The sequence below is a fragment of the Ovis aries genome, chromosome X (assembly GCF_016772045.2).
Source record: "Ovis aries strain OAR_USU_Benz2616 breed Rambouillet chromosome X, ARS-UI_Ramb_v3.0, whole genome shotgun sequence".
Taxonomy (NCBI): Eukaryota; Metazoa; Chordata; class Mammalia; order Artiodactyla; family Bovidae; genus Ovis; species Ovis aries.
Window position 1 is genome coordinate 44,450,300 of NC_056080.1, and position 72,089 is coordinate 44,522,388.

General features: G+C 37.8%; 1 long non-coding RNA gene across 1 annotated transcript; it reads left to right on the forward strand.

Moving 5' to 3' along the window:
• Nucleotides 1-1,219: 1,219 nt before the first annotated feature.
• Nucleotides 1,220-59,620, forward strand: LOC121818166 (uncharacterized). The gene is made up of 4 exons (XR_006058232.2): nucleotides 1,220-1,365; nucleotides 12,499-12,573; nucleotides 47,988-48,206; nucleotides 57,248-59,620. It is a non-coding gene; the product is annotated as an uncharacterized LOC121818166 (long non-coding RNA).
• The last annotated feature ends 12,469 nt before the right edge of the window (nucleotides 59,621-72,089 follow it).

Sequence of the window (72,089 nt, forward strand, 5' to 3'; positions counted from 1 at the left end):
CAAATACAATCATGGGGTGACCTCGTCCCAGCTCTGTTTATAGGAGTTGAGACCTGGCTGCCAGCAGGTCCGTTTCTCACTTTCTCTGCTTGTCAGCAGGATGTATTTCATTTTCTCAATGGCACACCCTTTTTCTTTTCCTCACAAAATTTAAAAGAAACAACCCTACTAAGTCTGCTCCTGCAGCAGTAGTACAAATTGTAAGGAGCATACCAGCCCTTGTACCACCTGCGATATGCCACAAAATCCCCATGGGAATTTCATTCAGAATTGAACGCCAAGAAAAATGATTCTGCTTGAGACGTGATAGTCTTTCTTCATCATGATAGTAAGCTCTAGGCGATCATTCATCATACTTTTTTTTTCTTCTAGCTTTTTGGTCGCTCAGAGCCAAATTTGAAACTCCTGTAGACATTGACCTTTAGGTCTAGCACATTTGCATTCACTTTTCTCCCGAATCTGCACTTTCTATTTTCATTTTTACTAGTTTTTCCCCTGATATTGTTAGTTTCTTCAGATAAAGGTGGGGAAGAAATGAAGTCCCACTTTGAGCCATGTTGCACAGCTTGAGGCTAACACAAAATTAGATCTTGTATCAGTTCCCGGTCATCTTATGGGTGTAAGCAGTCTCTTACAATTTAAGAGGAGAGCACCTTTTTCTTTTTCAATTTCCTTCCTCCCCATAACACAGTATGCAGAAATGGTAGATAGATGCTACCTGGAAACTCTTTGTCTTTGACGGGATTCTTGCAGTCAGACAGTAGAGGTCACCATGGAGCTGTGTTTGATGGAGCTCACAGACTTGGAAACAGCCCAGTGGGTCTGAAATGATAGGAGACTTAATCATTCGATTCAGATATGTATTCTTTGTGCTCTGGTCCTTCAACAGACAGAATTTTGCCATGGTTGTCTTCAGTGTCACTTTGGTAATATAATTGTTTAGAGGAGAAAAGGTGGCTTTTATATATTGTTTACCAAAAAGAATTCCATTTTAAGCACTAAGGAACTCTGAAAAAAAAATGGTTACAAAATGTGTTTACTTAAATATTGTGAAATGAGGATGGAAATTCGCAGTTCAGAGTATTTGTCATCTGCTCATGACTAGCAGATGGCTGCCTCCTCCTCCTCCTCCTTTGCAAGCCGAGTGACTCACATCTTACAGGGTGTGCAAATTGAAATTTCGAAACTCTCCACAGAGTAGAGGTGGCAGTGCCATAACTCGATGCAGGAGAAGTGTGCCAGCCAGATGACTTTGCCAGCCAGCATGCTGCCAAAGACTTCACAAAATGTCTCTCTCATTGGAAAGAAAAGCGTTTGCCTGTCTCTCCGCACATGTTCAATGCACCATTTCTGAAAGGATACAAGGTATGCTTCAGGCTGTGGGTGAGCCTGTCTGTTGTGCAAGGGAGCGGGTAGTCTACCATCCCAGAGTGGGGTAGTAATTGCTCCTACCAAGGTGAATCATACAAGATGGACTCACTTGTTTTGGCTTGTCCGCTCTAGGATGGTGGCAAGTCTGCCTCCAGCCATCGACAGAACAAAGTCTGAGCGATTATCACATGCTCCAATAAATGGAAGGTTAAATACAGTTTAGAAAGATACAAGTCATCTAAGTTCAAAGTTTTTTTTTCCTCTTTTGTTTAATTAAGAGGAACTCTGGGTCTGCTATGCTTAACCAAAAAATGAAGGCTGTATTTTAGGTAATTATATTTGTTTTAAAAAATGGAGTCCTGCCAACTAGATGGACTAACAGCAAAACTGACTTTCAGTTACAGATCCCACTTCCCTTCATGTAGTAGCTAGTTACCGAAGAGCCCCCACCCAGCCCCCTTGCAATGAACTGCAGATGTGAATACTCCAGTATTCATATCTTTGTGTAGCCCCTTCCATTCGAAGTCAAAGAGAGCCTTGTAGCTCCCACTTGTGTCTGCTAGAATACCGGCTCTAGGAGAAGACAACTGTCACATAAGAAGTCTGACTACCCTGAGATTGCTTTAGTTTGAGGAAGCTCAAGCTGTCACCTGAAGAACCTGTGTAGAGAGAGGAAAATGCCTGGTAAGCCCCTAGCTATTTCAGGCTTCTCAGCTGATAAGCCAGGCATGTGACTAAAGAAGCCATGCTGGACATCCAGTTGAGGGGAGCCTTCAGATGACTGACTGCAACCACCTGGGAGAACCCAACATCACCTAAATGAGCTCAGTCAACCTACAGGGCCATGAGAGATAATAACACATTTTTTAAAGCTACTCTGTTTTGGTGTTGTTTGTTAAACAGCAATAGATATTACCCAAACACTTTATATTGAGAGAGTTAAATATGAAATTCTTAGCAATTGCACTGACCTAGCTCCCTTCTTTTTTTCTCACACAAGAGAGTGTTTATGAGGAAGCCTCATAATCTCTATTAAAAAAATTTTTTTTTTAAAATTGACATATAGTTCTTTTACCATGTTTTGTTAGTTTCAGGTGTATGTGATTCAGTTACATAGGTTGTTGCAAGCACTTTTGATAAGGTCTGATCCTCCAATATTTTCTAAGGGAACTTAGACACTAGTGGTGTGATGAACATACAAGTGAAGACAGAAACAGAATGCCCTTAGGGCTATGTCACTTGGGGACATATTCTATTGAGCTAAGAAGTAGGAGAAAACTTGCAAGTCACTCAATACAACAGTAGAGTTGTCATTCCTGGGACCCCCATTCTTTGTTCATTATTGAGTACCAAGAAAAGTTATGACCAACCTAGATAGCATATTAAAAAGCAGAGACATTACTTGGTCAACAAAGGTCTGTCTAGTCAAGGCTATGGTTTTTCCAGTAGTCATGTATGGATGTGAGATTTGGACTAGAAAGAAAGCTGAGTGCTGAAGAATTGATGTTTTTGAACTGTGGTGTTGGAGAAGACTCTTGAGTGTCCCTTGGACTGCAAGGAGATCCAACCAGTCCATTCTGAAGGAGATCAGTCCTGGGTGTTCTTTGGAAGGAATGATGCTAAAGCTGAAACTCCAGTACTTTGGCCACCTCATGTGAAGAGTTGACTCTGATGCTGGGAGGGATTGTGGGCAGGAGGAGAAGGGGACGACAGAGGATGAGATGGCTGGATGGCATCACTGACTCGATGGACGTGAGTCTGAGTGAACTCCGGGAGTTGGTGATGGACAGGGAGGCCTGGCATGCTGCGATTCATGGATCGCAAAGAGTCGGACACGACTGAGTGGCTGAACTGGACTGAGACACCTAAAACGTGTAAATAACTGGAGATGGATGAAGATGTCATGACACGTTATTTAGAATAATGAAGAGATGATGTTATCAAAGGAGATTAAAGGCTCTAAATTAGAGCCTAGCTGAACAATGGTTGAGGAATGGCAACATACGAGGATGTCAGTGCCAAAGAGAAAAGCCTATCTTAGTCATTTGTAGCTCTGGGTTAGAGCCAGTGAGGGAGGAGAAGAGGGACAGTGAGCAGTGGAGTCGAGAGAGAAACAGGCTCAGGATTTAAAGTAGGACTTTTAGGTGAAAGTCTTTTAGGTTAAAGTCTTTCCAGTCAACTACAACCAATGAAATTTAAGCAGAAAAATTTTAGCATAGCAGGAAAAAAAGTGCCAGCATGCCTGTCAGGAGGTATTTGTTCAGCTACTCACAGACAGTATAGACTTGGCAAGTCTCTTGTCCTCTCTGGGTCTCAGGAAGGCATGTTGTAACTTATAAAAGACTCTACAGAGGCAAAGTATTATATCAATTATAATAAAGTGAGAAGTAGTACTTTATGATGCAACCTAAGTTCTTTTTCATCTATAAAAAACTTATGGTTCTATACTATAGAAACAGGAGACAGTTTTAGAATTTAAAAACTAGGTAATTAGGCTTATAGACTGAAGATATGGATAAAAAGCTTTGGTTGAGATTTTGTGTAATACTTAAAGGAAAGCCAGTATGTGGCAGATGCTAATAAAAATATTTGTGGATTGACTGAATGAGCTATTCCTTGGACATCAAGGATAAAAATGGCGGAAAAAGCAGACACACCAAATATAAGTCTGTCTTTATCTCTTATTTTATGAATTTTTCTCACTTGGTTCTATTGCTTGGCAACACTGATATAAAAATTTCTAAGGAATATTTAGTGTTGCTTATCTATTCTCAAGATGAATAGGGAAGCAGGTATTTTTCCCAACTAATGCTAACTCAGTAATTTATAATTATTTTTTTCTTTACATTTTTGTTAAGGAAAATCACAAACACATAGAGTAAACAGAATAGCCATCACCCAGATTCAGCAATTATCAACATTCTACAATTCTAGTTTTATTTATACCTCCATCATTTCTTACTCTCACTGGATTATATGTGGTTATTTGGGGCTTCCCAGGTGGCACTAGTAGTAAAAGAACCCTCCTGCCAATTCAGGAGACCCAAGAGACCTGGCTTCAATCCCTGGGTCTGGAAGATCCCCTGGAGGAAGAAATGGCAACCCACTCCAGTGTTCTTGCCTGGAAAATTCCATGGATATGAGCCTTGTAGGCTACAGTCCATAGGGTCACAAAGAGTCAGACATGACTGAGCACACAGTCCCATCCATTTTTCAAATAGATTTCCCTCCATCTAATAAAACAAAATTTAGCATTCCATTTATCTTAGCCTAGTGTACTCATTTATGGGTGTTTTAATTTCCCATATTTTTAGTATATTGCTGAGTTGCAAAGAACTTCCCTAGGGTGCCATTTCTTCTGACTCTGGATTAAGTAAAATTGCTCCCTTTTTAGAAAAGCTCTCTGTGGATGAGTCCCCTTGCATTGTAAAGAGGATTTCAGAGCTGTCCTATTTAAAAAGGGATCCATATCATTCAGATGTCTTGGTTACACCATTAAAACTCACTATAGTTGGTTAAGCAGAAAACATATCTAACAGCTTTGAGAAGTCTCTTTAGACCCTTTGAGAGATTAGAGATCCAGGCTTGAAGATACATGGGCAACACTCAAACGTCACTTTAGAATGGGAATCCAGAAAGGGATCCATTATTGCTGCCACTGGGCACAGACCCCACAGATTTCCCCACTGATCATGGGCAATGAATGCTGAACTGCTGTCATTATTGTTCCTGAAAGCCATTGCCTCTGCCAACATCTTCAGAGAGTGGTCTTGACCCTGTCCGCTTCCTCATGTGTGTCTCTTTTAAACTGAAATCTCATTAAGTGCACTTCATTGGTTTGAGGGTATTCATTGGCTGAGGTGTTTATGCCCTAGTTTCCAGGAAGGCTGGAAGAGTGACTTTTGGAATTCTAGGTAGGGAAAACCAGATGCATGAGGTGGGTTGATCCCCAAATTTAGGTATTCAAAAGATCTGACTGGCCACAAGTTATGACATGTGTTTATTAAAGGAACTTTAAATTGAATGGTCTTTGAAGGAATTTCTAGACTGTATGAAAGGAATAATGCAGTTGATGGACCTACATGTTAGAAACAATTTGTTCATTTCTTCTTGGGACGGGGGAAATCATTATTCTTTTAACTTAGAAAAGCCATATGCACTATTTTCTCTAGCTTTAATGTCTTCTCTCTCCTGGATTCTCTCCAAAATCCTCAAATCTCTTTCATTTTAGAGGTCCCCAGTGTTCTTGCCTGGAGAATCCTGGGGACGGGGGAGCCTGGTGGGCTGCCGTCTCTGGGGTCGCACAGAGTCGGACACGACTGAAGCGACTTAGCAGCAGCAGCAGTATTTCCTCCTGTTCTAAGCTTCCCCCACTCTACCACCTTAGAATTTTTCTAAAATACTTTTTATTCTAAGCCATTCTCTGACACTATATTTTTTTTGCTCTGCAATTTTCTCTCATTTAAAAAAAGTTTTCTACAGCATATATACTTCCCTTTATAAGGAAGAATGTGTCTCAAGAGCTATAAAAAGACAATGTTAACTGATATACACTAACTCACTCCCCAGGAATTTCACAATTACAGGCATGTTGGGATACTTTTTCTAAGTGAATGTAGTAAGCCATCTATTTTCTACTGAAAAAAAGAAAGGAAAAAAGACAGATTAAGGAGGTAAGATATTTGCTCTTATAGACTTAGAAGATACTGTAAAACATCTATAATTCATATCAAACATCTTTCGTTTGACCTACATCTTCTATTACCTCCCTTTCTGTTACTTGCTGGGAGATCATACTCACTCTTTCAAATGGAATTTGGATAATAATTTTCCTTTCAAATGACAAAAGGGCTTTACATTAGGTAAAGAAATACTGAAATGTGTTTATTATACATTATCCAAAGTAAATATACCAAAGGTCACTTTAGAAAATGATTTTATGTGTAAAATAACTTACGCTAGCCTTCCCTGAGGGATATAAACTATAAAGCTGGCACAAAAACATTTCTCTCCAGTTAATTTTCTTCTCCGTGTCACTAAAATACCAAACTCAGCTACTTACATAATAACCACTAGTAGAGTCACTTTAAATGTTTGAAACATTCAAGTTGTCCCCTCTTCCTTTAAGAAATACAATTTAATAGGCAATTCAGTGAAAATATACTACCCAAATGTTTGATGGCTTGAACTGAAATCAGCCATCAGGCAAAGCCTGTTTTATGTTGTTTAGATTTTTTGAGGGGTCGGGTTGGATTCTTTTTTGTTTTGTTTTGCATCATAGAATGCAAATGAAACATTTAAGAGATAGAGGCCAAACTAAATGTCAAAGTGAAATATGAAATAAGGTTAACTTTATTCTGATTAATCAACTCCTGGACTTGACTAAAACACAGAGTTTCATGATAGAAAGGGTTTGATTATTTTGCAGTCTTTGTTACTAGTTTAAGGGAAAAAAGTATTAAAATATTATTTATTTCCTTCCATAAAAAAAGTTAAATGCTTACTCTGGAACAAACAAAAAAATAAGATTTACAACCTCCAAAAAACACTGGCAGAGGTATGAAAGAGAAAAAGCAATTTAAAATTTAAAATAAGCAGTTTGTATTAATTTTCTATTGCTGTAGAACAAATGACCAGAGATTTAGAAATTTAAAATAATAGGCATTTATTATCTTAAAGCTTCCACAAGTCAGGATCTTGGTCACCACTCATCTGGGCTCTCTGCTCAGGGTCTCACAAGGCCTACAGTCAAGGTGTCAGCCAGGCAGTATTGTCATCAAAGGCTTGACGGGGGAAGGATATCCTTCCAGGTTCCCTTAGGTTGTTGAAAGCAGTAATTTCCTTGACTGTAGAACTCATGGCAGCTTTCTTTTTCAAGGTCATTAAGAGAGTGGAGAGCTAGTCTGCTCAGAGGCTTTTGTATAAATTGGAAGGTAATCACAGGAGAGCTAGCTCATTATCTTTGCAATATTCTGTGGGTTAGAAGCAAGTCACCAGTTCTGCCTGCTACTCAAGGGGAGGAGATTATACAGAGTGAGAACATGGGGGCCATAAGAACAACATAATATGGGGTAGAATTCCATTTCTACCACATTAGAAGCACAGTTTAAACAAACACCAATGAACCCCAAGGCAGACAGTTTACCAGAGACTATGCCCTTTGATTAACATACTTGTTGGTATTTATAACTATAAGATTAACAACCACAAGATTCCCAGGTATTTCAAGGATTTAAAGGTAACCTGTTGAAAGACTCTTGACTATGCAAAACCTAGCAGAGTACATTGCCCTGCTGTGGCCTTGGCCAATTTTCAGCTCAGGCCACAGATGAGCTTCATGAGTCCACCCTGTCCACAGTGTGTAGGGTCACATGTAAGTATACTGAGCACAGACAATCGCGTTTGTGACACTACTGATGAATTACTCCTACTCAAATCAATAGGTATTAAGACCCTTGAGTGACCTACGGGGTCTGTTCAGCCGCTGCAAGCAGTCTTCCTTGAATGTCAGCAGTGAGTTTAGTCATCTCACGAGGAGAATCAAGCAGAAGTGAGGTTAAGCACTATTCAGGTGAGAGAAAAATAATACGATGAATAGTAAAATAAGGAAATGAAGGGTTACACTTCCCCCTTGTGAAAGCATACTTTGGCTCCAAGTCTTCAGTTCAAAGGCTGTAGCCTGTATGCATTCTCTTTAGCACGTGTTCATTTACAAAACCAGGATTATGCAGCAAAACTAATGTGAGAACTGAGGATAATATACACTTTAGATATTTTCCACATCATGGAAAGAAGACATAAAGTATACTCTTGTGTTAGTTTGGATTCTTTGAGAAGCAGATGCTGAAATAAAGTTAGGAGGGCAAAAGGTTTATTGGGGAGAAACACCCACGAGCAAACAGGATTTGGAAAGGAATGCCGCATCTGCCACAACTCCATATGGCCTACGGAGGTCACAGATTTGACCTTTAGTTAAAAAAATCAAGAAAGTTTCTGGTTTTGTGGGATTCGGGCCCTGTTTACAACAAGGAGGACTATTTCACAGAACCTCAGGGGCTTAAGCAAATTCTCAGAGGTTGTCCATTTCAACTCTTCATCTTGAGACAGGAATGCAGTGAATCATTCTTATGACAGGGGGTGGGGGGGTAGGTGGGGGGGGGGTAGGCGGGGGGACTTTCCCATCGCTGAGAAGGTCCAGGTAGGTGGTTTTACAAATCTCTTGTTTGGCTAGTTCATTAAGAGGTTGCAGACATTTGAAAATTTCTAAGTGAATCCTCCAGGTCTACTCCAGGTTAGGAGCAAGGCAGTATTTTCTTGTGGTTCCTTTTCTTTTGCTAGTCCCTCGTAGGTTGGAACTTACTCGTATCCTCTATTATTATCCTCTTCTTATCGTAAACACTTTCCCAACGAGAACTCATCCACTGCCATGGTTTCAATTTTTATCTGTAGAGTTGTCATTCTCAACTAGGGGCTATTTTGCTTCTCAGGGGACTTCTGGCAATGTCTGAAGACGTTTTGGTTGCTATGATTGGGGAAGTGCTACTGGTATTTAGAAGACAGAGACAGTGGATGCTATTAAATATCCTACAGTCACAACAAAGAATCATACCGCACAGGTTTCCAACAGTGCCAAGGTTGAGAACCCCTGCTGTATAGAGATGATTCCAACTCCAGATGTCCTACCCAGGTTTCACTTGCAAGCTCTACACGGCAAGATGAAGAATTTTTGACCTATTTTCTAAATAAAGTTAAAAGCAAAGCCACCAGATAAAGAGATACAGGGGAGCAGAGCTGACCCACAGGAACACAGTGCCCACCTAGGGTTCACAGTATTTTAGATGCCCTTGAAAATGTTTTAACTTCTTTTGAAATCAGGAGGAAACAAATGAATATGACAACGATGAATATATAGTAATGAATGCTGCTGCTGCTGCTAAGTCGCTTCAGTCATGTCCGACTCTGTGCGACCCCATAGATGGCAGCCCTCCAGGCTCCCCCATCCCTGGGATTCTCCAGGCAAGAACACTGGAGTGGGTTGCCATTTCCAATTAACCTATACCAACTCAGTGGTAAAGCATAATTTTTAGGGTTTTTTTGGAGGAAGAGATTCATGAAGGCAAAAGTGTCTAGGGGCCATGAAAATCATAATACAGTCCTTCTAGGGAGGAGAAAGAAGCATAGGAAATGTGGAGAGTGGGTAGAATGTGAAACATTACTGTGGGCAGTGGGAAAGCAGCTTTAGGGAAAAAAATGTATGAGTTTTGGTAAGACTACCGGGTGTTATTAAGTGCCTACTTGTAGTTGGTATTCATCAATTTATAGGCATACTGATTTGTCTAGTACTGGAATTCTCTAGCCAAGCTCAGCTGCATGGACAGCAGAAAGTAGGCAACTGTTTGGGATATTCTAGCGCTGGCCATTTGGAGTAAAGGAGAGAGAAGTAAAGGAGATCAGAGACTTTGCAAGAGAATTTATAGAATAATGAAGTGAGGGAGTGAAACTGGACAAAGAGTGAAGTAATAACAGAATGGAGACTTTGGATTGAGATTAAAAAGTCAATGAATTAGAGACTCCACTCAGAATGAAAAAACTAACACATGTGTTCTGATTTGTGAGATTTGGGGAAGCTAGCATGTGTCCAAATACCTACTCTGGTATATGACAAAAGCTAGAAAATTTGACAACATAGATTTCGTTACTCTAGGAGTTGCTAGAGTCATTTTGTCAATTTGTCAAATTTGCCAATTTCTCAAGTTCTCTGTTAAAATGCAGACATTATTGAGAAAGGAAAAAAAAAAAACTATATTCTTAGTTAGCACCTTAGCTTATAACTAGTTATAATTGAGACCAATAGGGAATAGGACCTTGAATGTGGAACTAGGAAGCACACCAAGTCAAATAAAGATCTATTTGCCAAAAATTAGTTCAACTTGTAGAATGGCCAACATGGCAAATTACCAATTGCAATAGTATTGATTCACCAAAAAATTATTTCTGTTTATTAGTATAAAATTGTAGCAATCTATGTCGAATGAGATAGTTCACCAACCACTGAAGATTTTCTAAAGCTTAATTTCAGTTAATGTAGTTTAGCTTGGGTTTCACTTTTAATTTGCTGCAGCTATTTTACCACAGGGATTTTACCATAGATTTATCAGTCTCAGTTGAAGCTCATTTTCTTGGGTGATTCACATTTCAGAAATTGAGCACTTTTCATCTGCTTTTTGGGAGACAGTTATCCAAGGCTCTCTCACGTTTCTGTACATCTTGTAAGCAAGATAAGCATCTTGTAAGCAAGACAAGATTCTTTGTTCTGGATTGTCTTTTCAAGGATATTTGTATAGTGAACAGTGTCTCCCTCCTAAGCAAAGGACAAGAATGTTTACTTTCCATTTCAAAAGATTCGGGTTCCCTAAGCTCAGAATTCTTCTCTTGTAATACAGCTCTGTGTGGGTGTGTGGGGGATATCATCTAGCCCTCTACCCATCGCTTTTGGGAACTGGGGCTCAGGGAACCTGCACCAATGTGCAGATAATCTAGCTTCTGCTGTTTCTTTGAGTAATAAATTTCACTTCACTTCTGACCTAGGAGTCTCCTCTTTTATGTTGGCACCCATGGAACTGTGTCAGACTGACTTTTTAGATAAGTGGAGTGAAATCTGACACACTTTCCAGTTCTTGATACTGCCCAAAACTCATGCATAATATTCATTTTTATCAAGTCTGTTTAATAAGTCTGAATTAAAATAATTGCAAAATACTATGAGCTGAATTAAAAATACTTTGGATGAGCAAATCCTTCTACCTTGGTTCTGAAATCCTTGGTATTTGAGATATGAGCAACACTTGTAATTTGAAATACACAAGTAATTCTCAGTTTAAAAGGTCATATATCCAAAGTACTGAAAAATCTAGAATTCATTGAACTTTACCTATCCATGATGAAAGGCAGGCACAAAAATGCTGCAGAAAAACTAAATTCAGTGAAATCTTTATGCTGGTAACCTAAACCGCACAAAAATCTCCAAAAGCTGCTACAAACATCCCAGCCAATTTGTATTGCTATAAATGTTGTAAATAGTTAAATGAATCAGTTTTCAAAATAATTTGATAAATTTAGCAAATTTCTCATTCATTGAGTTGGCCTAGGGGAAAGGGAGGGGTCAGAAGACTTGGGGAGGTGTGGGAGGCACCAAGGCGGGTGTTCCCAGCTGCATGGTTTAAACAAGAACACCAGCCTGTGGCCAAGGGAATCTTCATAGGTAGATAAAAACTAATATCATTTGGCCTTTCTCCACAGAAGTTGGTACAAGATAATTGCTCCATCAGACTGAAACAATCACATCTAATAAAAGCTCTAGTGATTAAAAGCTGATGTTTTGCTGACCTAGGTTCAAGATGTGGCTTTTACAATTTTACCTAATCTCTTAGAACCTCAATTTCTACATCTTAAAAGTAGATATAATCATTAACATTTGTTTCTCAAGGATATTGTGGGAATTAATTGAAATATGCATTTAAATTGCTTAGCATGAGATCCACCACATAGGAAGTGCTTAATAGTCATACTGTGAGATATTAATAAATGTTAATTTTTTATATTGGAATTTCAAAGGATTTTTATCAAATATACTTATTTCCTTGCTTACTTTTGTGTTTTAGTAACTTTTTCTTTAAACATTTAAGGGGGAAAGGCACAAAGATATAGCACTTTCTAAAGAGCATATTGGGTGAGATGGGTATGTTTTAGAGAATCCAGATACTGCATCCCACTTTAGATTTTGGCAGAAGAGCAAACAAATTTTGCAAAGATTCTGTCCTTTAATTATGACACCACTATGTATTAAAAGGAATTTAAGCCATGTGGTATTTTTGATACATTTGCAATTAATTAATAAAACTATGGTGTTCTAAAAAGTATTTGATGTTCAAGCAGTTATTTACCTCCTATTTTCTTTATAAGTTACCCTTTCCTTTTGGAGGTTTACTTTTGGAAGTTGAGTGACATGGTATTAATGTTCACCTAAGATAAGTCTACTTTACTTTGAATACTTAGTGCTGCAGAGTTAGGTAAATACCATGACTCAGTATCCCTAAAGATAGAATCATTGTCTTTATTGTCAAACAGACAACTTTTTGAAGAGAGATTACCTTAAGCTGAATCCTGCTATCTTCTCCTAGATGGAAATTGGTGAAAACTGAGGTAAGTCTGGGTACTACTATTATTTCAATGACTAGTGTTACTGGCTACAATTTACTGAGCACCTACTATGTGATAAACACCTAACTTACATTTACTTATGATTTAATTCTTGTAACAGCCCTATAATGTAAACATTACTACATTTTTGCTGATGAGGAGACAGGCTTAGAATTTAAGGAACTTGGTCAGGATTATAAATGACAGAGCAAGACAGGTTTATAAGTGACAGAGCTTATAAGTGACAGAGCAAGATGCCACTGAACCCTTAGTCCATCATTTGGTGCTTCAATTGGGCCTGAAAAAACTTTGATCTGAGATTAACAGTGTTCTGGATATATCCCAGGAGTAGTCTGAGTTAAACTAGCATGAACCAGAGTGGGGTAGGGACTGGTCCCACTCTGGTGGGAAGGTGAAAGAAAGCAAGATATTGAAAGAAGAAGATGTGTTGTAAGATACTAAGGAAATGAACTAAGTCAGTGTAGGTGGGTTGATGTCCAGGGTCCAGATTTAAGATTTATGTCTGATGATTGATCAAGTATATATGTGAGTGTGATGTTCTGAATGGGTCCAAAATTTATTATAAGGGTGGTTAACTATAACTCCATTAACAGAGAAAAGATGGTGGAGGAGTAGCAATTCATAGTAGTGTCAGCTTTCTGACCATAACACAGTAAATTTAGGAATCATTTTCAGGAAGATAACTACACATAATCTTTCAAAAAATTGTTTGGAAACTAACAAATATAGTTCACAGTAACTATTGGTCAATAAAGAAATCATAATGGAAATTAGAAAATGTTTAAAACTGAATAATAATGGAAATTTTGCACATCAAAACTTAGATGCCAATAGAACTTTATTTAAAAACCAGAAAAAACTTAGATGCACATAAAGCTATATATAAAGTAACATTTGGGGTTTCCCCAGTGGCTCAGCAGTAAAGAATCTGCTTTCAATGCAGGAGATGCAGGAGACACAGGTTCAATCCCTGGATTGGGAAGACCTCTGGAAGAAGGCATGGCAACCCAGTCCAGCATTCTTGCCTAGAATGTCCATGTTCATGGACAGAGGAACATGGTGGGCTACAGTCTAAAGGGTCACAAAGAGTCAGACATGACTAAAGTGACTGAGCACGTACTCATGCAAAGTAACATTTAGACCTTTAAATGCATATATTAAAAAAGTTTGAAACTGATCTCAGTAAAATAAACAAAAATAAATTGTAAAATGGGAAAATGAAAAACAAGAAAAAAATGAATGAAATAGAAAAAATATAGAAATCAACAAAATAAAAAAAGGCTCCTTTGAAAAGACAAATAAAATATATAGACCTCTGATAAGACTGTGTAAGAAATCAAGGAGATAAGGAACAAATAATCAATCCTATGAATATATAAGAGATATTTACTTCAATGTATAAAGCAAACATTGGTAGAACTGATGGGCTAAACAAACAAAACCACAATTATAGCTAGAAACTTCAAAAGCCCTCTCTTAACAACTGTAAAACAACTAGATGAAAATCAGCAAGGATCTAGAACTCAATATACCATCAACCAACAGGATCTAATTCACATTTATAGAATATTTCATCCCACAACAATAGAACACACATTATTTTCAAGTGCCTATGAAATATGCCTCAACAAAAAACATATTCCAACTCATAAAACAAGCCTCAACAAAATTTTAAGTTGAAATTATACAGTGTATTTTCTCTGATCATAATGGAATCACACTAAAAATCAATAATAGAAAGATATCAGGAAAATCTCCAAACACTTTGAAATTAAACAAAACACTTTCTAATAACTCATGGGTTAAAAAGGAAATCTCAAATGAAATTTAATTAAATGAAAATATGACTTATCAAAATATATATGATGCAACTAAAGTAGTGCTGAAAGGGAAATTTATAGCATTAATGCTTACATTAGAAAGGAAGAAAAGTCTCAAATCAGTAAGTCTGTACCTCAAGAAACTAGAAAAAGAAGAGCAAAATAAAGCAAAACAAGTGGAAGAAAGAAAATAATACAGATAGCAGAACTCAATGAAATGAAAAACAAGAAAACAAATGAGAAAATCAATGAAACAAAAAGATGTTTCTTTGAAAGATCAATAAAGTTGACAAACTCTAAAAAATACAAAGATAAAGAGAGAAGACCCAATCACCAACAATAGAAATAAAATTGGATATCACCTGCAGTTATTAATAAGGATAAGAGACTATTACAAACAACTTTATACACATAAATTCAACAACTTAGATGAAATAGACCAATTTCTCAAAAACCGTAAATGATCCAAATTCAGCCAATGTGAAATGGATCATCTGAGTGGCTCTACAACAGTTAAAGAAACTGAATTTGTAATTTGAAAATTTCCTCTCAAAGAAATCTCTTGGTTCAAAAGTTTCCACTAAAGAATTCTACCAAACAATTAAAGGATTAACACCAATTTTTACATAATCTCTTCCAGAAAATAGAAGAGGAAGAAATGCCTTGTAATACATTTAATGTGGTATTACCCTGATATTAAAACCATACAAATCAGTTCAGAAAGAAACTACAGACCCTTATCTCTCATCAACTTAAGCGCAAAAATTCTCAAGAAAATATTTTTAAATTGAATCCAGAAATATCTAAAAAAAATTGCTACATCATAGCTATGTGTTCTACTGATGCTGTAACAAATGACCTCAAATGTAACTGTTTAAGCAACATATATTACTTTATAGTTCTGTAGGTTAGAAATCCAACATGGATCTCACTGAGCTAAAACCAAGGCATTGGTTGTGTTACTTTTTGGAAACTTTAAGAGATATGCTGTTTCCTTGTCTTTTTCAGTTTTCAAGTGCTACCAACATTCCCTGGGACAGGCCCCTCCCTTCATCTTCAAGGCTAGCAATATTGCATACCATTTTTGGTAGTCAAATCTTCTGATCACAGCTGGGAACGGTTCTCTGCTTTTAAGAATTCAGGTGACTAGATTGGGCACACACTATCAATGATAATCTCATCTCACAACCCTTAACCTTAATCTCATCTGCACAGTCAGTCCCTTCTGCCATATAAGTAGCATATTTACAGTTTCATGAAGATTAGATTGTGGGCATCTTTGGGGCCAGTATTCTGCCTACCTTAGCTCCCAAGTAGGACTTATTTCATGTATAGCAATCATTGTAATCCACTATATCAACAGGCCAAAGAAGAAAAATCACATGATCATATCAGGAAGGGTGTTGGACAAAATTCAGTACGCTTTCATGATTTTTAAAAAAGAAATCTTAGTGTTGCAGTCCATTCTGGCTGCTATAACAAAATACTAGAGACTTGGTGGCTTATAAGCAACATTTCTGGAGGCTAGGAAGTTCAAGATCAAGGCACCAGTATAATCGAGGGAGGAGGGCTCTCATGCTGGTTCATAGCTGGTGTTTTCACATAGTGGAAGGGATGTGGGTTCTCTGAGGAGTCTCATTTAGGAAGCACTATTTCCATTCAAGAGAGCTCTACCTCATGATTGAAGCACCTCCCCAAAGCCCACATCCTAATAGCATCATCTTTGGGGATTAGGATTTTAACTAAGAATTTTGGAAAGACACAAATCATTTAGATCACAGCACTTAGCAGACTAGGACTAAGGAGGAATGCCCTCGGGGTGCTAATGAGCATCTATAGAACACAGGTCACATACTGAAGAGTGAAAGGTTGAATAATATATCTTTAAGATCAGGAACCAGATAAGGGTGCCCATTCTCATATCTTATATTTGATACAGTATTGGATGTCTTAGGCAGTACAATACAGCAAGAAAGGGATATAATAAAAAGATTCATATTCAGAACATATAACTCCTGCAAATGAATAAAAATCAAACCACTGAGAAAATGTTTATTATTTTCTTTACAAGAGAGCAAATACAAATGGCCAAATAACATAAGAAAAGGAGCTTATCACTAGTAATAAGGGGAAACCATAATGGAATACCAGTGCAGGAGCTCTATAGCTGCAAAATGTATGAAGTCTGACAACATCAAGCATTGGTGAGGTTGTGCTAAAATAGAAAGTTTCATACACTGCTTATGGGAGTGTAAATTTGTGTAATTACTTTGCCAAAGTGTTTGGCATTCTCTAATAAGGTTGAAAATATGTACTTTAATCTCAGATACTTGTGTACCAGGTTATAGGTTCAAGAGTAGTCATGCAGTTTTTATAATAGCACTATTTGAAAAAAAATTGATTTATCAATGTAAAGGATTTTTGTAGGATGTTCATACAATGGAATCTTATTAAGTAATTTCCAAATCAACAAAGAAATATGCAAAATTACATATTTCTTCTTATATGCTGAGAGAAAGAAATTTCACAAAAGAATTCACATACTGTAATTCCATTTTACGAGACTCAAACGGGACCTGGATAGTGCTTTACAATTATTTGTCAAACTGTATACATTTTAATGGAATTTTCTATATGTATGTTTTATTTCACAGTACTTAAAAATAATAAAATAAATTAAAATTTACAATTTCACAATAATAAAATATATTAAAAGAATAACTACACACATCCAAATCAAAACCTTTTAAAAATATTGGAGTAACCCAAAGCAGAACAAAAACTAGTAAAGATAAAAGCAAAAATCAGGTGACATCATCAAGATGGTAGCGTAGGAGACCCCAAACTTCATCTGCCCATCAAGATCAGTAATTAGCTATCCATGAACAAAAACCAAACAACAAAAAGCAGCTCTGCGAGTGCTCTGAAGTCTACTAAAATCTACTTCAGCAACGGAGTGGAACCAAAAAATGTGAAAATAACCACACAAAAAGGGAAGGAAGACAGCTTCATTTTGCGTGCATCATCCCATCCCACAGCCCACTGGCACTGTTCAGCACCCAGAGGTAATTCCCAGCTAAAAAGAGTTCTCCCAGGGAAAGGAAGAGTGGCGTGAATGAGCAGCTTTCCTAGCCCTTCAGTGTGCTGCACAAAGTTTCCACTTCAGTTTCAACCATCCCAGAGACTGACAAAGCAGAGATGCACAAAGACAGCAAGGAACAAGAACTAAAAGCAAGGACTACTAGTCGTAGTCACAGTGGGAACAATTGTGGTTCCCAGTGACCTGCTCTGTAGACAGACCCAGGAGCTTTTGCCACTGAAAAAAACTAAGGGCCAGCACAGCTGCAACAGATCCCCTGCTGATTACACTCACTTTGACCCGTGGTTTTTGCATTCCCTAATGCCCCCTGCCTGAGTCCCGCCCCTCCCCTCTCCTTCCTCCTGCTCCCTGCATCTTCCAGAGTCCAGGAACTCTGCAACTGTACTAGAGAAAGACACCAGTCTTGACCCTTGGAGCTGACCCACACTGCTATGCACCTACTCGAGGCTAGACCCTCCAGCTGTACACTCACCTGCCCCCAAGCCTGATACCCTTCCCTGGCCTCCACTTCTGTGCTACACACCTAGAGGGAGACTCACAGCCATGGAGAGCATGCCAACAGCCTGGGTCCCCGCTGCAGCTTGTGGACTGGGATCAGGCCCTATCTTTTATCACAGACGTGCAACACTGTGTTACCTGTAGCTAGTCCCTCCACCCGTGCACCTGCATGCCTTTGGCACAAACCCCATCAGCAGCCTCCACTGCTGTACACCTTTAGCAAGACCCAGCAGCCATAGTAGTGCACACTAACAACCAGGACCCCTGCAGCTTCCAGTGCTGCCTGCCCTGGTACTCATTACTACTTTTGTGTTTGAAACTGACCCTTCACACTCACAGGCACCTACAGCTGGCACCTTCAGCCAAGCATGTGCATACCACCAGCTCTGGCTATTTCCGCTGCCTGTCCTGGTCCCTAGTTGCTGAACCTGGAGGCCCTGATAAGGACTCCAGCAGCCCTTGAAGGCTCTATGGATCCCTTGCAGGGCTTTCCAAGTGAAAGTGAAAGTCACTCGGTCGTGTCCAACTCTTTGTGAGCTCATGGACTGTAGCCTGCCAGGCTCCTCTGTCCATGGAACTCTACAGGCAAGAATACTGGAGTGGGTTGCCATTCCCTTCTCCATGGAATCTTCCCAACCCAGGGATCGAACCCGGGTCTCCCGCATTGCAGGCAGATTCTTTACCATCTGAGCCACTAGAGAAGCCCAAGGATACTGGAGTGGGTAATCTATCCCTTCTCCAGGGGATCTTCCTGACCCAGGAATCAAACCAGGGTCTCCTGCATTGCACACAGATTCTTTACCAGCTGAGCTACCAGGGAAGTTTTTGATGCAGTGGACTGTTAAAGTCTGAGCTGATGAGCCCTCACATTCCCCCAGACCCAATGCTACCTCATGCCCCTGTACTTGGGCCCAGTATTGCTAGACCTGGGATCACAGCATGCTCCAGCATGCCCTACCTACAGGTGGGACAGGTCTTCCTGCTGTGAAATCAGTCTAGAAAGTCTGGAGAAAATGACTGCTTCTTTAATGTTCAGACACCTCCAGCAAGCTATGGGGATCACAGAGAATCAGGGAAACATGACTACCAAGGGAACATAGTAAACTTCCAGTAACTGATCTCAAACAACGGAGATCCAGGAATTGCCTGACAAAATATTCAAAATAACTTTTCTAAAGATGCTCAGAGACCTGCAAAAGAACACAGATAAATCCAAATTACCTCAATTTGTTGGAAACTACAGAGACCAATGTGATAGTTAATTATATGTGTCAGCTTGGCTGGACTATGGTGCTCAAATATTTGGTCAAACATTATTCTCAATGTTCCTGTGAAAGTATTTTTTGGATGAACTTAACGTTTAAACCAGTGGACTTTGAGTAAAGCAGATTACTCTCCATAATAGGGCATCATCCAGTCAGTTGAGACCTTAATAGAACAAAGACTGACTTCTCCCTAGCAAGGAGGAATTCTGCAAGCAGACTGCATTTGGCCTCCAACTGTAACTCTTCCCTGAGTCTCCAGCCTGCCAGCCTACCTTGTTAGTTGCTGAATTATTAGTCTCCAACAGACTTGAGTTAGTTTGGGTTTATCTGTGTTCTCTTGTAGCTCTCTGAACATCTTTAGAATGTATTGAATTCACAGCCTCCCAGGGTGTCTACTGTTAAAGTGAGGACATTGATTGGGAAGAAATTCCTGAAAATTGGAATGAGGGTATATAGGATGACTTGACAAGGCTGGAGACACTGGACCCCTAAATTTAAATGAGCTTTCTTTTCCAAAATAAGTAGGCTTTCCATCTCCAGCTAAGGAGATTAACTTTGTCTGCGGCTGCTGCTAAGTCACTTCAGTCGTGTCCGACTCTGTGCGACCCCATAGACGGCAGCCCACCAGGCTCCCCCGTCCCTGGGATTCTCCAGGCAAGAACACTGGAGTGGGTTGCCATTTCCTTCTCCAATGCAGGAAAGTGAAAAGTGAAAGTGAAGTCACTCAGTTGTGTCCGACTCTTAGCAACCCCATGGACTGTAGCCTGCCAGGCTCCTCCATCCATGGGATTTTCCAGGCAAGAGTACTGGAGTGGGATGCCATTGCCTTCTTCTTGCATTGTCTAAGGAACTGTAATGGCCTTTACTGAAGTACTTGCCTCACAAGACACTGCTGAGTCTCTTCAGTAGCCTCTTCCCAAACCCTTCTTTATTTCTTGACCTATAACCAGACTCAAGTCTCAGGCAGCTCCTAACAATAAGGTCTTCAAAAAAATAAAGGGTGTATATGACAAACCCACAACTAGCATCATACTAAATGGTGAAAACTTGAAGGATTTTCTTCTATGGTCAGAAACAAGAAAGCCCACTCTCACCACTTATAGTCAATGTAGTACTGAAAGCCTTGGCCAGAGCAATTATGCAAGAAAAAAAAGGCTTCCAAATCAGAAAGAAAGAAGTTAAATTTGTAGATGACATAATCTTATATAGAGAAAACACTAAAAACACATTAGAACTAATAAATGAATTCAGTAATTCAGTTTCTGGATACAAAGTCAACATATAAAGATCATTCATGTTTCTATACACTAACAATGACCTATTTGAAAAAGAAATTAAGAAAACAACCTCATTTACAATTTCACTGAAAATAATAAAATACTTTGGAATAAATTGAATGAGGTGAAAGATCTGTATACTGAAAACTAAAACTTTGATGAAAGAAATTGAGGAAGGCACAAAGAAATAGAAATATATTCCATGTTTATGGATTAGAAAGTTGATATTGTTAAAATAGCTACACTACCCAAAGTGATCTACAGATTCAATGCAATCTCTGTGAAAGTTCCAATGCTATTTTCCACAGAAATAGAAAAAAATAAAAGTCCTAAAATTCATATGGAACCACAAAAGACCTTGAATAGCCAAAGCAATCATGAGAAAGAACAAAATTGGAGGCATGACACTTTTGATTTTAGATTATATTACAAAACAATAGTAGCCAAAACAGTATGTGTGGTACTTGTACAAAAATAGACACAGAGACCAATGGAATAGAGTAGCAAACCCAGAAATAAACCAACACATATATGGTCAACTAATCTTTGACAAGGGTGCCAAAACATACATTCTTTTCCAAAATGTGGAAAAGATAGCCTCTTCAATAAATGGTATTGGAAAAACTGGATATTCACATATGAAAGAATGAAATCGAATCCTTATACCATATGCAAAATCTATTTGAAATGGATTGAAGTCTTAAACATAAGACCTGAAACTATAAGACTCCTACAGAAAACATAGACAAAGAGCCCTTTGACACTGGTCTTGGCAATTATTTTTTGGATATAACACAGAAAGCACAAGCAACAAAAGCAAAAATAAACAGGTAAGACTATATCAAACTAAAAAGCTTTTGCACAGCAAAACAATCAACAGAGTGAAAAGGCAACCTATGGGAGAAAATATTTTCAAACCATATATTGGATTAGTATCCAAAATATATGAGGAACTCATACAATTCAAGAACAAAAAAAGAAAAAAACAAACTGATTTAAAAATAGGCAAAGGAACCAGTAGACATTTTTCCAAAGTAGATATACAAATGACCAACGAATATATGAAAGGGTGCTCAGCATCACCAATCATCAGGAAAATGCAAATCAAAATCACAATGAAATGTTACCTTACACCTATCACAATGACCATTATCAAACAGGCAAGAGGTAAGTGTTGACATGGATGTGGAGAAAAGGAAACATTTATATACTGTAAAAATGTAAACTGGCACAGCCATTGCATAAAACAGTACAGAAGTTTCTCAAAAAATTAATAATAGAACTATTGTATCATCCAGCAATTCCACTTCTTGGTATATATCCAAAAGAATGGAAATTAGGATCTCACGAGACATCTGCACTCCTGTGTTCACTGTAACATAATTCACAATAGCCAAGGTATGAAACAGCCTGTATCCATCAATGGATGAATGGATGAAAACTATATAGCATGTATATACATACACACAAACACACCCCAAATGGAATATTATCTAACTATAAAAAAGAAAGAAATCTCAAAACTTTTGTGACAACATAAATGAACCTTGTGGGCATTATGTTACATGAAATGTCAGAGACAGACAAGCACTGTAAGATCTCACATGTGAAATCTAAAAATCCTAACTCATAGAACCAGAGTGTAGAATGGTGTTTGCCAACAACTGAGGGGAGGCAGGCTGGGGAAATGAAGAGATATTGGTCAAAGGGTAAAAACTCCCAATTATAAAAGTCATAAATTCTGGGGATCTAATGTACAGTATGGTAACTATAGTTAACAATACTGTATTGTATACTTAAAATTTGTGGAGAATAAATCTTAAACATTCTTTCCATAACAACAGCAGCAACAAAATAGTAATCATGTGAGGTGAAGAATGTGTTAACTATCCTTATTGTGGTAAACATTTTGCAATATAAGTGTATGAAATCTTCATATGGTGCACCTGAAACTTACACAGTGTTATATGTCAACTGTATCTCCATAAAGCTAGAAAATTTATATCTGTGTTCAAATTTTCACTTTTTATAAAGATAACAGTCACGTTGGGTTAGGGACTCATCCTACTCTAATGTGACCTCATTTTACCTACAGAGAAGGCAATGGCACCCCACACCAGTACTCCTGCCTGGAAAATCCCATGGACGGAGGAGACTGGTAGGCTGCAGTCCATGGGGTCGCTGAGGGTCGGACACGACTGAGAGACTTCACTTTCACTTTTCACTTTCCTGCATTGGAGAAGGAAATGGCAACCCACTCCAGTATTCTTGCCTGGAGAATCCCAGGGACGGGGGAGCCTGATGGGCTGCCGCCTATGGGGTCACACAGAGTCAGACATGACTGAAGTGACTTAGCAGCAGCAGCAGCATTTTGCCTAATTATATCTTCAGCAACACTATTTCCAAAAAAGATCATACTCTGAGGTATTAGGGGTTAGGATTTCAACACATGGGTTTTGGGGAACACAATCCAATTCATAATCATATGTATCAAATGTACATATAAGCATTGTTTATGGATATGTAGGTAGTGAATGTCTGGAACATCGCAAGAATGTTATATGCCAATTAAAGGATAGTAACTCTCTCTAGAGAGTGAGGGAGATAGTGAAAGGTTGTTGTTGAATCACACAAAGACACCAGGATTCTTGGCCCCTGGAGGAGATGAATTCAATCCGGGGACAGAGACGAGGCTTGATTGCTCAGAGCTTTTGTGTAATAAAGTTTTATTAAAGTATCAAGGAGATAGAGAAAGCTTCTGACATAGGCATCAGAAGGGGGCAGAAAGAGTACCCCGCTGCTAGTCTTCAACTGGATGTTATATAGTCACTAGCAGTTTGGAGAAGGCAATGGCAACTCACTCCAGTACTCTTGCCTGGAAAATCCCATGGATGGAGGAGCCTGGTAAGCTGCAGTCCAAGGGGTCGCTAAGAGTCAGACATGACTGAAGCAGCAGCAGCAGCAGTCTGTTAATGAAGGAAAGGAATGTCTTAAAACTCAGAATGGCACCAGATCCCTCACCCATAAGATGCATTTTGGGGTAATCTTGGCACCAAATGGTTCATCCTGGGCCATGAAATGATTAACTTGAGTCTTGAAGAAGGGCAGATCACCATAAAAATAGTTTCATTTACATGAATTAGAGGAACAATATCTGAGTATAACATACTGGTTTGTCAAGTAGATTCTGAGCCATTAGGCGGAACCGACTTGAAGACAGAGTTTGGGGTAAATGCATAGTACATTAGCATAGCTTAAGACAAACATTTCCATAAGAAAAAGGCATTGGTTATCTCTAGGTTTGAAAATAATTAACTTCAGGTGAAACTAGGTTTCATTATGGCAACACAGTATTTTAAGAGAAACCTCTTTTAAATCTGTATAGAGAAGGAAAAAATATCGCTATTTGTTTCCTCCTGCCGCTTAAGAGAGATAAAAACATCTGACACTTGCAGGCTATTTCCTCCGTTTGGAGACTCCTGGCCTTCCTGCCTGTTACCCTCTCAATAGGAGGAAAGATATAGTGATGAAACTTGAACAGTATTCTTAACTTCATCTTAACAAATAGTTCCATAAAAAATAATAATTTTTTAAAAAATTATATAGTCAATATGGCAAAATAACTTTAAAATCTAAGTTCTGATTGTTGGGTATATAGATGTATATTGTATGGTTTTCTGAACTCTTCGAGTATTCGATAGCTTGTGTCTATGAAAGTTATTATTCCCTACAAAGATGCTACAATGGAACTGACTCATTATATCTAACAACACAGACAGCCTTTCCTCCAACAATTAGAGTGTGTCATTGTTCTTTTTTTTTTTTTTTATGATCAAAAGAGGTAGTTGCTCTGCTTTTTGGCATCCTGTTATACACATCTTTAAAGGTATGATCATATTCAGTGGGCTAATGTTTCCATCATGAGAGGTAAGCAGTATCTGAGACAGGCAGAGAGAAGAAAATTTCTAACCGTGCCTATCATGCCTACTTCATGGCTTATTATTTTTGACTGGAATGGGGGTAGAAACATGCAAAATTTTCCAAATATTTCTTCTTCCCTCCTGTCCTTTATCTGTCCCTCTCTGTTTTACTCCTGGCTTGTGGGTTTCAGTTCATTTAAATCCCATTTGTGAATTTGTTTTCTACCCAATACCAACTGCATATATTTGCAGAAATTAAGAAAAGATATGAATCAAAGGACCTCAAAGTCTAACCCTGCTTCACCAAAAGCAGACTGCTTGTTTCTAGGTAAATATCTCAATGTTTATTTTTTTCATTCAGAAAATGAAAGAGTTGGATTAGACAGTCTCAGATCTAAATGCATTTAGGAGAACAAAGGTGATTGATGGAGCATGACATAAACGTTTCATGTAACTTGTGAAAATGTAAAAATTTCAAAATATGGGTGTGTTTTCAATTATGTAGTCAATTAGGTAGTTGATGTGGTTAACTTTTTCTCAGAGAGGAATACAATCGCCTGTTTGTTCTGGCAATGTGTGTACACAATCTATGGTAATCTGATTCAGTTATGTAGCTCCCAACATAACATTATCCACATATTGAGACTCTTAAAAGTCACTCTTGACAGTGATAAAATTCACCTCTTAGGAAAGAAAAATAAATTTTTAAAATAATCTTGTATCTCTCATCCACAAGCCTTGACTGTGTTTTTTCTGAGTTGAACTTGATGTAATGTTGGCCTCTTAACCAAACTCTACAAGAAAGCCAGTCATACTAAATATTTCCCAGGTTTTATGTTGGTAAAGAATCTGCCTGCAATGCAGGAGACCTGGGTTCAATCCCTGGCTTGGGAAGATCCCCTGGAGAAAGGAACAGCTACCCACTCCAGTATTCTGGCCTGGAGAATTCCATGGACTGTATAGTCCATGGGATGGCAAAGAATCAGACACGACTGAGCAACTTTCACTTTCTCTTTCACTTTCATGAAAGATTTTGTGGGGCCTCAGGGAGAAATCAGTTTGGACAATGTACGGTATCTCATGTGAATACTCTCAAACTGAATCACCTCCACTTTAAGTCTCTTTGAGGTTCCAGCCATTGGCTCTCTCTCCTTTTCCAAACTTTGCTCCAAGCAGTGCTTGGTTAACTCCTTTTCCTTGGAGGACTCTGGTCCTTGGAGGACTCTGTTCCTTGGAGACTCTCTCCTACTTCTCCATATTCTCATCCAACTGTCTTCTCAACAAAGCTGGTCTGTACCTTCAAAGAAATTCTTCTAGACACTAACATCAACTTTTCTACCTCTAGGCATTTGCAAGCAAAATTTCCTTGCCTGTTGAAGACTGTATTTAATGTACAAGCAGCCCTTTTTGACTCTATGATCCTAATTATGTACAAAACCTTTGACTCATGTCTGCAGGAATTATGCCCCAATACAGCACATTTACCAGACCTTCCAGGTTATTTCCCAGGCACAAAAGTTATTAGCTGACACCAAAGTTTCCTTGGATCCAGCCTCTAATTCCATCAAAACCTGATCTATTCAGAAGGCCAGCTTATCTACTCCATCCAAACTGGACTGGGAAAAAAATCTGCTTAATCAGAAGGAAAAATATATTAAATGGTTAACATTGTGCAAGTACAATTTTCTCAGATGATTAGATACTTTTTCTTTTGAAATGAATAAATAAAAGGGAAAGAGGGGCAGAATAATAATGGTACAGGTTTTACCTTTAAAAATTTGAATAAAATTAGCATAATTTCCCTTTTATTAAGCTACAGTAGATAGAAAACACATTATAGACACTGTAGGTGGAGATGTGGGTGGACACATAAGAGGGGTAATGAGGGAGCATTGAAAATACAGCTGAAATAATGAGCATGTAATATGAAGAACAGCAGCAAGGATCAGGTTGGAGGAGGGAAGGATGCCTGCTTTGATTATAGACAAAGGGGATGGAGAAGAGAAAATAAAAGGGAACCATTCAGCTGAGCTGAGAAACTGGGGCAGCCTGGACCAATGGAGCTGGATATAGATGGGAAGAGAACAGGGGACACTTCACCATTGACTTGGATTTAAAAATGATAACCTTGTGCTTAAAGGGAAGGAAATTATCCCTGATAGAAACAGAAGTTACACAACTCAGCTACATAATTTGCTTCCATCCAATTTGGAGTGACCCTGTTAGAATATAGGGCATTGGGTTTGATGGCCATTCTGTCCAACCCACTCAAAGTATGAACAATACAACTCTCAGCACACACCCTTACTGACCCATTCATTTTGCAAATGAGGAAATAATGGCCAGATGTAGTTATGCAAAAGAAGTGAGTTTTTCCATCTTAGAGCTTTGAGAAGCAGACAACAAAATCTCCATGCATGATTTCTACAGAAAGGGCTCTGCTGCTGGACATATACAGCAGAAACTGAATCCAGATATTATTAGCCAGTTTGAGGTAATTGATCTAGATTCTGGGTGGATATTTACAAACTAGTAGATGAATATGAATTTGGGATTTCTTCATCTGATCTGTGCCAGGCATATTTAGATGGTACCATTGTTTCAGCTACTAATCTGGAAAGCCCAGGAGCTTTCTGTATAATATTTTTCTTTCTCAAAACTTATGCAGTTAGGTGGCAAAGTCTCACATCCAAAATGGATGCTGAGATGTCATACTTTCAGCCAGCTCTCTCTGCATCTCCCAGGCAGTGGACCTACTCTCTAACCTTTCTCCTTGCTCAGAATCTCCCTTCTACTCTCCTCTCAGACTTCTTTACATCTCATCCACACCTCCTTTATTCCTTCCCATATTCCCTACTCTTTTCTTTTCAGTGTGATTGCCCTTGATGGCTATTGAGAGGAACTTTGATTTCTCAGCAAATATGAAGCCCAAATTTTCATTAATTTTAAAAAGCTGAATCTTCTTTACTCAAGGAAAAGAATCATTCTTCTCCAAAAACAATTAATTGTTTGGCATCCCCCTAGAGATTTTTCTTCTAGGGAAGAGGGACCTTCTATACATGTTAGAATTAACAGTCCTAAAGCAGCCAAATAAATATATAATTATCTATTTTTAATTTTATCACTTATGCTTTTGCTATTGTATCTAAGAATCCACTGTGCAAATCCAGAGTCATAAATACTAATTCCTATATTTTCTTCCAAGATTTTTATGGTTTTAACTCTCATATTGTAGTCTTTCATGCATTTCCAGCTAAATTTTGTATGGTGTGTAAGACCAGGGGTCCAGATTAATTCTTCTTCATGTGGATATCCAACTATCCCAGTATCATCTGTTAAAGAGATAATTATGTTTCCTTCGAACGGTCTTGAGACCCTTTTTGAAAATCAATTGGCCATAAATGTATGGTTTTTTTTCTGAACTCTCAATTCTACTCCATTAGGCTATACATATCACTCTGTTTTGATTACTATGGCTTTGTGTTAAGGTTTGAAATTGGGAATTGTGAGTCTTACCAGTTTTCCTTTTTTTTTTTTTTTTTTTTAGATTATTTTGGCCCTTTGGAGCTCCTTACAATATCATGTGAAGTTGGAAATTGGCTTTTTCATTTATACAAAAAAAAAAAGATCATTAGAATTTTGATAGAGATTATATTAAAAAACAGATTTTAAGATAAAGTATGAGTTTGATTTTGAGCACAATGAGTTTGGGGTACTTGTGGGAAATTCAAGATACTTATCTATAAGGAATCAGATATGTTCTTGAGCTTCAGAAAGAAGCATGGATAGAGATGCATATTTGGGATATGAGTATGTATGAAGATGATAGCTGAAGCCATGGCTATTGATGAGATCTTTGGGGAAGAATATATATCAGGAGAAGAGAGGAAAATCTTTGGATTCACTAATATTAAGAAAGTGTAAGGGAAGAAGAGTCTGTGAAAATAATTTTATTAAATAGGATAGTAGAGAGAGTAAGTGAACAAGAAAAGAGTGTTTCCATAGAAACCAAGGGAGGAGACAGATTAAATGCAAGCAGTGTCTCAAGTTGCAGAGAACTTATGACATAAGTCTGAAAAGCAGTAAATTGATTTGACAGTGATGAGGCCAGGTGACCTCAGCCAGGTCAGTCTGTGTGGACCGTGGAGGCTGAAATCTGGCTAGTGTGGGTTGATGCGTATACAGGAAGAGAGAAAGAGGGGGCTGTGTTAGTTTGGAATATTGTTTTTTAGTATTTTGACTGTGAAAAGAAGGGGAAAGATAGAGCTAGTGATGATAAGAGGTTGATATAATATTAATGGAAGATTTTGAGGCCACAGTAAAGTACCTTGAAGAGGGAGATGTTGAAAATAGAGAAGAAAAAGGGAGTAGTGATTGGGATGAGATCTTGCATCTGTAGGAGATAAGGGGGATATGGAAGAAGTTGCCTCGAGCAGGAGGAAGAACAGCTGCCACAGCCTACTCTTCTTTAAAAGGAATGATCAAACCAGAAGATAAGTGCAAATAAAAATGACTCATAGTTATGGGGGTGATTATTAAAATTTGATATCTGATAGCCTTGATATTATAGGTGAAATAGGAGGTGAGTTCATCTGTGCTAAAGAGATAAGGTATTTGAGGTTAGTGGGGCATCCATTCAGAGAAATTGGAGCAGAAGCTAGTAAGAGACAAAGTAACAAATTAATAAGGGATGCTGAGGGTCTAGGAGATGCTGGATATCCTAAATATGTGGTGGTCTTAATTCATTCAAGGATGTGATGTTTAGCACTAACATTTAGCAGCCTAGATGTGGGAGCAGCAAAGAAAGGTTGCAAGACTGATCTAAAGTTGAAGATTATAAGACAAATGTGGTAGAAAGACAATAGGCTTGGTTTTGAGTGCAAGAGTACAGTGCTTGAGTGCTTGAGTCAAGATTGGATGGGTAAGAAAGTGAAGCCAAGCAGGGTTAAAGGACTAGAAATAAAATGACTTTGAGGTCTCTGCGAGTAGGGTTAAAGAACAGAAGTAAGGGAAAGAAAAGACAGGGAGGGCAGAAGCATAAGAATCAGAATGGTACATTAGAATATAAGAGTTCAGAGGTAGAGCTGGATTGGGTATGGACATCAGAACTGCATCACTGAAGAAGTGACAGGTTAAGACTGCTGGTGTTTAGGATGTTTTAGAAAAAACAACGATGAGGCTGGGAGGCTGGATGGCGTCACATGAATATGGAAACTATCCAGGGTGAAGATAGGACAAGACCAGGAGAAAACAGCAAGCTGGTGTCCAGACCCTTAATAAATAAAGGGAAATAGGTGAAAGTTTCAAAAAGCATTAGAAAGGAAGTATATACAGCTGATACAAACCTTAACAAAGGAAGGTTTCTTGCCTCAGGATGGAGGAGTAATTATCTGCCACTTGTATTTGGATGCTAGGAGATAGAATCAAGTCACAGCCTGTGATATATGAATATAGAAGAATCAGCCTTCTTCATGGAATAAGTTTAAGAAGAGGTGTTGTGCTCTGAGGATAACCAGGAGATACTGCTCTGTGAAGTGGTTGAGAAAATAAAGTAGGTTATTTATAATAGAATAAGAGTCTCTGAGGAAATGGTTAGAGGGAAATAAATAGTGTAAGAAACATCCAAGTGCAATGAGAATAATGAATGATAATAATAATGTATTGTCAGGTACAATGCCAAGGGCTTTATGTTTTTATTTTATTTAATAATTATACTAATTCTGCAATGTAAGTAAATATCTCTCTTTTTTCATATGAGCAAATTGGAGATTGAGGGCACTTAGAAACTACACTTGATCTTAGCCAAAAGGCTGAGAAGTGATGAGGCCACTTAGAAACTATTCTAAAGTCATGTATCTAAAAAGTGACTGAGTTGGTTTTTCAAGATCTGACTTCAAATCTTGGCCTTTCAACCACTAAACAGGATTTGAATGAGAGGATATAAGAGAAGAAGGTTCTGGAAGAATTCTCATTTTGGGAAGGGGCTTCCAATGATAGAATAGGAGATCTCATGGGTCTAGCTAACTGAAAATGTAGGCATGTGCTTATAGGGTCTTTCAGATGGCAGAGGTTTCCAGTCAGGGTCAGCTGTCTGCAGAGTTTCATTTTATTTGATTTTTAAAAATATTTTTTGGCCTTGCTGCACCATTTTGGGGATCCTAGTTCCCTAGCCAGGGATGGAACCCAGGCCTCCATCACTGGAAACTCAGAGTCCTAACAACTGGACAGCCTGTTTTCAGAGTTTAAGATGGAGTTTGGGCAGGGGGTATTCTGTGCCTTCAAAGAAAGAATGAGAGAGTGTGGTGGTAGAGTGTTCAGGCTTAGGGGGACACCTATTCCCTTGGTTGGAGGGGCAGATTCATGGCTTTTTACATATGGTCCTAATTCTTGTAATGTTTCATGGACACCTGGGGAGAAACATGAAGACGGGATTTTGTTGGGAAAAATGTTTTATTGGGAAGGAGACTTTGGAATTGCTTATCTAAGGTAGTCTCTGCTTCACATAATCACTGAGATGTTGGAAATTTCCTTCTGATCCAAGTGTTTCTACAAACCCAAGATTTCAGTGTAAACAGAGGTAATTAATCAAGTATCTGCTATCTGAGCTGTAGGAGTGTAGCAATAACAGAATGCAGAGACAAAAAGTGACTCTTTCTTTGGGCTTTTTCTCTCATTCCCTCCCACTACTAACAGTGCTCCTCCCACAGCCTTCTGCTTTTTAGGTTTTGCAAAGCTGTGGTGAAAGCTTCATCAGTACTCACTCAAATCGTTTCAGGTCTTTCTTACTGTTTCTATGCACTCCTCTGCTGGTTTTGGTGTGCTTTGCCTCCAAAGGTTTCATCTCAAACTCTTCTGATGGTACCTGTCTTTGCCTGGAACATAATTTATTTAGCTAGTGTCTAATGGGTATAGGAATATGAAAACTCAGCCTTCTTACCTCATGTCAGGACAACTTGGAGGGGTAATTTACACAGAAGCTCCCCGAGGGATCAGGCTGAATCTGACCTCCATGAGATCTTGCCTGAAGTTGCATCTGGTTTGGCATCTTTCCCTTCTCTGTCCTGCTTCCCTCACTTCTTTTCTAGTTTATTCTGTGAGCACTTTTATAATAAATCACATGTATATGAAGCCTTAACTTAGAGTCTGCTTCTGGGGAACTCAAGACAGAGAATCAGACAATTATTAAAGGGACGTTCATTTAGACAGAAACTTTGAGAATACAGTTTAAAATAATTTAACATAGAAACAAAAATACATGAAAAACAAATACTAAAATAAAGTATAGGTGAATTACTTCATGATATAGACTTGGGAAAACTTTTCTAACTATGACTTAAAATCAAGAAGCAATGAAAAGACTGATAAATTCTACTACATAAAAATAAAATTGTCTCAAAAAAAGCTTCATAAGTTAAAAGATGACAAAGCAAAATGAAAAATATTTGCATCTTATATCACAGAAGAACAGTTAATCTTCCTGATGCATAAAGATCCATTAAGAATTGAAAGGACAGCAAGGATGCACACTCTTGCCACTTCTATTCAACATAGTATTGGAAGTCCTAGCCATATCAGTTAGTCAAGAAAAAGAAATAAATGCATCCAAAGCAGAAATGAAGAAAAAAAATTGCCTCTGCTGGTAGATGGTGTGATCTTATACACAGAATACTCTAGAGACTCCATAAAAACTGTTACATCTAGTAAATGAATTCAGTAAAGTTGCAGGATACAAAATCGACACACAAAAATCAGTTGGGTTTTCATATACCAACAATGAACTATCTGAGAAAGAAATTAGAAAACCATCTATTTACAATAGAATCAAAAAGAATAAAGTACTTCAAAATAAACTTAACTAAGGAAGTAAAAGACCTATATATTAAAAACTACAAAACACTGACAAAAGCAATTAAGAAACAAACAAATGGAAAGATGGCTCATGTTCATAGAATGAAAGAATTGGCATTGTTAAAATGTTGGTATGACCCAAAGTTACCTACAGATTCAATGCAATCCTTATCAAAAATCCAATGGCATTTTTTACAGAAATAGAAAAAAACAATTCTAGAATTCATATGGAACCACAGAAGACCATGAATAGCCAAATCAATCTTGAGCAAGAAGAACAAAGATGGAGGTATCAGGCTCCCTGATTTCAAAATATATTACAAAACTATAGCAACCAAAACAGAATGTATGATGTGGCATAAAGACAGTCATATCAACTAATGGAAAAGAATAAAGAGCCAGAAATAAGTCCACACATATACATTCAATTGATCTATGACAAGGGCACCAAGAATACACAATGGAGAAATGATAGTCTCTTCAACAAATGGTGCTGAGAAAATTGAATAACCACATGCAAAAGGATAAGATTGACCCTTTATCTCACACCATACACAAAAATCAACTCAAAGTGAATTAAAGGTTTAAATATAAAATTCAAAACTGTGAAACTCCTAGAATAAAACAGGTAGAAAGCTTCATGACATTGGTATTGACAGTGATTTCATGAGTATGACACCAAAAGCACAGGCAAAATAAATAAATAAAAATAACAAACAAGTGAGATTACATTAAGTGAAAAACCTTGACAGCAAGGGAAACGTTTAATTAACAGAGTGAAAAGCCAACCTACAGAAAGGGAGAAAATATTTACAAACCATATATCTAATAAGGAGTGAAAGTTGCTCAGTCATGTCTGACTCTTTTTGGCCCCATGGACTATACAGTCCATGGAATTTCCCAGGACAGAATACTGGAGTGGGTGGCCTTTCCCTTCTTCAAGGGATCTTCCCAACCCAGGGATCTAATACAGGTCTCCCACATTGCAGGTGGGTTCTTTACCCAGCTGAGCCACAAGGGAAGCCCATGAATACTGAAGTGGGTAGCCTATCCCTTCTCCAGGAGATATTCCCAACCCAAGGATGCAACTGGAGTCTCCTGCATTGCAGGCAGATTCTTTACCAACTGAGCTATCAGGGAAGCCCAACAAAGAGTTAACATCCAAAATATATAAGGTACTTCAACTCAATTATAAAAAAGTGAGTAACACATGTGAAAAAAGTGGCCTAAGGACTATTTCCCAATGAAGACATACAAATGGCCAATAGGTATATGAAAAAATGCTCAGCATCACTAATAATCAGGGGAATGTAAATCAAAACCACAATAAGATATCATCTCACAACTGTCAGGATGGCTATTATCAAAAAGCAAAAAGACAACAAATGTTGGCAAGTGTGTGGAGAAATTGGAACCCTGGCAAACTGTTGGTGGGAATGCAAAATAGTGTAGCCTCTTTGGAAAACAGTATGGAGGTTCCTCAAAAAATTAAAAATAAAACTATCATAAGATTCAGCAATCTCATTTCTGGGTATTTATCCAAAGGAAATGAAATTAGGATCTCAAAGAGACAGATATTAACATGCCTATATTTATTGAAGCATTGTTTATAGTAGCCGAGATGTGGACAAACTCAAATGTCAATCAACAGATGAATGGAAAAAAAAAACCCAAAAAACAGATGAATGGATTTTTAAAAATATGGTCTGTACATACAATAAAATACTATTCAGCCTTTAAAAAGAAGGAAATTTTGCAGTATGTGACAACACAGATGAACCTTGAGGACATTGTGCTAAACAAAATAGACCAGGCACAGAAAGACAAATACTGCATGATTCCACTTATCTGAGGTAGCTAAAATAGCCAAATCTATAAGATCAAAGGGGTTGTGGAAAGGGAGAAATGAGTTACTAGTCAATTGGCATAGTATTTCAGTTAAGATAAATAAGCTCTAAAGATCTGCTGTACAACATCATATCTAAGTCAAGAATAATATAATGTACACTTCAAAATCTGTTAAAAAGTTAGATCTTCTGCAAATGCTCTTATCACAATAAAATAGACATTAAAATATAAATATGTATTTTTAAATTGAGAGAAAAGTACCAAAATTCCAATAGAAAAATGAGAAAAATGACAGAGAAACTGCAGGAAAAGAAAGTGAGATGACCCTTAAACACATGGAAATATGCTTAAAATCAATCAGAATAGGAATACAAATTACTACTATATTCAAACATATTTTAGGTTTATTAAACTGGCAAAAGTGAAATACTTGACAAAACACCCTGTTCAAGGCCTTGCAGAAACATATGCTCTCTTCATTGATGGTGGGCAGTACAAATGGCACAAGCCCTTTTTCGGGGAACTTGGCAATATCTCATGAAATTAAATATGTACATACTCTTTTACTAAGCAGTACTGAAGATATACTTCTGCAACACTAAAATATATATATATATTTATATGTATATATAAATATATGTGTATATATATATGTATATATATATACACACACATTGATTATGCCAAAGCATTTGACTATGTGGATCACAATAAACTGTGGAAAATTCTGAAAGAGATGGGAATACAGACCACCTGACCTGCCTCTTGAGAAATCTATATGCAGGTCAGGAAGCAACAGTTAGAACTGGACATGGAACAACAGATTGGTTCCAAATAGGAAAAGGAGTACGTCAAGGCTGTATATTGTCACCCTGCTTATTTAACTTATATGGAGAGTACATCATGAGAAATGCTGGACTGGAAGAAACACAAGCTGGAATCAAGATTGCCGGGAGAAATATCAATAACCTCAGATATGCAGATGACACCACCCTTATGGCAGAAAGTGAAGAGGAACTAAACAGCCTCCTGATGAAAGTGAGAGGAGAGTGAAAAATTTGGCTTAAAGCTCAACATTCAGAAAACGAAGATCATGGCATCCGGTCCCATCACTTCATGGGAAATAGATGGGGAAACAGTGGAAACAGTGTCAGACTTCATTTTTTTGGGCTCCAGAATCACTACAGATGGTGATTGCAGCCATGAAATTAAAAGACGCTTGCTCCTCGGAAGGAAAATTATGACCAACCTAGATAGTATATTTAAAAGCAGAGACATTACTTTGCTGACTAAGGTCCATCTAGTCAAGGCTATGGTTTTTCCTGTGGTCATGTATGGATGTGAGAGTTGGACTGTGAAGAAGGCTGAGCACCAAAGAACTGATGCATTTGAACTGTGGTGTGGAGAAGACTCTTGAGAGTCCCTTGGACTGCAAGGAGATCCAACCAATTCATTCTGAAGGAGATCAGCCCTGGGATTTCTTTGGAAGGAATGATGCTAAAGCTGAAGCTCCGGTACTTTGGCCACCTCATGCGAAGAGTTGACTCATTGCAAAAGACTCTGATGCTGGGAGGGATTGGGGGCAGGAGGAGAAGGGGACGACAGAGGATGAGATGACTGGATGGCATCACTGACTCGATGGACGTGAGTCTGAGTGAAATCCATGAGTTGGTGATGGACAGGGAGGCCTGGCGTGCTGCGATTCATGGGGTCACAAAGAGTCTGACACGACTGAGCGACTGAACTGAACTGAACTGAGACATACATATATGTTTATTAGTCACATATTATTTGTAACAACAAAGTCTGAAAACAATGCAAGTCTTGTTAATGTGGACCAGTTGAATAACCTAGCCACATGATGGAGTACTATACAGTGATAAAGAATTTAGGACAAACCCTATAAATTGTTATGGAGTAATTTCTAAGAGGCACCAAGTTAAAAAAAAATCAAGATATAAAACAATCATTATGGTCTGCTACATTTTGTGTATGAAGGAAGACAGAAGATCTGTTGTACAACATCATACCTACAGTCAATAATATTACAATGTACACTTTAAAGTCTGTTAAGAGGTGTACATTAACAGTTAAGCATATGTACATCCCACACATACATGTACATGTATAAAACAGTGTGTTTGTATACACACATTATTTACATTGTATATATTGTAGCATATATCTACAATATATAAGATATACACAAACAATATGTAACTATTAATATATATACTTGTTTTTGCAAAAAACATAGGATGGACAATCAGAAAGTAATAAAAATTGCTATATGGAGGTATAAATAAATGGGAGAAAGGTATCTAGATGGGATGGAGACTTCTCTGAGGATACCGTTCTATGTAGTTCTCACTTTTGAAATATGTATTAATATTCTGCATATTCAAAAAAATTACATCAAAAAGGAGAAAAAGAAAATCCTAATATTGACCATAAGAAACAGATGAGCTTTGCTATAAGTCAAATTGATAGTATAACCAGAGAAATCAAGAATTACAAATTATTTCAAGTGACTTTTGAACACTATATATTTAATAAGCTATATATTTAGAAGCATACAATATAAAGATGAAAAGAACGGCAAAGAAATTTTTTTTAACTTTAGTTGGTTTACTGTTAATACTATCAGTGTCATTTGAATACAGTTTAGAATAATGTAATTTGACAATTTGATCATGCATTATAAAATTGCTATATTTTATTTTACAAAATGTAAAAGACCATAGTGATATTCAAAGAGAGAAGGGGAGGGACAGAGAGAGGAAGGGAGGGAGAGCGGAAGGGAAGAAAGCTCTTCTCTGCAGAAGAATATCAGCTAATACAGTGCAGAAGAAAGGATATAATTAACAAGTCAACATTTTGAATGTTCTTTAATAATAATTGATTCAAGCAAAGATCATCAGTATATGCTAAAATGTCATTAAGTGAAAATTTGCTAGGGAACAGGATATCTTCACAGTGCCAAAGTATTCATCATAGATTTCTTATAAATTCCGAAAAGAAAAATGTGATTTTACAATGGGAAGACCCAGCAGTAAACCACCTTAACTAAGTGATCAAACTTAGCATAACCCATAGAGGGCCAACCTGACAGTATCTGCCCCTTTGTGTGATGTAATATGAAGTACACAGCATTATGAATCCTTATGAAGTCTTCTTGACAAATCTGTTGAACTTGATTCTAGTCAATCCTTAACCTAACTTACAGTCTACAAAGAAAACAGTGGAGGGAGGAACAAATTAAATGAACTTAAGAGGAAATGATCACGCAAATCCAAAATGCACAATAGGACAGTTGTCCTGGAAGTGAAAGTGTTAGTTGTTCAGTCATATCCAACTCTTTGCAACCCTATGGACTGTAACCAGCCAGCCTCCTCTATCTATGGAATTCTCCAGGCAAGAATACTGGAGTGGGTTGCCATTTACTCTTCCAAGGGATCTTCCTGACTCAGGGATCAAACCCATGTCTCTTAAGTCTCCTGCATTGGCAGATGGGTTCTTTACCACAAGTGCCACTTGCATTTCTCTAATAGTAATTGATGTTGAGCACAAGCTGCTTGAATGTCCCCGCAACACGGAAGCTAACTTGCCCTAGAATGAATGATCTAAGAAAGAAAGTGAGCAAAGAAAGACTTAGTCTCTGAAGTTACACAGAGGTATTTTTGCTTTATTCTATACATTAGAAATGAGTCACTGAGTACAGCTCACACTTACGAGGAGGGTAATTAGGCTCTGCCTCTTAAAACCAGCAGTATCAAAGAATTTGTAGATAAACTTTAAAACAACTATAAATATGGATGGAATACTAAAAGATATGTTAAAATTATTGTTAATTTTCTTAGGTTTGATAATTTAGAAATTTGTCATTTTAAGGAGATATGTGCAGAATTTAGGGTTGAAGTGCCATAATGTCAAGTAAAAGAAAAAGATGAAACAAATATGGAAAACGATTTGCATTTATTGAGTCTGGAAGGAGAGTATATGGATGTTCATTGAATCATTCTCTCAACATCTTTCTATGTTTAAAATTTTTACAATAAAAAATGAGCACTAAGTATTACAAAGCATTGTGCCTAACATGTACTAGATTTGGGAGTGGCAGGAAGACTGATGACCCATACAAGTTAGGTAGCAGGCACAGACTCACAAGTGCCAAAACAGTTAGAGGTAGTGAATAGAAGGAAAAGAGTGAGGATATAGGTTGAGAGGTTGGATGCAGGAGGGGAAAGGGGAAGAGTGAAGCAAAGTGTGAGGAGGTATGAAGTTATAGAGGGAGTATAGAATTAGTCATCCCTAATTTTAAAAATTGGGCCCCCATTGTAATGGCCACTTAAAAAAAAATGTTACTGGAGTATAGTTGACTTAAAATGTTGTGTTAGTTTTAAGTGAACAGCAAAGTGATTCAGTTATACATATATATATATATATATATATATATATATATAGTCATTCTTTTTCAAATTCTTTACCCATATCAGTTATTACAGAATATTGAGTAGAGTTTCCTGTGCTATACAGTAAGTCCTTGTTGGCTATCTATTTCATATATAGTACTGTGTGTATGTTAATCCCAAGGTCCTAATTTTCCTTCCCCTCCCCATGTTTCCCTTTTGGTAATCACAAGTTTGTTTTAGAAGTCTGTGATTCTGTTTTTGTTTTTATAAATAAGTTCATTTCTATGTTTTTAAAAATTAGATTTCACATATGAATGTTATCATATATTTGTCTTTGTCTGACTTCACTTAATATGATAATCTCTAGGTCTATCTATGTGGCTGCAAATGGCATGATTTTGTTCTCTTTATATGGCTTAGTAATATTTCTTTGTTTATGTGGACCACATCTTCTTTATCCATTCCTCTGTTGATAAAAATTTAGGTTGGATCCATGTGATGGCCACTTAAAAATATCTCAACTTGTTGAAACTTTGATGAGGAGCAAACTTTACATAGCTTCAAAGCATCTCTCCATAAATGTCATATTCATTCCAATGGGAAAAATAGTGACTTTATAGTTGACAAACCTGGAGGACACCAGCTTTGCCAAACGATCAAAGTTTAACATGACCAAAATTAAGATAAACATTGTCACATGCCTCCTGATATATATGAGGTATTAAAAATGGTACAACATTATTTAAATAGTATTGCTGCCAAAAATGGACATGAATCCAATCATAAGTAAAAATCAGACAAACCCAAATTGAGGAACTTCTACAAAATAACTGGCTTGCACTCCGAATGGTGATTTAAAAAACATTAAGGAGCTGTTCTAATTGAAGGAGATAGGGAAGACATGGCAACCAAATGCCATGCATGATTCTGAATCGCATACTGGATTAGGAAAAAATTAAATAGCTCTAAAGGTCATTATTGAAACAATTGTGAATTTGAAGTGTGGAGTACATAACAGCATTGCATCAATGTTAAATTTCCCAATTTTGATTGTTGTACTTTCCCGATTTTGACTGTGGTTAATTGAGAGAATGTCCTTGATCTTAGGAAATGTACATCAAGTATCTGGTAAAGGGACTTGATGTTGCCAATTTACTTTAATTTGAGAGTTTTTAGTTCAAGAAATTATACACATACACACAGAAAGGGGAAAAATGACAGAGCAAAATGTAAACAGTTGGTGAATCTGTGTAAAGGAGGTAGGAGAGATAGTCACATTATTCTTGCAATTTGAAATTAAGTCAAGCAAAAATTTAGCAAAAAAAAGTTACCCACCCCCCAAATCCACCTTTTCAGTATGTGCAACATTTCAGAGCAGACCAGATGAAGTGCCACTCTCTGCACTCAAATACTAACCCGAGGATAGGATTCAGGGTGATTAGATGACAAAAAGGTCCAGTCCCGAATAACAAATCAATCTTTCAATGACACATGGTTTGCAAAATACAAGTATTATCCAGTTTTGGTCATTAAAAATTACAGGTATTTTAACTGTGCAAAGCAAATGGATGGTGTTCTAGATGCATAATAATAAATGCTAAGGCCAGGTAAGAAGTCACAGACCAGCTTGGGTTGATTGGTCCTCAGAGAAAGAAGTCTAGTATCTACACACAGTCTAGTATCTATACACAGAGAGGTTAGTCCCCCAATGCAGAGGGAGGGGACGAAGAATAAGTAAGGCAGCAGGCAGGAGCATTCTCCTGAATAAAGGGGACCAAGGGTGCCAGGAGGCCACAGCCCCTCTCACTTGGGCCAGCAGCATCAGGCCTTTGCAGCCACCTCATTAACACATCATTAAGAACAGTTCGTTCTACGTGAGTGTTTCCCAGAAAAATGGATTATTTCTGTCCCCTTAAAATTCATAAATGCTGCCCAGAAAGGCCCAGGTTTCCTGTAATGTCTATTAAAAATTCCAGATAGGTCCAATCCCCACTATTTCCACTAAGAGAAATAAAATGGTAACACTAAATTACGCTGGTTCTTTCTTAGATGATGTACCCAGCGGAGAGAAGGTGTAATATTGTACTGAATCTGCAGTCTCTTAGCATCATTACTAAAATACCTGATAGTCTCTTAAAAATTGTAATATGTTTCTTTCTCTTAAAACTGAAATTCAGGAAAACCGTTTCAATTATTAGAGTTTTTTTTTTTTCCTTTTAAATGTTAAAACTAAAAGAGTTTACTATAATAGGGAATGTTTGATGAGGTTGGCTTTGATTCCCAAACTATTGTTTCTTTAAGGCCATAAAGCTCCTTTTATTTCAGAGTTATCTTATATTTCATAGGAAGGAAGGAAATTAATATTTATTGGCTGCCTACTATGTGCTAGGCATTGCAGTATTTCATTTCATCCAGAGTTTAGCTCATTCCATACTCAGAGGGAAAATAAAACAGTAAAGCAATTGTTTTTATTAGAGAGGAATAATGTCAGTACCATTTTGTGAATACAAATTCTGGATCTATACATGCCAACATATTTTCACACATATTCTGTGGCATCTAAGTATTCATATTCCCCTGAGTTATTTTTGTCAGTAAGAATTTCTTACTGCAACTATTTTTCCGTTCTTCATTTTCTGATGGTTTCTTCTTTTTATAGACTAAAATACTTACCATATTATATCAGTGAGGCAGATTGTGTCATATTTTCTCCTGTTTTCACTTAAAGACAATGTAAAAGCATTGCAGAAAGTTTGGCAAAATGATGGGAGGGGCATCCAAAAACCTTACCATCCTGTAACAATAATGCTTTACAATTCTGTGTACTGCCTTCAAGCCTTTGTTCATAGTTACTCTTTTTTACATAGTTGCAATAAAAGTGTATGTGCCACTGAGGGCTTTTTGCTCACCTGAATATCTTACGATAAAGTCAAATTTTCAATATTACAATTCTTAGTGCCCGAGATATTCAATCAAGTGGCCATACCATAATATCTTTGTGTGCCTCTACCATTAGATAGCTATATTGTTCCCTATTTTTCAACCTTATGTAACTTGTATCAAAAATATCCTTACCTGTAAAGCATTTACTGTCTTTTCATATTGTTTCCTTAAGATAAAATCCTATGACATACGAGCACTTTTATGGCAAATGACTTCTCTAGTCAAATTGCTTTCTGAAAGTACTGTAATCAAGTGACCTTTCCTCATCAAGTGTGTTCCGGAGCTCCCACTTTCTCCTCAGCACTTGTTCAGTACTTGATTATTTTAATGCTAGTGCTTTGGGGCTCATTTAGTAGATAAATCATCATGTCATTTAGTTTCCTATGTTATCTTCTATTCAACATTTTTTTTAAACTTAAAAGGTTTATTTCTTTTCAGTGCAGTTGTAGGTTCTCAGGAAAATGAAGAGAAAAATTTTCCATGTACCCTCTGCCCCCACACATGCATAGCCTCTGCCATTATCAACATCTTCTCATAGATTGTACACTTGTTACAACTGATAAGCCTACAGTGAGATACCATCACCCCAAATCCGTAGTTTACATTAAGATCTTCTCTTGGTGTTGTCCATTTGTTTGGACAAATGTATGACATTTATCCACCATTAGAGTATCATACAGAGTACTTTCACTGCCCTAAAAGTCCTTTCTGATCTGCCTATTTGTCTCTCACCCTTCTCAATCCTGGGCAACAACTGATCTTACGATCACCGTAGCTTTGCCTTTTCCAGAACGTCATATAGTCGCAGTAATATACTGATACTGTGAAAGTGTTGGTCGCTCAGTCGTGTCCGACTCTTTGCAAACCCATGGACTGTAGTCTGCCAGGCTCCTCTGTCCATGGAATTCTTCAGGCAACAATACTGAAGTGGGTACCATTCCCTTCTCCAGGGGATCTTCCGAACCCAGGGATCAAACCCAGGTCTCCCACATTGCAGCTGGTTTCTTTATTGTCTGAGCCACCAGGGAAGCCCCAGAATGTCATATAGTTGCAATCATACTGTACGTAGCCTGTTCAGTTTGGCTTCTTTCACTTACTAATATGCATTTGCGACTCCACTATGTCTTTTCATGGCTTGATCACTCATTTCTTTTTAGCACTAATATCCCATTGCCTGGACGAACCAGTTTATTTACCCATTCACCTACTGAAGGACATTTTGGTTGCTTCCAAGTTTGGGCAATTATGAATGAGGCTACTATAAACATCCTCATGCAGGGTTTGTGTAGACATTCTATTTGATTTTTATCTGCATATCTTCGAGTGTGATCAAGATGAAACAATTCACCTTACGTGTATTTACTAAAGTAGTTTGTTTTTGTGCAAATTTGTTTTTTCCTTTTTCTGTCTTTTTTGTTGATATCTTCATGTTTTGTATTTTGACCAATTTCTACTTTTCGTTTTAAAGCTAATATCCCTGAAAATTATTACTTAAAACATTCTCCTCAATATGTGGCTTGTTATTTAATTTGTTTGTCAAAATGATGATCTTGATGTTTATCTGGTTGAATCTGTCTTTTCTTTTGTGCTTTCTCCTAATGCTTTAAAGTTTTTAAAGTCATCTCCCCACCAGATACTTAAAAATATTTAACTTTATGTTTTTACTTGTTAATATATTCATAATTTTTTGCTGAATCCTGTGAAATTCTTCTAAGCTTATCTTTTATGTTATCTATAATCATATCTACTTCTAGATTTCCCATTCTATTCCGCTGATCAGTGTCTGCTCTTCCGCTACTACCACATTCTTTATAGTGTTGTTGCTTATAAATAGGCATTTTTATTGTCTGTAATAGGGACTGCACTAGCTTGGGCTGCTATGACAAAATGTGACAGATGGAGTGGATTAAACAGACACTTCTCAGGGTTCTAGAGGCTGGGAAGTGTACTATTAAACTCAGTTCCCAGTGAGGGTTCTCTTCCTGACTTGGAGATGTCTGCCATCTTGCTGTGTCCTCACATGGTAAAGAGAGTGTGAGCTCTCTGGTGTCTTTTCTTATAAGGACACTAATCCTATCAGATCAGAGCCTCACCCTTATGAACTCATTTAACCTTAATTACCTCCTTACTCTAAATATAGTCACATTGGGGGTCACAAACAGCAACATATAAATTTGTGCAGGACACAATTCATCCATACCAGGGTGAAATATCCCAGTAAGCATCCAGTCTAAGTATATTCTTGACCCTATAATTCCTGACCACTGCAAGTCATAATAGCCAGCGATGACCCCAACAGCTACTTTTCTGATCATCATCCTAGATCCTCATCCTTAGGTCTTACATTACTGCTCTAACTTCTGGCACTATACCACAACTCCCATGATTTGATTTTGAATCTCAGCAACCCTGCATAGTTCTAGATTTCCAATTCATCCTTCCTTAGAGCTTCCTGTGGCCTCAAATGGAAATCTTCACTGAGTCATCATCAGGTCAGCCCCCAGCTCCCTACATATCTAGAGTTTCTTCTCAAAAGGATGAGAAACATAATGGTTTCACAATTCACTTTCCAGTTACACATTGACTCATAATACAGGCCTCTGTGATAACTTTATCTCTACTAAGTGTGGTTTAGGTCAATATAATGGGTGTATATTTCAGGCTTCTTAAATTAGAACCTTAGGATGGGGCTTCTTATAAGTAATAGGTCACTAAAATTAGTACTATCTGCATGTAATATTCTTCTGCCACATGCCCCCAATACTGTTCTCTTACTCTAGTTGCTCTTCCACATCCTTTTTGGGGAGGCTGGTATTCTTCTCAGTGTTACACTTCCATATCTGGGTGGACACACATGGGATGGCCTACTAACTGATCATGTCACCATGGTGACAAAGACTGTTTCCTTAAGCGTCAGATTCTTCCTCAAAGGCCTACAGAAAATCTGGATCCTTTTTTTTTTTTTTTTTGGAGTGAAGGGCTTTAATAAAAAATTCATTCACTCTCAGAAAATGTAACTTGGTCTTTCATTTCTCGTTATAAGGAATCTCTTAAAATAGTAGTTGAGACTGAATATTTGGCCAGGGACTGTCTTAATTTGTTCTTCTAGCCTCAGCACTTAATGCAGTACCTGATACATAATAGATGCATAACAAATACTTAAGGAAGGCAAGGAAGAAGAGTTAAATTTAAACCTGTGAGCTGAGATCAACTTTTGATTTTATTGTTGAAGTAATTTATTGGCTTCATGAATGTATGACTCCTTCAATTTAGATACAATAAGATGCTACTCACAGGAATAAAATTCTGAGCCCCAGGATCGTTCTTCCAGTGATTTGGCCAGAAGTATGCTTGTGGAGAAAGCAATGGCAACCCACTCCAGTACTCTTGCCTGGAAAATCCCATGGACAAAGGAGCCTGGTAGGCTACAGTCCATGGGGTTGCTAAGAGTCGGGCACGACTGAGTGACTTCACTTTCATTTTTCACTTTAATGCATTGGAGAAGGAAATGGCAACCCACTCCAGTGTTCTTGCCTGGAGAATCCCAGGGACAGGGGAGCCTGGTGGGCTGCCGTCTATGGGGTCACACAGAGTCGGACACAACTGAAGCGACTTAGCAACAGCAACAGTAGTAGCAGCAGTGCTTCACAGCAGATGAGTCTATTAGAGATCTCTGCCTAAAACCTAAAAGAGGGTGAATGAAAGTCGCTCAGTCATGTCTGACTCTTTTGTGACCCCATGGACTATACAGTCCATGGAATTCTCCAGGACAGAATCCTGGAATGGATAGCCTTTCCCTTCTCCAAGGGATCTTCCCAACCCAGGGATCAAACCCAGGTCTCCCACATTGCAGGAGGATTCTTTATCAGCTGAGTCACCAGGGAAGCCCCAAATAGGGTAGGGAGATTTTATTCATTCTTCCATTCTACAGGTATCTAATGTAGTTCCAAAGATAAGAAGAAGCAATGTGCCTGCATAAGACAGGAACAGAAGGTATGGTTGTTTAAAGAAAAGTAACACTGAAATTGATGTTGTACCTGTATTTTTAAAGGTAGAATGATCTTAAATATCATGAAAACCATGAAGGTTTGTGATAAGAAATTTTCTCTTGTCTCCTAACTCCCAAAATTGGATCTTAAAAGTCATAGGATTAGTATTTCCACTACTTAAAAAAAAAAAAAAAGCAGCATTGTGTCATTCTGATACATCACTTAGAAATTGAAATTTATGGAGTGGGGATTCAGGAGTGAATTTAATGTCAATTCTCATCAAATTTGTACTGTGTGAAATTTCTGTTTTACAAGTCTCTGTTATCTGGAACAGCTTTCCTGCATCATTCTACCTCATTGCTTCCCATTTTAAAATTAATCTTTTGTTTTGTGTCTGTACTTTTGTATTAGTAATTTCTCTTGTCTTCTGTTATTATTTTAAGTCTGTGTGGTTTTAGGGACAGTCTACTTGAAAGGTATATTAAGAATAAGTTTTATGGTCGGTGCAGTACACTCCTGGAGCAAGCAGCCTGTGCCACCTAACCAACAGACTGTAGAACATTTTCAGCATTTTGTTTGGGACTCTTAAGAATTCTTAAGAATGTTGTCCTAAGGACTTGGCATCACTTGACATCAGCTTGAGCAAATTCTGGGAGACTGTAATGGACAGGGAAGCTTGGTGTGCTGCTGTCCGTGGGGTTGCAAAGAGTTGGACATGACTGAGCTACTGAACAACAACAAAAGATTTGGGGTGGTCCTTACTCTGAGAGGATAAAGACTCCTAAAATGAACAAACAGACATTCATGGAATTTCATGCATACAAAGATATGACGATGCTGCAGTCTAATCTTGAGGATTTCAAGGTACCAAAGAAAGGACGTGCACAAGCACAACTCTTCTCTACTTTAATGTGCACATAAATTACCTGGGGTTTGTGTTAAATACAGATTCTAATCCAGTAGATATGAAGTGAGGTTGCACTTCAGATTCTGCATTTCTAATCTGCTTTCAGGTGATGCTTTTGCTGATGATCCATGGATCACATTCTAGGAGAAGCCTGTCTCTAAATACAATGCCTAATGAGGCTATTTTATGACTTGTTTACTTATATCCTCTTTGTTTCAAGAAAAAAAAAAGTCATTGCCATTTATAAAGCTATGGGCAATAAAACAAGATTGAAAAAATAAAATAAGGGAAGAAATTGAAGTGCAGGGGGAAAAAGTAGGAATGGAAAGAAGCATAAGTCTGGGAGGATCAGTTGACATAAGAAATGCAAATCTTTGTGCCTTGAACAATTGCTAGAGAGAAAATATTTCTGTGCTTTTAAATCACCAAAACAAAATGAAAAATGATCTGTTACAAGTCTTACAGTGTTTGTGAGATTAAACCTTCCTAGTGCTCAGCAGAAGCAACTAGCACTGAGAACCAGGGGCATCATTTCCTGTGGGTAACCATGCAAGAGGCTCAAAGTGAAGTAGTAAGCAATATCCTTTTACATGTTCTAAGAGGAAATAGGATGCTAAACTTGTAGTTTTAATTTTTTTAATGATGTATGCATCTGTGTAGGCCAATGGTATAGTGCCCATGTGTAGATTTATGACTCTCTGATGCTCTGGCTTGTATCAAGGATAAGATTTAAGATCTCTAGGATGAAAGGACTGTGTATCCTTCAGTATGGGTTATTTATATAATCATATACAAAAATCATAAATACGTATGAAGCTCAGGAAAAATTTCTGTAACAAGATGCATAATATGGAACTATTTTGTTCAAAGCTGAGGACAAGTCCTCCACTAAGCACAGCCCTCAAGATTTGCTAAGATGTAGATCAACTGGTCCTTCAATTATCCACCCTATCACACGTCTCCAGAATACATATGAGAAAGCTAGATAGTCGCTAGTGTGATTGTTGAAGGGAATTTACAGAGAAGAAGAGAAAGGTGGCATTTTCTCTCCACCCCTACCCTTGTGGGGAAGGATAGGAGTTTCCTCCTGCCCAGTCAATTTTGGAGTCTTAAGAGAAGCATTTGATGAGGGACCTTTTCCTAAAAAGGGAGCCATAGACTCTCACAGACTTGCCTAATGCTGTTTTTAGAGTTTTCTACATAGTAGAGTGCGGCAACTCACTCCAGTATTCTTGCCTGGAAAATACCATGGATGGAGGAGCCTGGTAGGCTACAGTCCATGGGGTTGCAAAGAGTCGGACACGACTGAGCAACTTCACTCACTCAGAGTGCTAGTAAATATTTAACAACTTGCCTCCGGAAAGGGGATGAGGGTGGGGGAAGCCCTGATTTGTATCATTTGCTGAATTCTGTGCTGTAAATATTTCCATCATGGCCAATTTCAGGCTACAAGCCACAACTGAAGTTTTAAAGAGATGTGTACAATCAGCTTGCAGCTCTGAATACCACTGAGTTTAGGTAAATTTCATGTTTCTACAATAATGGCCTCCAATCTATGTCTTTTTATAGATTCCTTCAACATCAGCTCTGGGCTTGATCGTGTGACTTGCTTTCAGTTATGGGAAATCAAATGAGACACAAGCAGAGACTTAGAAAGTCCCTGTGCTTTGTCTCTTCGCTTCTTGGAATGCTTCATCCCATAAAGAAGCCTGGGGTTGCCTACTGGAGGATGAGGGATCACTTGGAGATATGTGGCCCAGCCAATACCTAACACCAACTGCCAGACATGTGAGTAAAACCATCTTAGACCATCTAGCTCCAGTCAATGAACAATATAAACTTCTTACCTTCTTAGAACTTACATTGTAGTATTGGGGAAAGATATTAATAAACTAGGCAAATATATAATAAAGTATCAATGAGAAGTGCTCAGATGAAAATAAACATTTACTTTCTGATAACACTGCGCTGAGTGAGAGTATCACCTCATTACTCCAGGTGAGGGTGATAGTCCAGGCTTTCCACTGGACTTCCATTGATCCCCAGGTGGAAGTGGCTCCTTGTTATTCCTTGGTGAGAGCAAGTGTGCACGGGTATGCAGTCCCATCTGACTCTTTGTGACCCTGTGGACTGTAGCCTGCCGTGCTTCTCTCTTCATGGGATTCTCTAGGCAAGAACACTGGAATGGGTTGCCATTTCCTCCTCTAGGGAATCTTCCTGATCCAGGGATTGAACTCTTGTCTCCTGTGTCTCCTGCACTGCAGGCAGATACTTTAATACTTGAGCCATCTGGGAAGCCCTCAGTGAGGGCAAGGAATCAAAACTGCAGATGAGGAGAGGATAGCACAGGAGCAAAGGAAGGTAGAGATGCTACCTTTCATCAGGCCCTAACACTTCCCAAGCAATCTTGAGACAACTTAAATATTCAACACAAGGAAGGTAGATGGTGACATATTCATAAAGTGGAATGCTATCCATCAATGGCCACAAATAAATGATAGCTATATGTATCAATATAGGTGAATCCCAAGAACATAATGTGCCAAATAAAAAGCAAGTCACAGAAGATATATACTGTGTTTCTAATTATATAAAGCTTGAAAACAGGCAAAACTAAACAAAGTATGTTTTAGGGATACCTAAAGGGAATGATTAGGAGAAGGCAATGGCAACAAACTCCAGTACTCTTGCCTGGAAAATCTCATGGATGGAGGAGCCTGGTGGACTGCAGTCCATGGGGTCACTAAGAGTCAGACATGACTGAGCAACTTCAATTTCACTTTTCACTTTTCACTTTCATGCATTGGAGAAGGAAATGGCAACCCACTCCAGTGTTCTTGCCTGGAGAATCTCAGGGACGAGGGAGCCTGGTGGGCTGCTGTCTATGGGGTCACACAGAGTTAGACATCCCTGAAGCGACTTAGCAGCAGCAACAAAGGGAATGATTAACAAAATTGAAGATAATAGTTGATTCTGAAAGAAAGAATGGAATATGACTGGTGAGAGGTATACAGAACCCTTCAAAAGTATAAGTAATGTTCCAGTTCAGCAGAACCACATGGGGAATTTGGTAAAAACAAAAACAAAACCAGAAAAACCTGAGTTCTACGCTACTTCTAGGAGCTTGGCCTCTGTGTTCTCTCTATTAGATTTCCAGAGAATTCTGATAGATACCAAGGTTTGAGAACCAAGGTTAACTCTTCAGATAGGTACTGTGTAAACAGAAATTTATTTTGTAATTATCATTTAAGTATATATATATACATTAGATATTTTTTTTATATGTAAAATGTATTTCATTAAAATTTTTATGTAGTTCCTTTAATGGTCTTATCTATACTTCTTAGGCATGAAAACCTCCAATAGCCCAAGCCTCTTGACCGTAATTGGACAAAACTCAATATACTTTATGACAGTCTCCACAAGTCAGATTGTCCAGTCTAGTTTGAGTCAAAACTCCAAATTTGATTCAGTATTAAACCGTATTTCTCTCCCAGTTTAAGCCTGCTTCTGACAAGATGTCTGCAATAGAAAAAGTAGAGGTGTGATTGATATGGTTGACTTCTTTTTTCCCCCTTAAGTACCCCTCCACTAACTGCTACACTCAAACCCACCACCATCATCAGTACTATAGTGATACATCTACCTTTTTTCACTCAAGCTTTCTCTACAACCCATTCTCCACACAGCAGCCTCAATAATATTTGTTTTAATGTTTTAACTTAAACTAATTTTTGGCTTATAGAAAAGTTGCAGAAATAGTATGAGTGTTCCCTTTTACCCCTCATCCAACTTTCCCTAATATACTGTTTTATATAACTGTAGTACACTTATTAAAACCAAGAAATTCACTCCAGTACAATACTATTAGCTAAACTCCACGTGTTATTTTAACTTCAGCAGTTTCCCCACTGTCCTTTTTCTCTTCCAGGATCTTATTTCCAGTATCACATTGCATTTGGTTGTTGTTTCTGCTTTATCTCTTCCATCTATAAAAACTTCTTCGCTCTTTCCTTATCTTTCATGATCTTGATACTTTTGAAAATCAGTTATTTTGCTAAATGTCTCCTGATTTAGTTTTTTCTGATGCTTTTCTACTGATTTGAATGGGGATGGGGCATTTTGGTATACCTTTATTTTAAAACTTCCAAAGTCTCCAGTACACTAAGAAAAAAAACAAACTTGTACCAAGTCTGGTGTCATCTGACCCTTAATGTTTGTTTTTGATTCACCTTAAGTCACTCTGATCTGGCCACAATGGCTATTGTATTTTGAATTCCGCAGTAAGTAGACACTGATAGAATCCAATGAACAAGATGTTTATTAGGGAGCACCCTTAAGACCAACTCCTATGAAAGGAAGGGAAGAAAGCGGAGTGGGCATATGGAGAAACTGAGCTGCAGTGTGACAGACTGGACGGATCCTATATGGAGCCCTGGGGCTAGAAATGGTCTTTGGGGCTTTCCCCCTTTGAAAGGAGATAGCCAAGCCTTATACTCTCCACCTGCATTAATCACTCTGGATATGATCCATCTTGGGAAAGATATGTCCTTATTGGCATGGCACCTGAAGGTGCCAACATTGAAAGTTGTTTGCTCTTAGCCCTTCCAGCAGCTGGGACAGTAAGTACTTCAATGAAGGGGGACCTAGGTGGAACAAGATAGTGTTCCATCACATTGTCTTTCAGTTTAAGGTCTTTTTCCCTTTAGAAATTTTTATGTGCTTGTCCTTCTAGCTGTTATGCATCCCATTGGCTGTCTGCATAGATGATTCATCCTCTTCCTTCAGAAATCAGCTAAAACATCAGTGCCACAGTGAGACCTTCCTGGCCTCCTTCTTCTTACTTTGTGATTTACAGAACATGCTTGTTTATTAACTTACTATCTTCCAATGAGGCTGAGAGCTCCATTAAGGCAAGAGGCACATAAATTTATTTCAACTGTTTGCCACCACTTAACATAGAGCCTAGCCCATAGCAAAGCCTCAATAAATTGTTTTAAAATGAATAGATAGCAAGATGAATGGATGAAATAAAATATACTAAATCTGGGTTTTCTCAGACAGAGCTTCAGAGTATGGTAAATAGTCACAGAGAACCAGGAATGATATGGGGCATGTGGTGTGGTACAATCTCCTTAAGTAAAGAGTTCAGGGAGTGGAAAACATAGTGAGAGACTCAGAAGTCAAGGAAAGTCAATATGTTGTTGAAGATATGTTTTAGTCTTCTCAAGCTGTCATGAAAAAACACCATGGATTGAGAAGCTTGAACAACATAAATTTATTTTCTTACAGTTGTGGAGGTTGGAAATTCAACATCAAAGTGCCAGCATGCTCAAGTTCTGGTAAGGGGCCTCTGATTGATATGAAGATGGATGTCTTCTTACTTAACTTGCTAGTTTGTCCTCTCATGGCAGAGAAAGAGGACAAGCTCTCTGGTGTCTCTTCTTTTAAGGGCACTAATCCTATCATGAGGGTCCCACCCTCATGACCCTACCTAATGATCTTCCAATGACCCTATCTCCAAATACTATTACATTGAAAGGGAGGGCTTCAACATATGAATTTTTGGCGGATGCAATTCAGCCCATAGCAAGATGCAATTCATTTTGCATTGTTGGTTTAAAAGACTATTAACTTACATATTTTTGCATTAATTGTATCTGAGAGACTCAACTTATTAACTTATTATCGAACTCTAAAGCATATAGTTAGTGCTTAAGGTATAACATCACCACATATTAAGTTTGAAATACTAAAGATATGCTTCTTAGGACAACATGTGCTGTTGGTAATTGACTATAAGTAACATATTAACCTTTGAGAGTGCCAATTTTTAATGTTCAGGTACATTAGAATCTCTTGAGGATCTGGTTAAAATGTAGATTCCTGTGTTCCATAGCAAGTACTTCTGCCACTTCTGCTATATCTGGTACTTCTGCCATTTTAACCAGAACCCCAAGGTGATTTTGCTATAGATAAGTGAGGATTACATCTTGAAGAATATCTGACTGGTTAAGTCAGAAATAACTTGGTCCCTCAAAATGAGTTCAAGTTTCTGCTGCCTCCTTCCTTGGCATGACTACAATGGTAGCATTTACAGATGATTTGTTGGTGTTTGTGACTGTGTAAGTTTCTTAAACAACAAAGAAAAAGGAAAAGTTATTCCTGATAGCCAATGGAACATTGCTTCCACTACAAAATCATGTGCACACACACACAGAGAAAGACAGAGACAGAAAAAGACAAAGAAAGAGAGAATTAGGCACCAGAATCTGATGGGGGTTGGGGGAGAGTTGGTAGGCAGCTCTGGGAAAGCTAGAAGTTGGATGTCACCTAACACAGCACTGTCACTGAGTGAATAAACATAATGACTTAAAAAAATTTAATCTTTGTAAATTAATACTTTTGAAGTAACTTTAAGTTAACAGCAAAACTGAAGTGAAGGCCTATTATACAGAGTGAAGCCAGAAAGAAAAACACCAATACAGTATACTAATGCATATATATGGAATTTAGAATGATGGTAAATATCAATAACCTCAGATATGCAGATGACACTACCCTTATGGCAGAAAGTGAAGAGGAACTAAAAGCCTCTTGATGAAAGTGAAAGTGGAGAGTGAAAAAGTTGGCTTAAAGTTCAACATTCAGAAGATGAAGATCATGGCATCCAGTCCCTTCACTTCATGGGAAATAGATGGGGAAACAGTGGAAACAGTGTCAGACTTTATTTTTGGGGGCTCCAAAATCACTGCAGATGGTGACTGCAGCCATGAAATTAAAAGATGCTTACTCCTTGGAAGAAAAGTTATGACCAACATAGATAGTATATTCAAAAGCAGAGACATTACTTTGCCAACTAAAGTTGTCTGGTCAAGGCCATGGTTTTTCCAGTAGTCATGTATGGATGTGAGAGTTGGACTGTGAAGAAGGCTGAGCGCTGAAGAATTGATGCTTTTGAACTGTGGTGTTGGAGAAGACTCTTGAGAGTCCCTTGGACTGCAAGGAGATCCAACCAGTCCATTCTGATGGAGATCAGCCCTGGGATTTCTTTTGGAAGGAATGATGCTAAAGCTGAAACTCCAGTACTTTGAGTAAAGCTGAAACTCCAGTACTCATGCGAAGAGTTGACTCATTGGAAAAGACTCTGATGTTGGGAGGGATTGGGGGCAGGAGGAGAAGGGGATGACAGAGGATGAGCTAGCTGGATGGCATCACTGACTCGATGGACGTGAGTCTGAGTGAAATCCGGGGGTTGGTGATGGCCAGGGAGGCCTGGTGTGCTGCGATTCCTGGGGTTGCAAAGAGTCGGACATGACTGAGCGACTGAACTGAACTGAACTATAAAAGCCTGTATGCGAGACAGCAAAAGAGACACAGATATATAGAACAGTCTTTTGGACTCTGTGGGAGAGGGAGAGGGAGAGGGAGAGGGAGAGGGAGAGGGTGGAATGATTTGGGAGAATGGCATTGAAACATGTATAATATCATATATGAAATGAATCGCCAGTCCAGGTTTGATGCTTGATACTGGATGCTTGCGGGTGGTGCACTGGGATGACCCAGAGGGATGGTACGGAGAGGGAGGTGGGAGGGGGGTTCAGGATGGGGAACATGTGTACGCCCATGGCAGATTCATGTTGATGTATGGCAAAACCAATACAATATTATAAAGTAATTAGCCTCTAATTAAAATAAATAAATTTATATTAAAGAAAAAAACTGAAGTGAAGGTATAGAGATTTCCCATATATCCTTTGCCCACTTCTGAATAGCCTCCCCCCACAATTATCAACATCCCCCACCCGAGGGGTACCTTTGTTACCACTGATGAACCTACATTGAACATCAGAATCACCCAAAGTGCATGGTTTCCATTATGGTGTTACACATTTGGACAAGTCTACAATGACATCTCTCCATTGTTATAGTATCATGCAGAGTATTTTCACTGCCTTAGAAATGTTCTCTGCTTCTCCTAATCATTCCTTTCCCACCCCAAAGCCTAGCAATCACTGATATTTTTACTGTCTCCATAATTTTATCATTTCTAGAATGTCATATAGTTGGAATCATACAGAATATAGCCTTTCAGATTGACTTCTTTCAATTAGTAACATGCATTTAAGGTTCCTATATTTTTTTAATGGCTTGATAGCTCATTACTTTTTAGTGCCAAATAATGTTCCATTGTCTGAATGTGTCATAATTTATTTGTCCAGTTGCCTACAAAAGGACATCTTGGTTGCACTGAACCTATGACCTCACATTGGGAATAACTGACACCTTGGCAACATTGAGTTTTCCTATCCATGAATAGTTTCCTCTGAATATACACGAACTTTCTCTCTGTTGCTTAAGCACTTCCTTTTATTTAGTTCTTTGATTTTGTTCATCAGAGTTTTGTAGTCTTCCTTATATAGATCTTGTACATATTTTGTTAAATTTACACCTAATATTTCATTTTTGAGCATGTCCATATAAATGGTATTGTGTTTTTAATTTCAAATTTCACTTGCTCATTTCTGGCATGCAAGAAAGTTGCAGGCTTTTGTATATTAACTTTGTATCCTGCAAGCTGGCTATAATTGATCTTCCAAAGCTTTTTTTGTTGATTCTTCAGAAATTTCTACTTAGACAATCATGTCATTTGTGAACAAAGAAAGTTTTATTTTTCCTTCCCTATATATATATAAAATTTCCCTTTCTTGTCTTATTGCATTAAGTAGAATTTTCAATATGATGTTGAAAAGGAGTGGAGGGGAGAGATATCCTTGCCTTGTACCTGATCTTACTGGAAAGCTTCTAGTTTTTCACCATTAAGTACGATGTCAGCTCTACTCTTTATTAGTTTGAGAAACTTACCTTCTATTCGTAGTTTACTGAGTTTTCATCATGCATTGTTGTTGGATTGTGTCAAATGCTTTTCCTGAATCAATTAATATGACTGACTTTCTTTTTTAATCTGTTAATGTGATAGATTACATTAATTGATTTTTGAATGTTGAAGCAGTCTTGTATACTTGGCATGAGTTCCACTTGATCATGGGGAATAAATTTTTTATACATTGTTGGATTTGATTTGCTAATATTTATTGAGGATTTTTGCATCTATGATCATAAGAGATATTGGTCTACAGTTTTCTTGTAATTTTTTTTCTGGTTTTGGCATTGGTAGGGCATTTCTGGCTGGGGAATGATAGCCTCATAGAATGAGTTAGGACGTAACACTTCAGTTTCATTTTCTGAAAGAGATTGTAGAGGATTGCCATAATTTCTTTCCTAAATGTTTGGCAAAATTCACCAGTGAATCCATATATAGATCTGGTATTTGGAAGGTTATTAATTACTGATTAAATTTCCTTAATAGGCCTATCAGATTGTATATTTCTTCTTGTGCGAGGTTTGGTTAATCATGTCTTTCAGGGAATTAGTCCATGTCATCTAGGTTATCAATTTTATGGGCATAGAATTGTTCATACTATTCTTTTATCAAGCTTTAATGTTGATAGGATCTGTAATAATTTCCCCTCTTTCATTTCTGATATTAATAATTTGTGTCTGCTTTTTTCCTTAACCTGGCTAGACACATCAATTTTATTTATCTTTTCAAAGAACCAAGTTTTGGTTTCCTTGATTTTTCTAATTGAGTTCTTGCTTTCATTTTCATTGATTTCTGTGCTAATTCATATTATTTCTTTTCTTCTGCTTACTTTGGATTTAATTTGCTCTGTTTTTCTAGTTTCCTAAGGTAGAAACTTGGTTTTTCCTTTTCTAATATATGCATTCAAATGCTTTTGCCACATCCCACAAATTTTGACAAATTGTGTCTTCATTTTCATTTAGTTAAAAATATTTTTTACTTCTCTTGAGACTTCTTTTGACCCGTGTGATTTAGAAGTATATTTTTAATCTTCACATATCTGGGGATAACAGCTTTTTAAAAAATAAATAAATGAAGGAAGACAGTTAAAGGCTTTTTCTTAATCTGATGTAGCCCAGCCCAGCACCACTGAAGCTCTGAAAATAAATGGGAGTTTAAGAATATTATTTTTATCTCCCTGCTGGACTTCTATGTTTAATAGGACTCACTTCTTTCCATACCCAACAGCATTAATGGAATGCAGGGCAAGATTAGTTAACTTGAGGATGGAATTTAATTACCATAAATATTTTAAAAAACCACCACCTTTGTTATGTGCAATGTGGAAAACTGGAACAAGTGAAATCCAGTTTGGCTCCCATTATGATTAACACTATAGAAAAGATTATATTTCCTATTATTATTATCACTCAAGTGTTAATACACATATTTTAAAATCCACTCTAATCTGGTAATGGAACTGACCATGGAAAGTTGAATTACTTATTTTCTTGCTTTATCCATTTTATTGACTGAAAAGTTACATTCATTTAATTAAAGGTTAATATTTAGTGCTGAAATAGCATGATGAATCATTTATAGAAATGGAAGGGAGAGATTAAAAATTAAACCAATCACTTTGGGTTAATCACTTAACTATTTTTAAATCTCATTTTAATGGAAGAGTAAGTTAACCTCCTATCCCATGCCCCCTGGCTATGATTTCACTGTAGGTTGAAAGCTAATAAATAAGTAGTTTCCAGGTTTTCTTTTGTGATGAGAGAACCTTAAAAAAAAAAGAAAAGAAACTATTGCTTAAAACATCTTTCTCTTGTGTGAGAAACAAATAAAATAGAATCTGATGATTATACTGTGTTTGCAACAATTGTTTGTTAAGCCTGGGACTTTTTAGAAACAAGTATACAATTATTCATCTAATCTAAACTTTACATTTTTCTGTTTTCAGGTCAAACTCCCAAGAGTTTGAGGTCAAATTTTGATGGAGCACCCAGATGTCCTCAGCTGTCATGGAGAATACTTAACATATTTGCTTGCATATTTCCCCCATTATATTGGCAGATACTTAGTTATTAACAAAGAAGAAAGAGGTGGGTTAAGGAGTTAACCTAGCAATCACTGTAGTCTGAGGCCAAAACCACCCTTGACATGATCCAAAACTTTTAGCTTTATTGTATTCTTTCAGAAAGAAGACATTGTCTCACATGTTACTAGTAAAATAATAAAACTAAGGATAAGAAGAACTAATGACTATTGGGTACCTGATACCCAACTACACACACACATACACCATACTCCATCTCTTCTCTCTACCATAGTTGTCATTACCCCCTCACATAACCATTCACCTCCCTCCTGGTGAAAATCTTTCAAAGGGGCTTAGTGAAGCCTTCAGAAATCTTTAGGATGCACTGATTTGGTGTGAAATGCATTCACAGGTATGGCAATGTGGCTTTAAATAAGAGTTCTTCAGCTTGGACCAAATGTTTGCAGCATTATGTAAGGCACTGTTTGTACTTCAAAAAGAAGGATCAGCAAGGGAAGGAATGGTGCAAAATTATTTTTTTTTTTGAGTTGTAGGGGAAATTTTTCTTTGTTCATAATAGTCCTATGAATAGAACAAATGTGGAAATATTGCCAGGACTGAAAAATCCCAGCCTATAGTAACTGCCAATCTTAGTGAACTTCCAGAGGATGGAGTACTGCTGTTTGACCCCAGCAAAAATTAGGAGGAAAAAAAACTTTCCCTTACCCGTCATTATTTGGGAAAACACGTGTTAAGCCCTCTGTGAGCAAGAGCTTCATGGGAAGTTAACACATAAATGGAGACAAAAAGAGGTAACAACAGAGTTTTGTTTTCTATTATCTTTGGAATTTTCTCAAGTTTAACAAATGCTGAACATCCCAGAGGAATAAACTCTAAGGCTTGGGAAAGACGGATACCAATAAGACATACCTTTTTTGTCTTTGCCAGGTTAAGGCAATCCAAATAGTTCCTTCTGTTTCAAATGACCATGGATGCTGTCAACTAAAAATATAGTCACAACCCAAAAGTAGAGGGTTACTTTATTTGGTGGGAATGTTCAGGACTCCAAGCCTGGGACAGGATCTCAGTAGCTCTGAGAAAACTGCTCCAAGGAGGCAGGAGGGGGACTCAGGCTATATACAAATTTGCAACAAAGGGAGCAGGCAGTCTGAACATCAAAGATCAAATATCAAGTTAAAGAATTTAGCCTTCTTTGTATGGAAAGATGCAAGCCTCTGGGCTCACTGAATTCATTCCTTTCATATGCATCTCAGCTATCTGGGGCCAAATCTTGTTTCCTTTTTCACCTTGCCTCTTGCATTCCCCCAGCTCTTCAGCTATCAGCAATTACCCATGGGGGGTGGCGGCATCCACTGGATCACAATTTTAGGAGCTCTCTTTCATGTTTGGAGACCAGAAATCACTGATGGCTGTGACAGTTCTTGATTATTGATATGGCAGGAGACATTTTCATTTCACAATGCTCTGAATAGACAGACTCACAAGCAATGTGTAACTAGAGCTGATTGTGTCAATGTGCCTGGGTAAAGCATTTTCATCAAGCCCTGAGCTGTGTTCCACAGTGCTATTGAATTAAGGTGCCCAATTACTTTGGGCAATCAATTTAACATGCAGCCAAACAATGGTTTTACATTTTTTTAGCTGAATTCGTTGATTATGTTACTGGATTGACTAAATTAACTGGCCACATTAGGACCAGAGGGAAAATGTTACATGCTCACCTAGAAGAAAATGTGGAAAAAAATTATTTCCTCACAATTGAGAGAAATCATCACTTTTTTTATTACGAGAAATCTATACTGTTTGGGTTTCTTTAAAATGATTACTTTTTTAAACCACTCACTTTTATGCTCAGCATCAGGCAAAGTATAGGTACTATAAACCTGGACAAACCATTGTAGTTTCCGACTTCATGGAACTTACAGCTTAGATGACATGAGAGATTTGAATAAATAATTAGGCAAATAAAGAAATATGTACAATGACATTTGTGCTTTATACTTTAAAAATGGAAAAAGCAATGCAAAATAACTTAAAATGTTTCTTTTTTCCTTCCTCCTTTCTGTTCTTCCTTTCCTTATTCCTTCCTACTTTCCCTTTCTCTCTCTTTTTTCTTGTTGCTTGACTAGAGAATGTGTAGGTTGAAGGAGATTGCAATATGTAAATACGAGGTAAGTCTAAGAGACATCATGAAAAGTTTCCTCAAGTTAAAAAAATGCTTGGGAAGAAGAAAGAATAGCAGGGTGTAAGAAAGGGAGTGGAGCAAGGAAGGAAAAATACCAAAGACCCTATGAATTTCACTTAAAATATACACTAATGGGAATTAATGTCTTAGGTTGGTAAGCTTAGGAAAGTAAATCCAGAGGAAGGAAATAATTTAAGAAAGATTTTTTTTTCACTTTTCTATAAGTGAAAAGTTTTGTTTTGTTATGTTTCTAAGCTGTTCTCACAAAGTTTTTCTATTGATAGAATTTTGGATGAAGTAATTAAATACTGGCTCAGAGGTATGAAATGTAATGTTCATGGTCACACATTGGGACAGAACTGTGTTGGACCTTTAGATCTCCTAATGCCTAAATTGGGGTTCTTTCTACTATATCACACCAATTCTAAGAAAGCTTTCCAGTGCAATGCATCACTATTTTTAAAGGGCAGCTTGGTTTACATATTCAAATTGTCTACAGTGTGGCTCCTGGTTACATGCAATCACAGTTCTGTCCTCTGACCAGCCCATCTTGTGGATGAGATTGGGAGAAATAACTGGGCAAGTGCAACTCTGTTCCTTCCTCCTTCTGGTATCTGCCTGCAGAAAACTGAGTTTCTATGGGAGAGGCCTGTGACAGGCAGGCATTTCTCCTAAATGCCTTGATGAAGTATCAAGAAGCCTAGTCTGCATATGCTCAGTTGCTCAGTCATGTCTGACTGTGACCCCATCGACTTTAGCCCACCAGGTTCCTCTGTCCATGGGATTGTACAGGCAAGAATACAGGAGTGAGTTGCCATTTCCTCCTCCAGGGGATCTTCCCCACTCAAGGATTGAACTGGTGTCTCTTGCAGCTCCTGCATTGGCAGGTGGATGCTTAACCCAAGCCACTGGGAGTCACCTATTTAAGCTTCATTCTTCAAACAGCTTTAACAATAACAAAGCTGATAGTTTTATCTCATCTGTTGAGTCCTACAAGCTCAAATACTAGTCATCAGTAAATCTACCTGTGACTGGGCTTTCCTTTGTGAGAAGTTTGTAAATTATTAATTTAATCTCTTTAAATGTTTACTACCTCTATTCAAATTTTCTATTTCTTCTTGAATCATTGTTGGTACGTAGTGTCTTTCTAGGAATTTTTCCATTTCATCTATGTTGTCTAATTTCTTGGTATAGTATTTCTTTATAATTCTTTTTTATTTCTGTAAGATTGGTAGCAACGTTCTCTCTTTCATACCACCTTTAGTAATTTGAATCTCTCTTTTTATCTTGGTTAGTCTAGTTAAGTTTGCCCATTTTGTTGATCGTTTTAAAGAGTCAGTGTTTAGTCTTGCTGATTTTCTCTACTTTGTACTCTCTTTTTCATGCAAGTCAGCTCTGATCTTTATTATTACCTTCCTTCTGCTTTCTTTGGGTTTAGTTTCCTCTTCTTTTTCTAGGTCCCTAAGGTAGAAGGTTAGGTTATTGATCTGAGATCCTTCTTTTTTTTTATTTTTTTTTTATTTTTTAAATTTTAAAATCTTTAATTCTTACATGCATTCCCAAACATGAACCCCCCTCCCACCTCCCTCCCCATAACATCTTTCTGGGTCATCCCCATGCACCAGCCCCAAGCATGCTGCATCCTGCGTCAGACATAGACTGGCGATTCAATTCACATGATAGTATACATGTTAGAATGGCATTCTCCCAAATCATCCCACCCTCTCCCTCTCCCTCTGAGTCCAAAAAGTCCGTTATACACATCTGTGTCTCTTTCCCTGTCTTGCATACAGGGTCGTCATTGCCATCTTCCTAAATTCCATATATATGTGCTAGTATACTGTATTGGTGTTTTTCTTTCTGGCTTACTTCACTCTGTATAATCGGCTCCAGTTTCATCCATCTCATCAGAACTGATTCAAATGAATTCTTTTTAACTGCTGAGTAATACTCCATTGTGTATATGTACCACAGCTTTCTTATCCATTCATCTGCTGATGGACATCTAGGTTGTTTCCATGTCCTGGCTATTATAAACAGTGCTGCGATGAACATTGGGGTACATGTGTCTCTTTCAATTCTGGTTTCCTCGGTGTGTATGCCCAGAAGTGGGATTGCTGGGTCATAAGGTAGTTCTATTTGCAATTTTTAAGGAATCTCCACACTGTTCTCCATAGTGGCTGTACTAGTTTGCATTCCCACCAACAGTGTAGGAGGGTTCCCTTTTCTCCACACCCTCTCCAGCATTTATTGCTTGCAGATTTTTGGATCGCAGCCATTCTGACTGGTGTGAAGTGGTACCTCATTGTGGTTTTGATTTGCATTTCTCTAATAATGAGTGATGTTGAGCATCTTTTCATGTGTTTGTTAGCCATCCGTATGTCTTCTTTGGAGAAATGTCGATTTAGTTCTTTGGCCCATTTTTTGATTGGGTCGTTTATTTTTCTGGAGTTGAGCTGCAGAAGTTGCTTGTATATTTTTGAGATTAGTTGTTTGTCAGTTGCTTCATTTGCTATTATTTTCTCCCATTCAGAAGGCTGTCTTTTCACCTTGCTTATATTTTCCTTTGTTGTGCAGAAGCTTTTAATCCTCTTTTTTTAAAAAATATAGATGTTGGCGCTATACATTTCTTTCTATCCATGGCTTTAGCTATATCCCAATTTCATTTACAATTGCAACAAAGAGAATAAAATTTTTAAGAATAAATTTAACCAAGGAGGTAAAACACCAGTACTTAGAAAACTATAAGATGGATATGAAAAAACTTGAAGGGAACACAAATAAATGGAAGTAAATACTGTGCACATGGATTGGAATAATTAATATTGCTAAAATGTCCATACCGTCTAAAGCAATATACAGATTCAATGCAAACCTTATCAAATACCAATAGCATTTTTCACAGAAGTGGACAAAAAATCCTGAATGACCAAATAAACTGTGAGAAAAAAAGAGCAAAACTGAGGCATCATGCACTCTAACTTCAAATTATACTACAAAGCTATAGTAATCAAAATGGTATGGTATTGGGACAAAAAATAAACGCATAGATTAATGGAACAGAAGAGAGCCCAGAAATAAACCTGTGAACATATAGTCAATTAATATATAGTGAAGGTGCAAGAATATACAATAGGGAAAAACAATCTATTCAATAAATGATGTTGGGAAAGTTGAACAGCTACATACAAAATAATACAACTGGACCATTCTCTTATACCATATTCAAAAGTAAACTTAAAATGGATTAAAGACTTGAATGTAAGACCTGAAACCATAAAATTCCTAGAAGATAGTATACACTGTCGGTTCTGTTTTGTATGTCTCCTCATGCTAAGACAATAAAGCAAAAATAAACAAGTGAGATTACATAAAAGTATTGATAAAAAGCTTTTGCACAGCAAAGAAAACCAAAAACAAAAGGCAATCTACCGAGTGGGAGAAGATATCTACAAATCATATATCCAATAAAGAGTTAGTATCCATGATTTATAAGACTCATACAACTTTATATTATGAAAATGAAAAATCTGATTAAGAAAATGCACAGAGGACCTAAATAGATATTTTCCCAAAGAAGACATATAGATGGTCAATGAGCACATACAAAAAGGCTCAACATCATTCATCATCAGGGAAATACAAATCAAATTACAATGAGATATCACCTCATACCTGTGTCAGAATGGCTATTATCCAAAAGATAAAAAATAATATGTTGGGGGAGGAGATCAGCCCTGGGATTTCTCTGGAAGGAACGATGCTAAAGCTGAAACTCCAGTACTTTGGCCACCTCATGCGAAGAGTTGACTCATTGGAAAAGACTCTGATGCTGGGAGGGATTGGGGGCAGGAGGAGAAGGGGATGACAGAGGATGAGATAGCTGGATGGCATCACTGACTCGATGGATGTGAATCTGAGTGAACTCTGGGAGTTGGTGATGGACAGGGAGGCCTGGCGTGCTGCAATTCATGGGGTCGCAAAGAGTCGGACATGACTGAGAGACTGAACTGACTGGACTGAACTGAAGGGTATGTAGAAAAAAGTACTCTTGTACACTGTTGGTGGGAATGTAAATTGGTACAGACACTGTGGAAAATGATATGGAAATTCCTAAAAAGTTGAAAGTACAAATATTATATGATCTAGCAATTTCATTTCTGAATATTTACCCAAAGAAAATAAAGCCGTTAATTCAAAAAGATATACATACCCCAATTTTCATTGCAGCAGCATTAGTCAAGAATGGAAGCAATCTCAGTGTTCACTGATAGATGAATGGATAAAGAATATGTGTTATATATAATATTATATATACATATATACACACAATTGAATATTAATCATGAAAAATGAAATTTTATCATTTGTGACAAAGTGAATGGACCTAAAGGGTGTTATGCCAAGTGAAATAAGACAGACATAGAAAGAGAAATGCCATGTGATTTTACTTGCATGTCAAACCTGAACAACAAGACAAAGGAACAAACAAAAGAAAATGAAAACACATTCACAGATACAGAGAAGAAACTGCTGGTTGTCAGAGAAGAGGTTGGGGGGATAGGTGAAATAAGCAAAGGAGATTAAGAAGCACAAAGTTTCAGTTATAAAATAAATAAGTCATGTGTATGTGTGATATACAGAGTAGGCCATATAGTCAATAATATTGTAATATCTTAAATGGTGACAGATGGTAATTAGACTTATTGTTATGATCATCTCATAATACATGTAAATGTTGAATCACCATGTTATATGCTTAAAACTAATGTAGAATGTTATGTCAATTAAAAATAAATACATAGAGACACAGGTGTATAGAACAGTCTTTTGGACTCTGTGGGAGAGGGAGAGGGTGGGATGATTTGGGAGAATGGCATTGAAACATGTATAATATCATATGTGAAATGAATCACCAGTCCAGGTTCGATGCATGATACAGGATGCTTGGGGCTGGTGCACTGGGATGACCCGGAGGGATGGTGTGGGGAGGGAGATGGGAGGGGGGTTCAGGATGGGGAACACATGTATACCTGTGGCAGACTCATGTTGATGTATGGCAAAACCAATACAATATTGTAAAGTAATTAGCCTCCAATTAAAATAAATAAATTTATATTAAAAAATAAAATAAAATAAATACATAAAGTGGTGCAGCCCCTTTGGGATATAGTTTTGTTGTTCCTCAAATAATTAAATATACAGTTATCATATGACCCAGAAGTTTTACTCTGAGGCATATCCTGAAGAGAATTGAAAGCCTATGTCCTCATAAAATCTTGAATATGAAGGTTCATAACAACACTGCTCATAAAGCCAAAAATAGAAAAACCTGAATATCTATCAACTGAAGAATAGATAAACAAAATGTGGTATACCCATTTTATTGTTATTGTTTAGTTGCTAAGTCATGTCTGACTCTTTTGTGATCCCATGGACTGTAGCCCACCAGGGCCTCTGTCCGTGCAATTTTCCAAGCAAGAATACTGTAGTGGGTCATCATTTCCTTCTCCAGGGGATCTTCCCAACCCAGGGCTTGAACCCACATCTCCTGCATTGGTAGGCAGATTCTTAACCACTGAGCCACCTGGGAAGCTGGCATACCCACACAATGTAATATTATTTAGCCACGGAAAGGAATAAACTACTGAAATATGCTGCAACATGAATGAACCTTGAAACATACTAAGTCAAAGAAGCCAGATGTAAAATGCCACATATACCACATAATTCCATACCATCATAAAAAGCACTGAATTGCATGCTTTAAAATGTTGAACTTTATGGTATGTGAATTAGATATCAATAAAACTATTATTTTTTAAAACATGAGTAAGGTAACTTCACAACTTTTAAGAAAGTGCCCCAAGGACAAACTTCTGTCACCCACCTGGGAGGAGATAATTTTCTGAATATCAGGGGAATGCCAGAACCCATTGAGCCAACTGCATGTCCATCAGGACTCCTGGCATATATGCAGTAGACACTCAGAATTTCTTGTTGAACTAAATTGGTTTCTACCAAATTTTCTCAGCGTGTCTATGGGAAAGTCAACTAGTCCCCTGCTGGATCACTCTGATCCTAGATACCTATCCTGTCTACCTGGATGATTACTACCTCAGAAAAAAATCTTTTTTCACTAACTGTCCTCAGTTCAGTCTCTCAGTCATGTTCAGCTCTTTGCAACCCCATGAACCACAGCATGCCAGGTCTCCCTGTCCATCACCAACTCCCGGAGTTTACAGAAACTCATGTCCATTGAGTCAGTGATGCTGTCTAACCATCTCATCCTCTGCCGCCCCTTCTTCTCCTGCCTTCAATCTTTCCCAACATCAGGGTCTTTTCAAATGAGTCTGCTCTTCGCATCAGGAGGCCAAAGTATTGGAGTTTCAGCTTCAACATCAGTGCCTCCAATGAACAGTCAGGACTGATTTCATTTAGGATGGACTGGTTGGATCTCCTTGCTGTCCAAGGGACTCTCAAGAGTCTTCTCCAACACCACAGTTCAGAAGCATCAATTCTTTGGTGCTCATCTTTCTTTATAGTTCAACTCTCACATCCACACATGACCACAGGAAAAACCATAGCCTTGACTAGATGGACCTTTTGACAACATAATGTCTCTGTTTTTTAATATGCTGTCTAGGCTGGTCATAGCTTTTCTTCCAAAGAGCAAGTGTCTTTTAATTCCATGGCTGCTGCCACCATCTGCAGTGATTTTGGAGCCCCCCAAAATAAAGTCAGCCACTGTTTCCACCGTTTCCCCATCTATTTGGCATGAAGTGATGGGACCAGATGCCATGATCTTCGTTTTCTGAATGTTAAGCTTTAAGCCAACTTTTTCACTCTCCTCTTTCACTTTCATCAAGAGGCTCTTTAGTTCTTCTTCACTTTCTGCCATAAGGGTGGTGTCATCTGCATATCTGAGGTTATTGATATTTCTTCCAGCAATCTTGATTCCAGCTTGTGCTTCATCCAGACCAGCATTTCTCATGATTTACTCTGCATATAAGTTAAATAAGCAGGGTGACAATATACAGCCTTGACTGTCCTAGTGGACATGAATCTGATTTGTTCTACCTCCAATCAAGCTCCATTTCTAACCATGCCCAGTAAATCTCTTTTCAACTACCTGCCCAGTAAACTCAGATGTATAGAGAGGCAATATTGTCTAATATAAGAGCATGAGAGTCCAAAGCCCTCACTGTTTCCAGCTTAGATAAATAATAAAATATGGCTTCCTCTTTCTCATTGTCCTTCTTTCCAACATCACACTGCAGAAAGAGTCATTTAAAAAAAAATGTAAATTGGATCCTGCCTCTTCCTTTCTCTGTTGCTACTGCTACTGCTAAGTCACTTCAGTCATGCCCGACTCTGTGCGACCCCATAGACAGCAGCCCACCAGGCTTCCCTGGCCCTGGGATTCTCCAGGCAAGAACACTGGAGTGGGTTGCCATTTCCTTCTCCAATGCATGAAAGAGAAAAGTAAAAGTGAAGTCGCTCAGTCGTGTCTGACTCTTAGCGACCCCATGGACAGCAGCCTACCAGGCTCCTCTGTCCATGGGATTTTCCAGGCAAGAACACTGGAGTGGGCTGCCATTTCCTTCTCTGTTGCTAGGACAAATTAAATGCTTAATGTCAAGTACATTTCTAAGCCGTTTATGTTTACTGACTCATTAAATCTTCCCAACAATAAATATTATTCTTATTTTATAGATGAGCAGGGTAAGGCACAGAAAGGCTAAGCTGCTTATCCAAGATAATACATCCTTGAAGAGGTTGGGGTGAGAAATGAACCTAGACAATGTGTCTCCGGAGCCCTTGACTTCAGCATGACACCATCTCCCTCTCAATGGCTATTCATCCCACTGAGAGTAGAATCTTTACCATGGTTTTCAAGGCCTGCATGATGAGGCCCCTGCTTTTCCCATCTCTTAATACCACCCAATACCTGGGATCATCACACTGGCCTGCTAGTTAGTTAATTCCTTGTATGTACTAAGCTTTTCCCCACCTTGCACCTTTGTACTTTCAGTTTTCTCTGTAATGCATTTCCTCTCCTCTCCTTCCCTCATGTGTCTGGTTGTTTAAATGTTATCATATCAGGAATCTTCCCTCACCATTGTCTCTTGAAGAATACACCCTCTTCAGCTCTCTGTCTTCAGACTATCCTCTGCAACCTCCTCATTTTGTTCAGATCACTTTTCTCAGAGTGTTTACCAGATTGTGAACTGCCTCCCTGCTGGACTGTGGGATCTTAAAGACAGGAACTATTTGACTGGCTCATCTGGCACCTAGCTCTCTATCTGTCACAATGTCAGCACTTAATCAAAACTGGCTTAATGAAGATGAAGAGGACTTAATCCATACCTTTGTTATAAGACTTAGTGACTTATATTGCCTTTGTTTTGAACCCCTTAAATTCAGACTCTATTTTGTTCATTTTTGTGCCCTTTGTATCTTGTATTCAATTCAATATGCTTTAATATATATTGAAAAAGAGAATGAAAGAGGAGTGAGTCATTAAGGGTGGGATTTGTTAAGTAAGGCTTCATAGAAGAGGTATACTTAAATGACTTACTCTTAATTTGCCAAAAACACTTTTTCAGACATAAAAGACCCACATTTTTAAGGCTCCTTATGAAGCAAACAGTTCTTGCTAAACAACATATCAATCATTCAAATGTAACTGAGAAAATACCATATGGATACTTTTATTGTAAAAAGCCATGGGCTTAAGTTATATGTGAACCTACAGAAAAGGATAATTTTGCCAAACATTTAAATAGTGACAAGGTGTTAATGCCGGTTTCCAAAGCCTCAAAGTGGCAGACTAAATCTACACACACCTTCTGAACTTGACCAAGAGCCAGCTGACTTAATTCTCGACAATTGTAACTGCTGGAAATCAATTCTTTTTCAATTCGAATGAGTGATCAGGAAGACAGAGATGAATTAAATCGTTATTGTGTAGGCTGTTCATTTCACTCATGGTTAATTAACCTATATCTCATTATTCTTATAATACAGTGCTTAGAGATAAATATCTCTGAAGTCAGAGTGCAGGATTAGAAGCCCAGCTCTATCATTTACCTGCTGTGTGACTTCAGATAAATTATTCTCTGAGCTTTGGTTTCCCGGCTTGTAAAAATGGTGCTGATGATAATATCTGCCTCAGTGAATTTAAAATGCTTCACATAGTGCCTGGGACACAGAAATTCTTTAGTAAGTGTTGCATGTTAGCAGTAGTATTTTGAGTCATGTAGTGAGTGAAGGAAACAATCAGCTATCAAGAGATTTGAATTTTAGTATCAGTCTGCATAAAGCATCGGCCTGCATGCGGGAGACCTGGGTTCAATTCCTGGGTTGGGAAGATCCCTGGAGAAGGAAATGGCAACCCACTCTGGTACTCTTGCCTGGAAAATCTCATGGACAGAGAAGGCTGGTAGCCTACAGTCCATGGGGTTTCAAAAGAGTCGGACATGACATCACTTACACTTTCACTGCCACTGCCACTAATTAGTTGCAGGACTTTGGGCAAATTCTTTGGTTTGGTCACTTTTCGTTCCAGCTTCCTCTTTGATATAATGAGGGTGTTTACATGATTATTTGCTTCAAGTATCTAGTGCTGCATAATAAACTAAAACAGTAGTGTCTTAACAACAATAATTCATTATTTTTGTAATCAATTCTTTGGGTTGACTGGCAGCAACTGGGAGGTTCTTTTGCTCTATGTAGTATAGCTGAAGTTACTCAAGTAGTTGCAGTCATCTGGGGGTTTGGCTAAGTCAGTAACATGGAAAGTGGGCTTTCAACCTCCAAAGTCTCTTTCCTTGAGTCCTTTCCTCATTTCATAGTCTAGTTCAAGTGTCTTTACAACAATGTTTTCAAGCTGGAGTGTTCCAAAAGGACAAATCCCAATGAGAAGGCTTTATCAAGAACCTGTGTCATCCTGCTTAGCGATGTTCCATTGGCCAAAGCTAGTCAGATGGCCAAATCCAAGCTCTTTTTTTAAAAAAAAAATTTTTTTTTCAAGCTCATTTTTAAGAGACCTACACAAGGGCATGAATGCTAGGAGGTGTGCTTCATTGGAGTCCACCAATGTAACTGTCTACCCTACAATGACTCCAGATTTTCTTCAGAGTCAGCATACTCCAATTTAATTATCCAGCATTTAGTAACCAAATTTCTTTCTACAATTCTTTCCATTTTGTAATTTTGCTTCTCAATAACCTATTGTTTCTGTAATGTGGAGCCATCATAGGTTGAGTTCTCCTGTATTTAAAAAAAGCTGTAAAAAGTGTCCCAGTTTTATTTTTATTGCTGTAGTTTTCCCTATCTGTTGATGTGACCCCTAGTTTCCCTAGGTCCAGTATACTTTAAAATGTTACTTTTCAATCACTTAACTGCTACATATCATTATCCATCCATAGAAATGTAAGCACCTTTTCTTAAGCCTCCTTTAGTCCATTCTCTTCCCCACCTCTACTCTCCTTCTCTAGAGTCCTGAGAGGTTCTTACATAAGGTTTTGCAGCTCTAGCTGTTCAGTGTTTATGCAGGTCTAATATTGCTCTTTTGAGGAGCTTTCCCCTTACATTCTACTGGGAACAAAACAGAGGCGGCTCTCTTCATATATAATGTTCAAGGGCAGCTCTTGTGCCACGTATTTCAGCAAACAGTGATCATATGCCTCTTGATGCTAGGAGAAGTTCCTAAGCTTCTATCCATCTGGATGCCTTCTAGAGGATGTGTAGGTTCAAGAAAACCCTCATCTCCCCAGCTCACAGTCCCATGTGCATTAATGTCATTGCACCCACTGTGCTCTTTGTAACCTACCCACATTTCAAAAGGTGTACATCAAACCACTGTTCATAAGAACAAGCTGTTTTACACTATTTTCAGGGATATACCCCATTGCTCACATACGGACTTTATGCAAGGGATGGGTTTTTCATATCAAAATGCCCCATTTTAGTCTCTGGGAGAGTAATTTCAAGTTGAAGTGGAAACCTAGCAACTATCTGATTAATGGGATCAATTTAGGCAGCAAGAGGTCTGGCTGAGTTACAGAATTTAGCATTTAGCAACAATGAAGAGTTTGGAGTTAGGCATTCCATAAGATCAAAAAAGGCTTGTGAAAAGGCATTTCAGGAAGCTCAACAGTTACTTCCCTGGGATTCTTCTCCTTACAAATCAACAGAACAAAAATCCCACAGATCTTATCTGATAATTACTATTAACTATGTCGTAATATTTTCCTAATATTATCCAACTTGTCTGTCATTCATAAAACACAGAATAGAACTAGGGCGGTTCTTTCAAAAAAGCATCATGCCAGGAAGTTAACTAATATCTCAACTTGTCACAGCTTCAAGAGAGCACATAGAATGCACTGATGAAATTTTTTGAAGCTATGCATTTTATTAAAAAATATGGATCCATTAATGAAATAGCAGCTCTGAATACAAACCATCTGACATGTGTGCTCCTTTCTGAAGACAGATTAAAAATATATTCTCATCATTAATTTGCTCACTTTTAATTTAATGTAAATATATCTGAGGTTAACATGTGTTTTGCAAAGATCTCAATGACCAGTAAAAATTAAATGTTCCAAAAAGTCTCACATCTATGTAAATGATACAAGAATCATTTATAGGATTGTTGCTTACCTGTATTAATATATTTTAATAAAGTAGTTTTGAAAAAACATTTTAATGAGAGGGACACTAGAAAGAGTAAGTTAAATACATCAGAATATAAAATATTCCTGTTGTATCTGTTTCTAACAGTAGTGCTTAATGGAACAACTTTCAGTTTAAAAAGACTAAGATTTTGTGTATGCACAGAAAATATCTGGGAGAATCTACAAGAAAACATTAACAGTGTTTGACTCTGGAAAAAGAAACAAGCGGTGGCAGGGAAATTTACTTCACATTTTATGTATTCATCATAGTGGATTTTATAACATTGTCATGCATTACTGTATCATAGAAATGAGTTGATAAAGACAAACCTAAATATTTTGAAATTTTATTAACCTTGACCCCAGGTCAGAAGCAGAATTTAATAGGGATCTAATTTATAGAATTCCTAGAATTTGAGTTGGAGAATTTTGAAATCATCTGTCCCATTACATCATTTGTTTCTAAACCAGTACTGAGTTTATTCAGTTTGCCTAACACTAAATACAACTACATTCCAATAGAGCTAAAGAATGTGTGTAGTCCTTAGAATTCACCTTAATGGAATTTGACCTACAGTTGAATGTGTGTGGTGTAGGTTTCAGCTTTAGCCTTTAGTGTCATTAAGTGTTGAGATCATTCCTTGAAGGTATGGATAGGATGGGTAGAATAGGTGTTTGCTTACTAGGGTGACCCTGAGGGCACTAGAAAAGTTCTTTCCCATCTTCTTCCTAATTTCCAAATACATTCCAGTACAGATTCAGATTTCTGAACGAAAACACTGACATTTACTGAAATGCACACATCCTTGTGAGAAGTAAGCAATGAAATATAACCACAAAGAAGAATTGATTCGACTGATTCTTTCCTGAG